Source organism: Ruditapes philippinarum, unplaced genomic scaffold (assembly GCF_026571515.1).
Source record: "Ruditapes philippinarum isolate M1 unplaced genomic scaffold, ASM2657151v2 ctg2016_1_1_1_1, whole genome shotgun sequence".
NCBI classification, from domain to species: Eukaryota; Metazoa; Mollusca; class Bivalvia; order Venerida; family Veneridae; genus Ruditapes; species Ruditapes philippinarum.
In genome coordinates, this window is record NW_026861959.1 from 9,113 (window position 1) to 81,201 (window position 72,089).

At 32.1% G+C, this 72,089-nt stretch overlaps 3 protein-coding genes across 3 annotated transcripts in view; all 3 read left to right on the forward strand.

Moving 5' to 3' along the window:
• The window catches only part of LOC132717464 (uncharacterized), an 11,547-nt gene extending 4,316 nt beyond the window's left edge, over nt 1-7,231 (forward strand). The window contains exons 5-11 of the mRNA XM_060700935.1: nt 221-517; nt 1,369-1,413; nt 3,836-3,961; nt 4,539-4,599; nt 4,863-4,930; nt 5,197-5,221; nt 5,700-7,231. Coding sequence (XP_060556918.1) covers nt 221-517; nt 1,369-1,413; nt 3,836-3,961; nt 4,539-4,599; nt 4,863-4,930; nt 5,197-5,221; nt 5,700-5,775 — 698 coding nt within the window. The 3' untranslated portion in view covers nt 5,776-7,231. The remainder of the gene's footprint in view (nt 1-220; nt 518-1,368; nt 1,414-3,835; nt 3,962-4,538; nt 4,600-4,862; nt 4,931-5,196; nt 5,222-5,699) is intronic.
• Nucleotides 7,232-31,421: 24,190 nt separating this feature from the next.
• On the forward strand, nt 31,422-39,341 carry LOC132717465 (phosphoinositide-3-kinase-interacting protein 1-like). Its single transcript, XM_060700936.1, has 3 exons — nt 31,422-31,720; nt 33,702-33,941; nt 38,998-39,341. Exons 1-3 carry the CDS (start codon nt 31,648-31,650, stop codon nt 39,324-39,326), a joined length of 642 nt encoding a protein of 213 aa, XP_060556919.1. The 5' UTR covers nt 31,422-31,647; the 3' UTR covers nt 39,327-39,341.
• A 2,604-nt stretch (nt 39,342-41,945) lies between these two features.
• Nucleotides 41,946-52,821, forward strand: LOC132717467 (uncharacterized). Its single transcript, XM_060700937.1, has 11 exons — nt 41,946-43,013; nt 43,643-43,942; nt 44,169-44,468; nt 44,752-45,054; nt 45,440-45,715; nt 47,262-47,306; nt 49,474-49,599; nt 50,153-50,213; nt 50,467-50,534; nt 50,807-50,831; nt 51,286-52,821. Exons 1-11 carry the CDS (start codon nt 42,794-42,796, stop codon nt 51,359-51,361), a joined length of 1,800 nt encoding a protein of 599 aa, XP_060556920.1. The 5' UTR covers nt 41,946-42,793; the 3' UTR covers nt 51,362-52,821.
• Nucleotides 52,822-72,089: the final 19,268 nt, after the last annotated feature.

Here is a 72,089-nt window from a genome sequence, read left to right on the forward strand (position 1 = left end):
TTTATTAGCGAGTGTTAAAAAGAAAAAAAGAATAACATACTGATGTTAACAAGTGATGATATTGTTTCAAAACATGTGTACTTTCTTAAGCAAAACAAACAAATATCTTCTGGAAAAAACAACTTTTTTCAGCCTGTAACATGAAAACGTATATTGTATTAAATGAAATTGTTCGAATAACAGTACATGGTTTTTATGTTTAATTTCTTGTTTTGTTTAGTTCCTCCCACGGATGTGATGTTAGAAGTCAAAAGTGATGAAGACAGTCTAATGTATGCTACTTGCACTGTGTATGGCTCGAATCCAGTCTGCAACGTTCAGATTAAAGCTACAAGCGGTATCATTGGATCAGAAAAGTCTTCAGAGAATATAAGTCTACCCCATGGTGCGTGGAATTCTGTGTATGAAGTAAACTTGAATGTCCGTGAAGAAGACAATGGTACAGATGTAACGTGTAAAGTTGAGTGTGACGAGTTTCTTGTTGACCTTACAGACACTGTCAAAATCCTCTTGCCTTGTAAGTTTTTAGACATTTCGTTAATTTTGTTGATAAAGATCACAATATTTAGATACTTTTTTCAACATTTAAATAAGCATTATATTTATATCCAAACGTAGACTTAGAATTTGAAATATCACTCTTGGGATATTTTGTTTCATTGTTAAGTAATCTAAGTAACTTTTTTTCTGATTTATTTGTTGCTGTGTTTGAGTTTTAATCTGTATCTGCATATGTGAGCTTATTATCAAGATAAATATTCCGATTGCACCAATCTCTAATTATGAAATACATGATATTGTATTGGAATCAAATTTCAGTCCCTCCAGTTTTAAAGTTCAATATATCTGGATCGACATTGCATATTTCTGTATGAGAGCGAGAACATGTAAAATAGGAAGCTGAATGTATATGTTCATTTACAACTGTGACATAATACGCCACTGTCCTCTTACAGCACACTTAATTCACTTCTCTAGTTGCAAGGAAAATTACTTTCAAACTGTCAAAGTGTCAAGTGACATATGAACATTATGTGTTTAAAAATATGTTCTACTTAGTTCAAATTCGAATGGTGATAAGTTACAAATAATGAAAGATCAAAACATCATATGTATTCTGGAGTGCTCGAAATGTCGCTGAACCTACTAACAATAGCAAATACTCGTATAAAGTTTTACGAAACGTGTTTCTCTCTCTCTCTCTCTCTCCCTCTCTTTCTCTCTCTCTCTCTCTCTCTCTCTCTCTCTCTCTCTCTCTCTCTCTCTCTTGCACATGCACAATAGCATTCACATATTTATGAAGTTAACTATGTTTGATATAAACTCTGTTTTATGTTATTAAAGTAAGTTTTATTTTATAAATTACAGCAAACCGAGATGGTATAAGGACAGGCGATAATATGAGTACAACAGGTAAAGTCAGAAAATGTCCAACATTGTTCTATCTGTCTATGTGGGTTTTTGTTACACGAACAACGGTTGTAATTTAAGTTCGTATAACATCCAGATTATAAATATTATAAAGTATTATTGTATATATGAGAACAATATTTGTATTAACAATTGAAATATCTAACCATACGGCAAATTGTATGAAATATACGACATAAATATTTTTAATTCCTATGTTAACAATAAAAATTTTGCAAACCGGCGCAGGTAAAAAAACGGGCGTTTGACTTCTACAGAAACCGTTATTTAAGTATGCAAACAGTAAACTGCTTCCAACTACCATGATGTTCCGCGAATCACTAAAAAAAATATTAAATTCTGAAATCATACACAACTTTGCTCTTACAGCACGCTACGCTTAATTAAATCCCTTAGTTTCTGGGTGACAAAACTTGAAATCACGACTATTCTATCCTTTAAATATAATTAATTGTAGTCATCGTTATTTCGTTTAGGCCATACGCAAAATGCGCATGCGTGAGATGCAAACATTGACTATTATTGAAAAATCGAATTTTAATTTAAGAAAAACAACTAGTGTATAACGCTAGCATTTAGAATGCTATGTTTGTATAACGCAAATGATATATAAATATATGCACGATTGTGCAATACCGTTTTTATCGGAATCGCAAAAGCAGGTATGTGATAAAAATGAAGAATAACTTTAAGTTCTGTGCATAGAATATTGACAGTTATTCTATATAAGTGAAAAGACCATGTAATGTAATACCTGAGATATTGATCAATGACAGAATAAATGATAGCTCTACTAGTATATTATAGTATGCTTGTTGGGTGAGAATTTCTTTAAATCATGTTAAGTTCGAAATAATGTCTTGCGCTACCTCATTATTGCATACGAGGTATGTTGTACGAATTTATTATGCTTCATTTACAAACTCAATTAAATCGAGTCTGCAATTTTCATGTAATTTCATTCTGACTAGTGCTTCCGAGGGATCATTTTTTTCATTAATATATATATGATGTATTGATTTGAAATCGTTATGAATACTTATTTTTTCATTTGATAAATACAAAATAGCATTTGAAATGTTTGGGACACCTGTCATATATTTATCATGAAGTGAAAATCTGGCTTTCACTTTTAATTGTCACGAAATTGACCTATATACATGATACTTGGTAATTTGTACTTAAGAAGAAATCAAGTGTGACATAAGAAGACAAAAATATCAAAATTTCCACCCGTTGAATTGTGCATATGGTTTTAACTGCAGTTTCAACAATGATATGGTTAAGCATTCATTTCAAAATTGTTGTTTGCCATGTAAACTTAAGGTAGACCATGGGTAATGCATTACCTCTACTCTTAAGAGTATTCAAATAGGCTAGAATCGCTTGTAAACTACATTGAAATTGAGGGGCGTGGGTTCAAACCCCAGAAGGGGCAACTTTTTTTTTTCTTTCTTTTTTTCTTTTTAACATTATTTATGTATCTCTCTGATCCCTTATGGAAGAAAAAAAGTTTGATTTAAATTATATAATTATTTTAGGATTTTTTTTTTGGTAAATAATGCCAAAATTTATAGCAAATATGATACCAGATATTTTCAAAGTTCGATAAAATAAAAACTACACGGTAAAAGTATTTTATATTTCGCATGATCAACTAATATACCTTTGAGAAAATTTAGGCAAACTTTGAAAACAAAGCCTCATTTCGATAAATTTAAGGGATATTTTGAATAAGGCATTTTAGATAGGGAAATGGTAAAATTAGTGTTAAAAGTGGGTGGGGTGGGATAACATTTTTATACGTACTAAGAACATTTTGTTTAGAAACAAACATTTTGCTTGTGTAATGTGTAACCTGAATGTTATTATTTGTTTCTTTACAATGAGCAAATGAAAAACATTTTTATAATGATGATATTACAGATTATTTACAGTTTCCTCATTTCTGAAAATAAGTCCTTCTAATGGCAAAGTCTTAGTTCAGAAATATATCCATAACTCATAAACCACACGGTAAATTTTATTTAAATTTTGCATACAGGTGACCTTGAAGACATATAACTGTCCTATGTTGTCAATTTTACAGTTCCTTATGGTGCCCATTACCCATTGTCTACCTTAAGGTAGTATACCCCTATTGCATTAACTCCGCATTTCAGAGTATTAAAATAGGATAAGCTGTAAACTGCATTGACACTGAGGGGCGTGGGTTCGGAATATATTTCCGTCCAAATTTGGGCTAAATGAAATGTCAAATTACGAGAAATAACCATCATAGGATTTTTGTTATGCGAAAGAGAAAAAACTAACTTCCTTCAAGAAAATGGCATGCAAGTGGTCTTTAATACGAATGTTGTTAAGTGCAAGACTATGCAGAGCATTGATCTTTTTGTGTTTACAGGCACAAACGAAACAGGTGTAGGTTTAGGAGCTGTAATTGGGTCTGTGATTGCTGCATTAGCTGTTGGAATTCTTATTGGTGTGACTTGTACCATGTATATTCTTACTAGAAAAGGAATTATAGCAGGTATTGTTATAACATCGGTTTTTGTCATTCATAGAAAATTATTTAAAAAATATGGTTTATAAGCAGACTTGAAATAGACTCATAGTTATCGATAACACATAAAACCATATTTGAACACTGCATTAGTTTAGATCTTTTAAAAGAATGTTTAAGCTTTTATTTTAGGACTAGTTTTCTTTCATTTGTTGGTTGTTATTTTTTAAAATAAGTCAGTAATAAAACAATAACATTTGACAGAAAAAAACGTGTGGTGTTGTCTATAAATTTTGTAGCTTTACTGATTGATTTGTTTTATAATTATTACTTTTGCAGGAAAACAGTTCTTTTTTAATATATTATGTAAAACAAAAAATTGAAAACAACATCATTTGTTATTCTATGAATTATTTACCGTTTTAAGTGGTAACAATTCTAATTTTATCAAACAGATCTTAATATAAAGGTTAGTCTGTAATATATGCTATGAACGATATTTTTTGCATGTGTATGTGGTTTGAACGTTCATTAATTTATTTAACTTTAGACGCAGTAACAGCTTAGTGTTTTAAATGCTTTACTATGTTATTTGATAACACAGGCTCGAAAACTCAGCCGACAGTTTCTCGTGAAATAGAATTAACTGGACCACCAACTGCTCTGTAAGTTACGAACGTCTTAAATATCTTTCTTGATATAACATTGCAAGTTTCTTTCCCAATGACTTTATATGACATAATATGAGTTTTTATAATCAATCGAAAATCACGATTTTAAAATATCTCAAAATTATATGAAACATCAGTTCAAAAATTAAAAATGGCCAAACTAGGGAGATGCCTTGTTGGTGCATACCAACCACCAATCTTTGACGACAACGCTTTGGCATTGAAATTGAACTCTTTTTGAAAATCATTTCTACTAGGGATACCTATGAGCAACTTCAAAACAGAACAGATACTGAAATCAGGGGAACTTATGATTCACTTGAAGGTATGTTGAATTTCAATATTTTTTTATGTCGTTATATATTTAACATGTATTTAATTTATTATCATTCGGTTTGATAAAATAATATTACAAGATCGTGTAGCATTTTAAACAAATATATAGTCAACTAAAAATATTTTAATATTTTGCAATATAAAGTCAACCTGTATTTATGATGTATACACAGCATAATTGCTATTAAAACGAATGCAATGGTTTTCGTAACAAAAATAACTACCATTCCTTTTCTTTTAAATTATCTGTTTCAGTCAACTCCAGAGTAGAACAAAACAGGTATGAAAATCATAAATATTTACACAAGTATGTACTTATTTCTTAGCTAGCTTTAATATAAAATTTCCATAAATACCAAGATTGATGAAACTGCAATGCTCTTTATATACTAAATTCTTAGCCCATTATGTATGAACATGAATATAGGATACATCTTTAACTAATCTACGGGATACTAGCAATATAAAGTACATTCTTACCTTTGTTTGTCCTTGGTAATGTACCTAATAATTCAGCTGGCTCAATGCTTCAAATTACTAACAATGATTGGTAAAAGAAAACAATGCAAACAGATTATCTTTTGATGGTATATCTTAAGAGTACATATTGTTGACCAAAGACTGTAAACTGAATGTTTGGCATAATCATGTTAATAAGTGTTATTAGATCTACATTTTTACTTTCTTATTGTTAGTTACTTTTACTTAATAGTTTTAATTATTCATTGTAACATGTTCATTCATATGTCTATATTCAGCCAATCTCAGTATGAAAGTCTGAATCAGGATGTTGAGAAATATCACACATATACAGATCTAAAACAAAGCCGATAAATCATGAGAACCTACTTGAAAGATTCGTCTTGAACGTTCTAGTCTATTCGGAAACTTTATAGAAGGATTGTTTGTAATATTTGTATTTCTGTCATCTTAATGGAAGATATTGTTACACAAATAGTCTCACTGACTTGTGTAATAGATTAAAACGTGTTATGCTAGGTATAATTTTGTATAAATAACGGGGTCGTTTGGAAGTAATAGAAAAATACTGTTTTAAGGACTGGTGAGTTCTGGCAGTTATGTTGCTACTTGAAATATCAACATTATTCGTAGAAAAGACTTTTAATTCAATGTTTATACATGTGTGCTTCACATGTTAAAACTAAAATATGTGTTATATCAAAAGTAAATTGATTGATGAATGTTAATTTCACATAGATGATATCAAGTCAAGCTTATATTATGTTTGTTAATTTGCTTAAGCGGGTGCGTTTTGTTATTCTAGTGATATTTTGTAATAATTATTATCTTATATTTTCTGTAAATAAGACATGAAACATTTGTATTCACGTATTACCTGTATATATATATCACAATCATTGTGACTATATTGTGCTTCGTTCACCTTTTATTCATCCGTATGAAACTTCTATTTACTGTTCTTGAATTTTCATGTGAATAAGGACAGAAGACTCGTAAAATATCATACTTAAACTAAAATACTGTTTTATAATATAATGATTCTTTGTAATATTTTGACAATGTATATATTTAGACATGTTAGTTTCTTCAAACAAGTGCTGCGGGTAACCGGTATTGTTCGAATTAAATCTAGTTTGAATGCCATATATTGAGTTACAACTCTTCCTAATAATTCTAAATATTAAGTAAGTGAGAAGAATTCCAGCAACAAGGAAAATTTAGTATTGCATTGCTTCGTTCGATTTCAGCCATAGTTGAAACATATGTAGTGAACCAGGATGAGAACATTAAAGGGCATCATACTCTACAAATTAATTTTCAGGTTTCTGGCTCTTAAGAAATTTAGAATAAACCGTTTGTAATGTTTTTGCCCAAGATTATTTTTCAAAGAATATAGAAAAGTTATTTCTGTTCCCAAAATATCGATATTATAGCATAACTGAACAAAATTGCTTCACTTGGCTCTTGATATTTCCTGAGGAATGTCAAATGTTAAATATGTTTGTGCAATGTTTAGTATAATAACATGCTTCATACATTTTAATTCAATTTACTCAAACTTACATGTGATAACGAGCTGCCCCATACAAAGACACAGCCAGTATTGTATGTTTTGTATGATAATTTTGCGTTAACATGTATTACTTTAAGTGAATTGGTTTATAATGGAATGTTTGTGATACAATAAAAAAAATTGGTATCATTCATGACAACAAACCACGAAATATTATATATTTTTATATGAGTGTTGTATACCATAGTGAGATACTCGACCCAATATTACATAAACTGTTTTAGAACAACATATTATTCATATCATATAAACGTTCATATAAAACACTTAGACCTCTTATCAACATGTTTATCCAGAAATATTTCATAATATATTCTAAATGATACATTGCTACTGTTTTTATCAATATTTGAAATAATAATAAAAATATGTGTCACTTGTAGACCACATAATTTTAGAAATACTACATATTTATTAGTTTCTTAAAGTCCTTTTAGCATACATATTTATATATAGGTGCATAAAAGGTTCTTATGAAGAAAATGATCAATTATTGGAAATACAATAGACTAATAGACTATGAAATTATGGATTTAAATTCAAAATATGATCTAATGTCGTTTGTTAACTTTTAACTGCTAAATCGAAAAGTGACTTGCCTAGAGCCTGACAAGCTTGTACATCCGGACAATCTCAATTTTCAAGAGCCTGTCCGGACAGTGTCTACCTTGCCTAGAGCCTGACAAGCTTGTATATCCGGGAAGTTTCTGACTTTTACAGGGCCTGACAAGCTTGTACATCTGAACAGTGTCTGACATGCCTAGAGTCAAGCAAGCTTGTACATCCGGACAGCCTGACTTCCCTAGGGCCTAGTTAGCATGTATATCCGGACAGTGTCTGCCTTGCCTAGAGCCTGACAAGCTTGTACATCCGGGCAGTATCTGACTTGCAGAGGGCCTAACAAGCTTGTACATCTGAACAGTGTCTGACTTGTACTTGTCTAGAGTCAAGCAAGCTTGTACATCCGGACAGTCTGACTTGCATAGGGCCTAGTCGGCTTGTATATCCAGACAGTTTCTGACTTGCCTAGAGCCTAACAAGCTTGTATATCCGGACAATGTCTGACTTGCTAAGAGCCAGACAAGCTTGTATATCTGGGCATTCTAACTTGCCTAGATCCAAGCAAAAAGTATGTACGTCCGGACATGTCTCGACCCTGGCAAGCTTGTACATAGGGCAGTTTGACTTGCCAAGGGCCTAGTAAGCGTGTGCATGACTTGACAAGGGCATGACAAGCTTGTACATCCGACAGTGCCTGAATTGCCTAGAACCACGCACGCTTATACATCCGGGCAGTCTTATTAGCCTAAGGCCTGGTAAGCTTGAACATCCAGGGAGTCTGACATGATTAGAGCCTGGCAAGTTTGTGCATCTTGATATTCTGACTCAAGCTTGTTCATCCGGGCATTCTGACTTGCCTGGCAAGCTTGTACATCCGGGCAATGTGACTTGCATAGAGCCTGGCAAGCTTATACATCCAGGCACTCTGACTTGCCTTCAACCTGGCAAGCTAATACATCCGGGCAATTTGACTTGCATAGCCAGGCAATCTTGTATATTCGGACTGTCTGACTTGCTTAGAGCAAAGCAAGTTTGTACATCCGGACAGATGTACTTGATTTGAGCCAAACAAGCTAGTACATCCAGGTCTTTTAACTTGCCTAAAGCCATGAAAGCTTGTGCATCCGGACCGTCTGACTCGAATAGAGTCAAGCAAGCTGATACATCCGGGCAGTCTGACATGTCTAGAACCAGGCAAACTTGTACATGCGGGCATTCTGACTTGCTTAGAGCCAATTAAGCTTGAAAATCCGGACAGACTGACTTGCTTAGGGCCAGAGAAGCTTATACATCCGGGCAGTCTAAAATGCCTAGAGCCAGACAAGCTTATACATCCGGGCAGTCTGAAATGCCTAGAGCCAGGAAAGCTTGTACACCCGGGCAGTCTAACTTGCATAGAGCGAGGCAATCTTGTACATTCGGGCAGTATGACTTGCATATAGCCAGACAAGCTTGTACATCATGGCAGTCTCACTTGCCTAGGGCCAAGCAGACTTTATCATCCGAACAGTCTGACTTGCCTAGAGCCTGGCAAGTTTGTACATCCGGACATTCTTAGTGACTTGATTAGAGCCAAGCAAGCTTGTTCATCCGGGCATTCTGCATTGCCCAAAGTCATGCAAGCTTGTACATCCGGGCAGTGTGACATGTCTAGTGCCAAGCAAGCTTGTATATCCGGGCAGTCTTACTTTCTTAGGGCGTGGCAAGCTTGTATAATTATCCGGACAGTCTGACTTGCCTAGAGCCTGGCGAGCTTGTACATCCTGGCAGTCTCACTTGCTTAGAGCCTAGCAAGCTTGTACCTCCGACCAGGCTGACTTGCCTTTAGACTTGCAAGCTTGTATATCCGGGCAGTCTGGCTTGCCTAGAGCCAAGCAAGCTTGTACATCCAGACAGTTTGTGACTTGCCAAGGGCCTGGAAAGCTAGTACATCCAGGCATTCTGACTTGCCTTGAGCCTGGCAAGATTGTACATCAGGCATTCTGACTTAACCTAAATATTCCCGCATTCTAACTCGCCTTGATCCAAGCAAGCTTGTACATCCGGACAGTCTGGCTTGCCTTGAGCCTGGCAAGCTTGTACATCCGGGCAGCCTAGCGCTATACAGTCGATAGCTAATATATTATATTCTGACAAAGAAATCCCTTTAATATTGAATGAACTGTCCCAAATTTTAATATAAGGTAGTTTTATATGTCATGATAGCTTGTATGTGACTATATTGAGAGTTAATTTGCAAAATATAGATTCTTCTTCTTCTCAATATTATATATTCTGACATAGAAATTCCTTTAAGAATAAATAAGCTGTCCCAAATTTTTAGGAAAATTCAATAAAGGTAATGGTTCACCATGACAATATTTATATTAGCATTTTATTTATATATTAAGCATTACTACTTAAATTGCTACCGTTCCCTGTAACAGGGAATCAACAAGACAGTTCTACTTGTTTCGGCATTGAATATTTATGTGAACATAATTGATTGCTCAAAGTTTGTATTGCTTACTCTTTTTAAACTTTTTACTTGATTTTTTATATTATGTCATTGTGTATTTTTCTTATTTACATGTAATATATGTTTTAACAGAGACTTTTATAACAGAAGGATAAGAAGCTCTAAAAATAGGAAATTTTCAAATTTTGACCCACAATCCTTTTTGCGAAATTCTCTTGGAGTTGATTAATTTCCGCCATCTTGTTTTATATAACATAAGTTGTTAACATTTCATCCAATACAAAGAACAATTAACATCTTCTTAATCTTTATTACTTTTTAATACCTTTTTGAAACTACTTTTTTTTTTACCATAAGAATTTTTAGATAACATGTATACATATATAAGCATCGGTAAAATCTCTCTTGTCAAACCGGGTCTCGGAAAATCTCGCAAAAATTTGAACTTGCGTGATTATAAATCCTTGACAATGAATTACATTATTTTCGCTCGATCATTCATCTTTAAAGTAAACCTTACAATAATCATTTACAGGTATTTTTCTTATTTCAGTATTGAAGTTTGGACTAAATAATCTATTGTTTATTATTTTAATTATTTTGAAATTATTTGTTATTACTATGATTAAAATATGAGTTTCAGTCACTTTGTAAACTTTGTATGCTATTCTATAATAAATAAAGATTTTATTATTTATATTATTATTATGATACAGATTTTAAGTGTATGACGTCATAGCTTCCTCTACATTTTAATATTATAGCTCTTTTGGTTTTATATGTGATATTGTAATACATGTACGAGTATATGGGAATTATGTGATGCTACAATAATGATTTGTTACTTCTTTCAATAAAAAAATTAATTTCTTTGAATGTGTACGTTGTCATCAATGTCTGTACTAGATCGGTGATATAAACACAGTCATGAATATCAGTTAAGCGAAAAATGGACATAAATGCTTAACAAAAAAGCATCAGTTTTACCGTAATCCTATTTCCATGGGCTATAGAGTACAAACAAGGTGTGGATCGTTCGAAACGATGGAAGTTCCAAAATAGTCCGTTAAATTCGTACTTCAAAGTACAGCACTATTTTTTATTCCCTGGTAATAATTGCTAGATTCCTTACCTTGGCACAAGTTTTTGTCAGAAGTTGCTGATTACTATGCTAGAGTCCATCCATGTTTCTGCGTGCGTTGAATTAAAATTCTTCATGGCAGGACACCTATCGATCAACAGTTTCTGGTTCTTTCTTATCTTTTGGGCAGTACTATTGAAACTTTACACGAACTTCATCCCTCATACAGCTCTGATTTAGCTCCATGTGTTTAGTGAAGCAACCCATACATTACAAAATAAATGAGAGGTCGCCGCTTCGAATCCGGTAACACCGTCGGCAGTTCACTTTAAACTAAAACAAAAAAGTAACCGCTCCGAGTCCTGCAACGCTGTCCGCTGATCATTTTTCCAGTGTTTAAACACTTAACCTTAAGAAGCCTTCCGCAATACTAAGTGGATACATGCATTTACCTTTACATGACCATAATCTGTCTGATTTTATTTATCAGATTATTGGATTACAAAATGAATATCCCCACTGTGTGACAGTGCCTCTATTAACAAGAAAATATGACAATGTTCACAGTCAAATCTATTATTATTTAAATAAAAAATCAAGTAAAGATCTCTCAATTGTTTTTATCAAGGACTTGGCAAATGTAGGTTTTTCCAAGCCAGTCCAACGGTAGAAAATATAAGTTTACTGTTATAGCTTCACGGGGCACTAGAACTTTAAGTGCACCTGTGATGCTCATTGTCGAAGATGTAGTTTGTTTGTCCCCAATATTTAGCTGGGGTGGAAAACCCAACATATTTTTATTTCCAAAGTATATTATAACAGGATCTGGATAAAATTTTATGTTTCTCAATATTTCATTTCTAATCTTATTATGTGTCATTTTCCTGTATGTGCAGTAACTGTTGATTATTGAAGATTTGTAGATTATTTTAGTGACAGATCATGTTTTAATTAATGTAATCAAGTTTCAAAGAGAAGTGAAAATACATGTATTATCTTTTATCAGGACTAATTTCTTGTTGATATATTTTTACCATTTCAATTGACTTTGTATCGAGATTGGTCATTTAAATTGACAGTTGCAATCTTGTTAGTAAGTAATGCGTGTTGATTTTGCCTGATCAAGAAATATTGTGTGTTGCATATATTGATTTGTTTTAATTAAGTATCTCACACGTTTTCTGCGAGCATTTTTTCTTAATGTCATAATTATGTCTTGTATTATTGTTGAGTCTAAGCAATATTTTTGCTCTATTTAATGACATTCTTTGTTATTATATTTAACTAAAAAATTAGGGAAGTCTTCATTTGTAACTCGGAAAAACATTACTGAAAATTGGTATGTTACCTATCCTATAATCAAAGAAAAACAAAATTAATGCACAAATATTTCACACTTTCCTATTATGAATCTCAGTTAAAAAACATAAAATAATGTATTCAATGTTTTCATCATTAGAAGGGCATAAAAGGTAGGTTTTCATCCACCAGTAAAGCAGAGAATTGCCATATTGACCTTTATATTGTTGTTTCAACGTAAAACAAAACATAAAAGAATGTGATTTATCAGGGGCTTATAAAAGATATACCTGAACAAAACTGAATTAACATCTTAAAATTGATTCAATCAAGTTACTAACTGAGCCGTTCGGGGTTTTCTTTATTTTATATGTATAAGCAAGTTTAATTTTCTTTGATCGTCGGGATCTAATAGTATTCACAAAATGGAAATTCAATTATCCCCTATGTCAGTTATAGGTTTCCCACAAAGCTGGACATTCAGAACCTAAACATTGTTACTTCTTAAATGATAAAACTGTTTCATCATTGACATTGAAACTTGACATTTTATCCTTAACCAACTGTAACCAAAGATGATAACCTTTTGCACTTTTATTGAGATAGATTCTACCAGCTTCATATTTTTTCCTCGATATACCTAACATTAAAGGGACTTCACTGATTTTTTTCACACAACTGAACTGGAAAATAAATTTTCAAGATGTACCATTTGGTGAAGGATTAAACCAATTACATGTGTGCAAAATTTCAATTCATTAACTCACTACATTTTTTCGGAATATTGATTCATAATATAACGAATGACCCAAAATTTAAAAGCTTTGCGCTGTTTACTCAATTATGACTAAGAGTAACTCATCAAACGATTTTCAATGTATTTCTGAGTATATTTCGTTATTATCTTAAACATAACTTTCTGTTTTAAGTGCAACAGCTTAAGTATTACAAACAGATTTGATATCATGTCTATAAACTTATACCTTCCTACGCAATTGAACTAAATATCTAGTTATCTCTAAATTTTAGATTAATTCAATTTCATTGTAAATATCTTTGAAGTTGATAAAAGCAGGAAGTGTAATACTTGAAATCTAAGGAAATAGATAATTAGTATGGGAGTGTTGTTATAGAATAATGCACGATTTCAGTTCAAAATGCGTAGTTTTACAATTGATAGGCAGGTAGGCTCTGCGTTGTGATACTACAATACAAGAAAAAATGAGATCTATTTCAGTTCTTATGAAAAATTGATATTTCCCTTAGTTTTCGTATAAGAAAATGATATCCATTTCAGGTCTAATATGCTCATGAAATGAGAATCAATAAAGTATGTTGAATAAAGATTACACAAACGCATAGTTTTCATGACGTTATTTGGTTTATTGATGTAATATCTTTATGTTATATATGACATGTAAATATTTATTTTCCTCTTCTGTGCATTATCTTAAGTGCTCAGTCTATACTGATTGGCTGTGAAATGGCCATTTAGATAATTATAATGTAAAGTTCAACACCTTTTAGGTAAAAAAAGCATAACAAGGGAAGTCTTCATAAGTAACTCAAAAAAGAAATTCTTGAAAATTGGTCTGTAACCTATTCAATAATCAAAAAAAAACATTAATGCACAATGATTTCTCATTTTTCAATAATGAATTTCAATTAAAAAATTTTGAATAGTATATTTTAATGTTTTCATTATCACTTGCAAGGTAGATGCTAATACTTGTACAGAAGACATGTTAAGAATTTCTATATTTTTTCATTTAACATATTATCTACGTAAGCTATCTTTAGCAGTAGCTATGTTTTATTGTTATGTCAATGTTTAAAATATGTTTAAGGGATGTCCCTGGCAAATTGATTATGGTTGTTGACTTAAACTTGACAAACTATTTGCCCCCCACCTCTATAGAATCGAATAATGCCAAGGACATATGATTATTTTATTTGAAGAAGCTATCCAGCTAGCTAACGGAACATCGGTGGCTCTTCTCAGATGTCAGCTTATACCTGAAATAATACACAGAAGGGTATTTAAGTTTTCATCCACCAGTAAAGCTGGAAGTTGTCATATTGACCTTGATAGTGCTGTTTCAACATGAAAACAAAACAAAAAAGAATATGTTTTATCAAGGGCTTATAAAAGATGTACCTGAACACAATTGACTTAACATCTCAAAAATTCCATATTGTGTTTTATACCCTTTAAAATATTTAATTAATTAAACACAATTTATAAAGGTTGTTTGTTGAACACTGATCAGATTGTTTTGATCTTTTTGTATCAAGTGGTGATTTGAACATAAAATTTGCCGAGGACAAAAAAGAGTGCAATCTAAAAAATAACTGCAAATTGAACTTCCTTATTGAGGTTTACAAATTATTGCTTTAGATCATCAATTTGTTAAGAGATTTCTTTTTTATCTAACTTAATTTATGTTCTTAAAATTTAGATATATTCAATATATTTTTGTATTCAATCAAGTTACAAACTGAGCCGTCCTGGGTTTTCTGTATTTTATATGTATGAGCAAGTTTTATTTTCATGGATCCTCGGAATATACTAGTATTCACATAATGGAAATTAAATTATCCCCTATGTCAGTTATAGGCTTCCCACAAAGTTGGACATTCAGAAACTAAAAATTGTTACTTATTATGATAAGGATGATTTTGAGTGTATGACGTCATAAGTTCCTCTACATTTCATTATATCTCTGTAATTTTATATGTGATATTGTTACACATGTTTATGATAATGTGTTGGTGCTACAATAATAGTTTGTCAGTCCTTTCTATATCAAATTTAATTTCTTTGAAATTTACGTTGTCATCAATGTATCTTCTAGACGGTGATATTAACACATAGTCATCAATGTCAGTTAAGCGAAAAATGGACATAAATGCTTAACAAAAACGCATCAATCTTCCGTGATCTTATTTTCATGGACTATAGAGTAAAAACAAGGTGGGGATCGATGAAAACGATAGAAGTTTTAAATAGCCCGTTAAACACGTACTTCAAAGTACAGTACTATTTTTGATTCATTCCCGGGTATAAATTGCTAGATTCCTGTTCAATGGCACAAGTATTTTATCAGAACTTGCTGATTACTATGATAGAATCCACCGACGTATCTGCGTATGTGGAATTAAGCTCCATCATGGCAGGACACCTATCGATAAAAAGTTTTGATTCTTTCTTATCTTTGGGGCAGTAATATTGAAACTTTACATGAACTTCTTCCCTCATATAGCTCTGATTGATCTCCATGTGTTTAGTTACGCAACACATACATTACAAAATAAATGAGAGGTCGCGGCTTCGAATCCAATAACACCTTCGGCAGCTCACTTTAAACTAAAACAAAAAGGTAACCGCTTTGAGTTCTGCAACGCTGTCCGCAACTCATAATTGATGCGTATTGTCGAAGTTGTAACTATAATAAAAGTTTGTTTGTCCCCAAGATTTAGCCGGGGTGGAAAACCCAATATATCTTTATTTCCAAAGTATATAATAACAGGATCTGGATAAAATTTTATGTTTCTAAATATTTCATTTCTAATCTAATTGTGAGTCATTTTCCTGTACGTGCAGTTACTGTTGATGATTGAAGATGTGTAGATTATTTTATTGACAGATCCTGTTGTAATTATTGTAATCAAGTTTCAAAGGGAAGTGAAAATACATGTATTATCGTTCATCAGGACTAGTTTCTTGTTGATATATTTTTCCATTTCAATTGACTTTGTATCGAGATTGGTCATTTATATCGACAGTTGAAATATTGTAAGTAAGTAATGAGTCATTTTGAATAATTTCGGCCTGATCAAAAAATATTGTGTGTTGCATATATTGATTTTTTTTAATTAGGTACCTCACACTTCTATTGTGAGCATTTTGTCTTCATGTCATAATTATGTTTTGTATTATTGTTGAGATTAAGCAATATTTTTGCTCCATTTCATGACATTCTTTGTTATTATATTTAACTAAATGATTAGTGAAGTCTTCATAAGTAACTCAGAAACAAATTCTTGAAAATAGGTATGTTTCCTATTCAATGATCAAAGAAAAACTAAATTATTGCATAATTATTTCGCATTATCCAATAATGAATCTCAGTTAAAAAAAATATTGAATAATATATTTTAATGTTTTCATTATCACTTGCAAGGTAGATGCTAATATTTGTACAGAGGACATGTTAAGATTTTCTATATTTTTTTTTTCATTTAACATTTGATCTTCTTAAGTTATCGTTAGTAGTAGCAATGTTTTATTGTTATGTCAATGTTTAAAATATGTTATGGGATGCCCGTGGCATATTGATTATGGTTATTGACTTAATATTGACAAACTATTTGCACCTCACCGCTGTAGATTCGAATAATGCCAAGAACATATGATTATTTCATGTGAAGAAGCTATCCAGCTAGCTTACGGAACATCGATGGCTCTTCTCAGATGTCAGCTTATACCTGAAATAATACAACAGAAGGGTATTTAAGTTTTCATCCATCAGTAATGCTGGAAGTCGTCATATTGACCTTGATAGTGCTGTTTCAACGTAAAACCAAACAAAAAATGTGTTATCAGGGGCTTATAAAAGATGTTCCTGAACAAAACTGACTTTACATCTCAAATTTTCCATATTGTGATGTATACCTTTTAAACTTCCTATGTTTTATTAATTAAACATAGATAATAAAAATTGTTTGTTGACACTGATTAGATTGTTTTGATCTTTTTGTATCAAGTGGTGATTTGAACATATAATTTGGCGAGGGCAACATAGATTGCAATAAGAAAAACTGCCAAATGAACTTTCTTTTTGAGGTTTAGAAATTATCATTGTTTTAAATCATGTATTTGTTTTATAAAACTCAATTAAGTTTCTTAAAATCTATATATATTGACATATCCTTTTATTCAATCAAGTTACAAACTGAGCCGTTTGGGGTTTCTGTATTTTATATGTATAAGCAAGTTTAATTTTCATTGATCGTCGGGGTGTACTAGTATTCACAAAATGGAAATTCAATTATCCCCTATGTCAGTTACAGGTTTTGTAGGATAACGGTAATTAGCCGGTAATTAGTCAACAATACATAGGCGGATATATTAACTAAATTAAGCATAGTGTCCGGTGACAGCTCATTATATTTAATATATCCGCCTATGTATTGTTGACTAATTACCGGCTAATTACCGTTATCCTATGATAATAGTTATTTTATGTATGCATATATATACGGAACATTTCTTATATCGGTTTTTCGCATGTTGGTATAAAATTATATACCATAATTGTCTTCTATGTTTGTTAACAAAAAAAATATTGAAAAACAAAATAAATATGATTGGTTTAAATAATATTACTTTAAAAGATTAAAACATATTTGTATATCGGTAATTATATCTCTTGCTATATGTAAATTTTAAAATGTCAATTGCGTACCTTTAGTTTTTGACTTTTTGCATTCGTTTTCTTTTTTTCACTCTTGAAACTACTCTTAGTCATTCATACTTAAAAATGACATAATTTTCTATCTTTAAATAAGTTTTATTTTAAAATACCTGTAAGTATTTTTAATTGGTCGGGAAGATATTGTAGGATAACGGTAATTAGCCGGTAATTAGTCAACAATACATAGGCGGATATATTAAATATAATGAGCTGTCACCGGACACTATGCTTAATTTAGTTAATTGATGGGCATGTCATCACTTAAGCGGGGATTTGTACCTTTTGTACCTATATCGTGCAAACATAATTGGTTATTTAATTGTTAGCTGTCCATTAATGCATATATACTTTATGAATTATGAAGTTATTAAGTCTTAGGCGTATAATATTTTAGTATTTAAGGTGAGCGAAATATTATATTCTTTAGTGTAGTTTTTGATGTTAAAACAGACTCACTCACTTAGGTTAAATTATGCTAAATACGCAATTGACATTGATTCTTATTGTTTTTCGTATTTGTATAAGAATTGTAAAGTTTTTAAAGACATTGTTTAAGCAATTGTGTTATCTTAGAAAATAATATTTTATATTAAATAAATACATATATATGACGTTTATAAACTTGATATTGTGTTGACTTATTCATATTGAGTTATTCAGATCTGAGCGTTACACTACAAGGTTTCCCACAAAGCTGGACATTCAAAACCTAAAAATTGTTACTTCTTAAAGGATAAAACAGGTTTCATCATTGACATTGAAACTTGACATTTTATCCTTAACCAACTGTAACCAAAAGTAATAACCTGTTGCACTTGTATTGAGATAGATTCTACCAGCTTCATATTTTCACCTCGATATATCTGACATTTAAGGGACTTCATTGAGGTTTTTCCACACGACTGAACTGGAATATATTTTTTCAAGATATTTCATTTAGTGAAGGACTAGACCAAAAACATGTTTGCAAAATACCAATTCATTAACTCTCTATTTTGTTGGAATAATTATTCTTATTTTTACGAATGAACAAAAATTGAAAAAACTTCGCGACGCTTTCCATTCAAACAGGACTAAGAATAACTCATCAAATGATTTTCAATGTATTTCTGAGTATATTTCTTTATTATCTTAGCCATAATTTTTGTTTTATGTGCCACAGCTGATCTAGGTAAGAACTTCAAATTTTATGTTTTCCAGTTTGTTTCCAGTTCAGGGGAGATCCTTTAATAAAGATCCCCTCCTAAATTGGAAGCTGATCAAGTTCATTTTAGAAGTTCATAGATTTTTTCTTGAGGGTATAAGCTTTAACATTATTGTCCCTATGAAAACTGACGCATTGACAAACACTATAATATTAAGTGACTTAAATGATTGCTAGTCATGTTGGTTCAAACCATGTCAACTGCAAGGCGTTGTTTCCTTGGGCAAGAATCTTTGTACTCATTGTTCAGTACTGTGAGGTATTACAAACAGATTCGATATCATGTCTATAAACTTATATCTTCCTACACAATTGAGCTAAATATAAAGTTATCTCTAAATCTTAAATCAATTCAATTTCATTATAAATATGTTTGAAGATGATAAAAGAAGGAAGTGTAATACTTAACATTTAAGGAAATAGATAATTAGTATGAGTGTATTGTTATCGAATAATGCACGATTTCAGTTCAAAATGCGTAGTTATACAATAAATAGGCCAGGTAGGCTCTGCGTTGTTGTACTACATTTCAAGAAAAATTGAGACCTATTTCAGCCGACACAAATAGTATTCTTATAGTTATGTATATTCAAAAGAATCCCCCAAAAGGGTCTATAGAAAAAAAAAACGATAAAGACAATAAATACAATGATAAACAGAAAAATAAAATTCATGCTAAATATTCTTAGTAAGTCATTAGCTAATCATAAGGAAAATTTTCATATTTATAAAGAAAAAGCCGATAAAGACAATAAATACAATGATAAACAGAAAAATACTGGCCAAGCTTCGGAAAAGTCCTACTTAGTGCATGTGTTCTTGTGGTCGGTATCATTGTCTTAGCGGCTTTGTTTGATGTCATCAGGAAAAAACGCCTAAATTCTACAGGTAAGATTGACTTTATATCATCTATGAAAAACGACGGCATTTACAGTGTCTTGTATAGGTTATCAAACGTTGCTATTACAAAAGTATTAGCATTTTCTTAAATAAATGCTAGAATTCAGCCAGGTATTCCAAATTTTGTCGTCAAATTGACTTCTTCCTGAACAATAGAGTAAATGTTCTTCCTTTAACAGATGTACTCCGGTTACTGTTTACCCCACAGGTTTTGAGCCTCGTACATGAAAGTAATTATTCAATTCTATATACAGGTAATCTGACAAACAAAAACAGCAAAAAACATGGCAAACTGCTGTTCCAACGGCGCAATTTTTGGAGGTCTTTTGTCATCCATTTTGTTATCAATGGGTATTAAATTCCCCATTTTGATTAGCTTAGCACACACCGGGTATAAATGATCAAATCTTGATAGTTGTATATACCACCGTCTAGGAACGGTACAATTATTTAGGAAAGACAATTTTAGAATTATCCATTGAATCGGAAAGTAACTGAATTCATCAAACGTTTTTAGCCAAAATGGGAGGATATAGGCTACGTTCCACAGACAATAAACAGCTTTACTACGGATGTGTCGCAAGTTTGTTTATGTTCCTAATTAAAGCATTTCCAAACTTTTCCTTATGCAAATGAGTTAATTATGAATAAAACCAATCGACCCCGAAAATTTTTACAAATGGCGGGGATCTCGAATATTGGCGATGTTATATCTAGTTGCATCCGAGAGTTTCGGCGAAATAAGATTGTATCGCAATTCAATCATTAATGAGGGTATACTAATGATTTAGGTAAAATTTTCTAAGGTGTAAGGTAAGATATCCCCGTTCAATGGGATTATAACTTTAACTTCGGCTGAACTGTGCTAGATTCAAAGCAGGGAGTTTCCATTGGCAAGGAGTTTAAATGGAAAGTATACGTTTGCTTGTTATCAGATAATATCATGTGTCTAATTTCCTGAATATATAGTGATTAGGGAAATTTAATATAACATTGAATTATTTTATACTGTGCTGAGACGGTTTTATATAAGATGTTAAACTTTAAGATTCATTTGGTATTATACTTTTATAAATTATTAAAAGGACATAATGCGACCGATGTTGTTTTTTTTAATTATCGAAAGCCCTTTTTTATTTCAGTGTATTTATTTTGGTTTCCAAAAAAAGTTATTCATTGACCAATTACATAAACCATATTTTAATTCAGTCGTAAGCCTAAGTTTTTTGGTAGTAGGGTCACTGCCCATCCCCAGTCATTGACACATTTTGATTTTGAGGTAATTAGGTCAATGTTTAGGATGGCATTAAGTTTAACATTCTTTAAATAACTATAACATTTTAAAGTATGGTTAATGTTACTATTTTTAGGAAAATTGCTGATTGCCAGTAGTTTTTAGATGAGTCCATTTGGTTATAAGTTCAATACCTCATTGACATGTAAACATAGAACTCACTGTCTTAAGGTTTTGAACATTTGCAGGGACATTGCTTAATCTAGTAATTGAGCATTAGTTTGGAGGTCATTAGATCAAAGATCACAATGGATTTTAGCATAATAACCTTCACACATCAGAAACTGATAATTAGTCAGCACAAGTTTATACAGTTTGGTTGGAAGTAAAATATTATTTATTTCCTCCTACTATATTGGCAATCTTCACACTTTCTCTTCATGGTAAGACAACATAGATTAAACTTTCACTGTAAAGAAGTCACTGGTGTACAATATTTGTAGTAAACAAAAGAAGATATGCTGTTCATTTGAAAATATTTTATTGTTGTCTTGCTACTGCCAATGTACACATACATGTTTCAATTTATGTGTGTTATTGTTATTTTAACAACATTCCAAAATGTGTCATGAAACATGCTAAGATAAGTGGAGTGTTAATAAGCATAAAATATTTGAAAATCACTGTTACAATTTGGATCTTCTGAATTAAAAAAGGAAACTTTAAGAGGGACTTTTGACATCAGTAAATAGAGAAATTATGAATCCCTAAAGAAAGCCCAAAACGACAAAAATTGAAAATGTTGCAGACTCGGTTTGGTGAGCCTGTTCATGGACGATACTGTAAATTGCAAGTAACCGTCCATGCCCAGTAGCACCGGTTTAAGCAGAATTCAACATTTGAACATTAAAAGGTGAAATATTGAATTTTGAATCATCCGTAGAACATTACACATTTACTGATTTTTAATATAAATATTTTAGTTGTTGAAGACTGGTTACTCGAGATTTGTTAAAAGCCAAATAACAGCAAACAAAAGTTAAAAACAAGTTCCAAGTTTGCAAATGGCAACGGCAAGGCCGAAGTGACTGTAACCTCTATTTCTTTTCAAAAATAGGTTGAGCTAAAAGTGAATGACATATAATGTGTATCAAACCATATATCTAAAAATGAATTACATACATGTTTACCAAAAGATATGATTGAATAATACTTTTTACTTTGTTTACCACATTCTATCTCGTGACAGCACTAATAGTTCAATAGATTGGGTAATATTTCGCACATGTATTAAAAGTTACCAGTGTAACATATTATTTATCATTCATATCCATAAAAAGTCAATCAAAGTTCATCTTGATTTCCGTTTCTCATGAATGCCTCCAGTAGGCTTTTGGCTAACTGTTGGCAAATGTTTTGAAAGTCTGCGGAGGTCGTCTTCCTCTAACTCACTGTCTTTGTCACTCATTCACAGGGTTATAGCATCATGTAAAATAGTATCCATATATTGATACTTTACTTCTTTAATTCATATTCAGACCATCTACCAGTATTTTGTTCTAGACTCACTGAAGTCTGAAATCAGAAATTAACAAGCCGTTTTGAACACACATCAATAGTGTATACAATTCTCAAAATGTAGTACATGTAATTAGGGCTTCCATTAAAATCTAAAATTTGTAAGTCAGGTTATTCAGAGACTACAAAATCTCCTTTGATTGAAAATAACATTACAAAGACAAGGAAAGACACCACATTGTAGAAGCCACAGGTCAAAATTAAGGATTATGTGACTCCAAGACTTCCACTAACAAAAGCCATAGTTGACAATCAGAAAGATGTAAAAACTGACTTGATTGAATAATATTTTTTAATTACCATGGAAATATGCATTTACTCATTACTACTTATTTGCATAGTGATCACACTTTTCACAAAGATATCATTTGATTAATAGAGGTTGGACCATTAAATATTATGATATGCAGCATTAATATTCATATGGAAAAGTCAAAGAAATGTTGAGAATCTATAGGTACAAAGAAAATAAAGCATAACTTCAGTAACATATTGTGATCATTTTTGCCTCTTAATATGTTACTTTTTAAAAAGAAACTGAATTATCTTCATTGAAATAAACAAAGAACCATGTTAGGGTCAAATTAGACTGTGTACAGCTATGTTGAACATATTATAATTCAAATCAATTCACTTTATTACCACAAACTGTGGCACCTTTTTTCATTTTGTAAAATTGTGAAACATTAGATGTTGGAGATTTTTGGTAAGTAGCATAGCTAACAGACCCCTCCTTGTTGATGATGTGTAGTCTATTTGCATGCATATTATAATCTTTTGCTGCAAGAAGATTGCACATCCTATATACAGGTGGCGTGTAAGCAAATCTTTTGGTGCAATACATCTAAATGTGCTGATGAAACTCCTCCATATCAGCAGTACTTCTATAAATTGAATGAAAATAATGAAAAGGATATAACCATCAAGGCTTTTAGTAGGTTTTAAAAATTTTTAAACATTTTCATATACAAATCTACTAAAAAAAAAAAGATTTCTCTTTCAGAACCAATTAATTTAAAATTTTAAAACCCACCTTTTTGAAAAAAAGGAAAAAAATTTAAAACAAAAATTTAATTTTTTTTTCATTAAATTCTTTTAAAAAAAAACATTTGAATTTTTTTAAAAAGAAAATTTTTTAATTTTTAATTTAAAAAAAATTTTTAAAATTTTTTTGGTTTGTTGGGGTTTTCAAAATCAAAGCTGGCGCAAAATTGATCCAGAGAAACCTAGGACAATTTTTTTTATTTTTTTTTTACCAGATGAGAATAAACTGAAAATTACTGTTGAGACAGTATATCAATATTAAAACAAAAACATTTATCCATTTACAAAAATAGCCGATCTTTCAGACCATCCAAGTGTTTCCTTTGAGTTTGGTTGTTATGATTTTTTAATTTGGGGAAAGGGTTGTAGGGCATTTTATTCCACCATTTGAAAGTGAAGAAGCAAATTCATGGTCATTAAATTTATATTGGGCACTAAAAAAAATTTATTCCTTGAAATAAATAATCATGTCAAATAAGCATGCATTAACAAAGGCAAAGAAGTCAGCTTCAACAAGTTTTATGAAACATTACTAGGTATTTCGCAATAATTAAACATATAAATGCTTACTATAAACCTATGAATTTTCCACATTATGCAACAAAACATCTTGCTTGCATTAATTTTCTTGAAACAAATGACAATTATGTATTGCTACCTATAATCTCAGCTAAATATTTCTTGAGCAACAGAATAATTATATAAAAATATCAAAAATTCAAACAAAATCAAATGAGTAATAGCTGTTTACTTACTATAAATTTTTTTATAGTTTGTGGCAGTTTTACAACTAAACCAGAAATGAATGACTATGTCACAATTCCACTCCGAGAGAATCGTATTGCCTTTGTTTAGTGCTACCTAAAGATTAAACCATAACTTGCTTAAGAAAAAAATAACAATTGTGCAATTCTGTTTCATTTTAGTGAAAAATATTCCACTTAAGAATTGTATATATTCAGACAACACCAATATAAAAGAAAATGTTTTACTTTAGGGTAAGAATCAGGCATTGTTATTTACAACAATACAACAGCATTACACGCAGTGTTAACGCTTGTCTGTTAACTAGTCTTTGTTTTAAAGGGCAATAATTAAAAAAGAAAATATTGCCTGTATAACAATTACACCTTGTCGTGATAAGCAAGTCTTTCAAGTTTCATGTTGATACCTTTTAAAATATTTGAATGATGAAATGTATCTATTTCTATAACTAATCGCACAAAACATTTACATTATTACTTGAATCTTGAATAGTTTTACTTTTCCTAAAATCTTAGTACATTTTTCTCTAATTTGATTTATTATAATTGAAATATTTTCGGTCATCTTGATTCTTTCTTGCCCCAAAAAATCTATAATTATAGGACTACTCTGGATAGTTAAACATGCTTTGAAGAATCGCCTGTTCTGCAACTCTTTTAAACACATGTGTCTAATCTTTAACACAGCAGTTACTTTACAAGTTGTTCAGCAATATTTAAAATTTTCTCAAAATATGATTATGTTGTTCTAAAATACTTTTTCAAAGATAGTGTTTGGGATTCTCAAACGATAATAAATGATAATAACATGTGTCATAATTCATAATGAATCAGGCTCAGCTGACCTTTTATTTTAATATTTAACAGTTTAAGGGTACGAAAATTACAGTGAACGAAGACTTGGATCTGCAAGCTTAATTTCTTTATCATATGTCAATACCATTCTAAAAACTATAACACAATATATATATATATTTATATATTCATAGGTGAAATTATCTTAATAAGTAAGACCAAGAAAAAATCACAGGGGCCCAGCACAGTGTTTGGATGTGTAAAAAAGTTAATTTTAGTAAATACCATACTGTATATATGATATATAGACAAGGGGTTGAACTCGCCAAATCGGCCGAATGCCCCTAGTCCAGTATAAGTCAAAATTGCAAAGTCATTTTGACGTTAATCATATAAAGCTATACATCAAATTGCAGCTAAATGACAACACTAGACGTTGTCAATAACATACTTGTTCCCACTTACACCGCTTTTGAACAATAAACCGATATTTCGAATAGAATATCGTATTTTTGCTAGGTCGGACACGACCGTGTACCCTTGGGTTCTTACCGTAAATGAGCATTTTGTAACAGATGATTAATAAGATATAATTTTCCTGATTGTGGTATTTAATGGTCATTTGAAAGTAATTTATGTTCCTTATACTCTCGCAGACATATAGAAATCCTGGTGTTAAACGAAACAGTACAACCATATTCCTAGAACAGTAACTATTTATATACCGCTCACTGTGATTTATATTCAATCACGAAATTCGACCGCACTGCTCTAGAGCAATTTAATTTTGTAAACACTATGTTACATTGAGCTCGGTTATCATTATCAATTGAATACAGTACAAAATGTCTTCATTTAATCAAGATTACATCATTAAAGATATACTATGCTCATCTTTAAAGTAAAGCGTTTTTATTGCAATATTATTTTGAAGTATATAAAATTCTTACTGAATATGTATTATTAAAATAAAAGAACGTTCAAACTATGTATTGAAATCTGCGTTCCTTATTTGATCAAGTAAAGCTGGTCCTTTCCTTAAAAAGTCCTTTTTAATTGCACTATATACCCATTGTGTGTCCCATTTAGAGTATGTAGGATTTAAAGCATAACATATCTACTTTGTGTGAAGTGAAGACATGTTTATTTTTTATTTTTAATTTACAAAAAGACCATGTAGCATTTATTGATGTTTTCAAATATCAAATTTGAGTATAGTTTGTGTTTAATAAATCATTAATTTAATTATTGAATCATTGAATTTTCAACATTTGAAAGTTCTTGAATCAATGATCCCGAAGGAGCAGAACAATATAACAAATATAACAACACTAAATTGAATTACGGTGCCACGTTTTACGACTGTCACATAGCACCTGGCATCTTCTCTTGCTAACTTTCGAGAATCCCAATGAGTGAATATTCAAGAATTCTTACAGAACAGATCAATTTTTTTTACAATAAAGAATGGAACTTTTGTTTCTCCTCCAATATTGAAATATTGTATCCTGTATTATTATACTTGTTTCACTTCAGTATCAAATATGCATCAATATCCATTCCATATCAATATCAAATATTTATCATTATTTCTGTTACTTACATATCTAACATATATCGATACTTTTCATTTAGATATAGAATATAATAGAATATATACAGTATATATATACACCCTTCACTTCAATATCGAATTTATTCAAAATCTTTTTTTCACTTTAATATTGGATAAGTTTCAATATTTCTTTCACTTCCATATCGAATATGCATTTGTAGTTTGTATACTTTAATGATTAATATGTGTAAAAATCAAGTTCACAGAAGTATCGAAAAATGTATCAATATTTCGTTTATAGTTATTTATCAATATTTCTCTCCAAACAGTTATGAACAACATTTGTTTCTCTTGAATTTCAAAATGTAAAAATTCTTTCACATCTAGTTCACTATTCACAATACTCCTTTCACTTCAAAATAGATAGGGAATCAAAGTTATTTCACACCTGTATTAATATTGAGTGATGGTTGTTCACATAAGTGTTGAATATGTTCGTTCGAAGCGCTATTTTCCATAAAGTGTAACAGAGTTAAAGTTAAATATTTATAAGCAACCCTAAGAGTTGGTCATCCCCATGCTTATCTGAGAAACAATTGACTTAAGTTTTGACGCAGCTTTTAGAATAATCAAATATTTATTGGTATAATTTTTACCAATGCATGCATGCTACTTTGACGGAACTAAAATTACTGAAATGCATTGCCTTTTTCTTAAATTACGCTTTGAAATGTTATGCTACAAAAGCAAGAATTTATTGAGTATTACTACACAGAATCAAGAACACAAAAAGATCAGGAACGTAAAATACGAAAAAGACACCAAAACGACATATTTTTGCAAAGAACGAACGTTTCTGTTCGGCAACAATGCCTGTCGTATGCTTAATTTGTAAACATATTATACTAGTCTTAGAGTATGTCATTTTAAAGAACAGCTGTTCCCCATATCAGATGTGCAATCATTGTTATTGTAAAAAAGTGCTTAGATGTAAAACACTTAATGCCCTAACTCTCAATCTACCGACAAAACACAATGGAGCAGCAAATGGGCGAGCTCGCAACGCCTTGGCATAGTCAGCATAACCTCTATATCACTGCGCATGTTCTATATTTTTATTTGCTGAACGTCATGTGTTTAAACCTGTATATACCGTGCGTATTTTTCTCCTCAAACACACAGATTTATTCTTAGCTGTTAGCGTTAAAAATTTGTTCCATATGCAACAAAACTGAGGACATCCGTCATTTCATTCTATTACATCACTGAAAGTAAATATTCGAGGATGGAAAAGTTATTCACATACTTTTCTGTTTTTTTCTCATTATATTTTGATGTTTCTGTTTGAAAACAAGTTACCTAAATGTACGAAAATCATTTTACACAGACAAAGATTTAAGTTTATTAAAATAAGTGCTTACAACCTAGAATATACATTGTATATGACGCCACTGTCAACATTAATTGCAAATAAAGAATTTAAAAAATCAGGAGTAGACAATATAAATAAATCATCATACACGGAAATGAGTGTTTAGCAAAAGGGTTTAAACAATTGCATTACATTAATGCTTTATGGAACATACAATAACTTTTATTTTCGTCATCATTACAAATATCCTTTGAGGTCCACAACGGGGAATCTAGAGGCAACATCGTGAATTTTTCACTTTTAATATACAACAGCTTTGTAAAATCGATACACAAGTCGCAGGTTTGTACTAAATGTCACGTTTTATATTTTTTCTTTATATGGTTTATTCTTCCATATTAACAGAACCGAACAGAACAACAATTTTACCTGAACAATAAGTACATCATTAGCTATAGGTCAACATAGATATGTAAGCTAAATTATGAACTCCTGCTTAAGTGACCGCACAACTACTTGTCAATTGTGACAAGAAGCCCTTGGTAGTCTTCAAAACGGAATTGTAATGAGTCCATTCTCTTTTATTATTTTGAAAACTAAAAAAAATATTGTTTTAGAAAGAACACGAAAAAATGTTTATCAAATTATCAATGCTTTTGATAAAGATGACACAAACAATGATATAAGTACTTAAACAGCACACGAAAAGAGTACAATTTAGTTCTTTCTATCTATATTCTATCTAAATTGTACTGCTTGTAGGATATGGGTTAAGTGTTTTTATCAAGTGAGTGAGAATTGAATTGATCAGATTACATGACTATAAAAGGTTTTGATGATATAGTATATACATGTACATTAATAAAACGAATCATTTACTAACACTTTGTTATCGGTATCAATATTTCTTTCCAACTCTGTTGATAATGCTGAAAACTGAAAATAAAATCAGATTAAATATTAACCTTAAAAGAAATTGATAACATTGTTGTTCAAAATCGAAAAAATGGAAACTTTACTGATAGCACAAAACAGCAACGCTGATCAATACTAAATTGAAAATCGATATTTAATGTGATTCTAAGCCCGGTCTGATTTCAAAGCGTGTGTGCGAATTTCGTTTTATTAGCCAATTTTTGCATAATAAACATTATTTTGGAAAGAGAGAGAGAGCGAATAGTCTGAAGTTCTGCATTTAAGTAAATAGTATAGACTAATATCATATAGTATAGAAATCTTGCAAAATATCTAAAAATTATTTCAAGTCCCGTTCTGTCAAACAACAAAATACTAAATGAATAAATAAAAAAATAAAAATAAACAAGAAATTAACACCCCAAATGGAGTTGATTGAAATCCATGATCCTTCAGGAAGTTGAATTACTTATTATCAATTTATCAGTTTTAATTATAAGAAAATAACTATATAAAGAAAATTTAAAATATATGTATATCACGAGAATGGCAAAAATTATAATTGTTTTAAGTTTTAAGACGTTCCCGTTAAAATAAAACTCAAGTTTCTTAATTTCATATAACAGATTATTTTTAATTGCAGTTTTTGATCTCGGTGAAATACTTAGGATTGAATTTCGTATTGATTCACCCATACATATAGTTAAGCAATTGTTAATACATGTAGCAGTCATTGGGGCGCATTAAAATTGTACCTGTAATTGTATATATGTTGGTATTCGGGCACTCTGACAAAATAATCATGAATTTATATTAATGTAACCATTCCTTCAGGTATTTCATTTTTATATTTATAAAAAAAACTATGTCCTAAGTAACACATATTGACTAATTCCATGTAATTAATCGGAAAAAAAGTATCAAAATGAATCCGAAAGAAAAACGATAAATTATGAATATGCATGATATACCTTTAGTTCTTTTCTGTTTAATCATTGCAATGACAACATATATCCTGAGTAAAACAATAGATGCAGCAAAAATAGAACCAAGAAGAGTCCAAATATTGTCCTTCAATGATTTTATGATGCATCGACTTCCCAATTATAACAAAAAATTGACATGTTAGTCATCTTGGCACCTGTCCTGAAACGGAAATGAAACTGTAATTGTAGGTTATGATGCACCGACTTCCCAATAATAACAAAATAATTGACATGTTAGTCATCATGCACCTGTACGGAAACGGAAATATTGAGGATATTTGTTTGTTTTGCATGTAAGATTGAAATATAATTTCACTGAGTGAACACCAGATGCAATATTTTCACGAGTTGCGTAGAATAGCTGGTGTTCACGAATGAAATATATTTCAATCTTATATGCAAAACAAATAAATTTTCTTTTTATTTCATGCTCTTTAAGTGACTGTATTTTCTAACAGATTTTGCCGCGTAACGTCGCGCATTCTCCTTTGTGACGTCATCACATCATGACGTCACATCATCAATTTTGAAATGTAGTTCTGTTAAATTACTCAAATTTTGATACATTTTCAACATGATGTATGATGACATCGATTTTCTTTTCATAGAGAAGCAAAATTTACGTATGACAGCATTGATTTCTGCCTTTCATTCCATTTAGTTCTGATTTTCTTTTCATTCGCATTCAGATATATTCCGGCTACAATGAAAATTATTTTTTATAAATTTCACTAGTGGTTTATCAGAATATAATCGTCTGATATTTTTCAATAAAACACTGGAAAGTATGAAATAAAAAAACTTTATTGTAGGAATTTACACTATAACGGCTATTACAACGTTTTCAGCAGAAGTCAAGACTTTCGATCAAGGTAATTGATCTTGTAAATCTGGTCTTCTTGAAAAGACGAGGGCTTCCATTACCATCACTTGCAATATTGCTCGTTAATACAAACATCAAAAAATTTGTAACTGCTAGTAGAATTTTGTTAAAGCCTTTTTGATAAGTATTTTTAATCATTCAAACGTTTGAATCACTTTGCAACAGTACAATATCATTTACAACCATTATCTAATTCAAACACTTAATCGAATGTAACAAAAAGTTTAATTCTAAATTATGATTGAGGAAGTTTTCACTTAAGGTGCTTTTGATGATAATAACAGGGGAAACAACAGATATGGTATGATGTGATATACACTTCATTTATAGTGTTGGCGGGGGAACTAGTAGTCGGATGTCACGCACATGTAAAACAATTAGATCTAACCCACGACTCATTTCACTACATGTAATCGTAAACAATGGTTTATTTAAAACATGAAGAAGATTAAAAGTTACAGCAATGTTTAACTTTTTCTTTTGAAATTGTGTATTTATTCTTAATGAATAATAATTTGGATACTACATTTGTATTATATATAAAATGTCAAGGAATATCTGTTCTCTGTGCACGGTAATTTCGGCTATATTATCAACAGTCATCATACCCAGCAAAGGTAGGTTTTGTTTATGTTTTATTTGTCACTTGTCTTGATCAAAATACTTTGCTGCTATTGCGTGACAATACGCCTTTGCTTCTATACTTTGAATATATTTTGTTACGTTGCTTCACTTCTTTTTGATTTAAAAATATGAAAGGGAATCTGAAGCTTTTTGACATGACGGGGCTGAAAATATTTGGTCAAGATCTATTTTGATATATAAGTCTAGACCAATAACTTGTGTCATCAGCACACTCCGTTTTTCCAAAATGTTTATTCTTACTGTGAAAATTTACCAAATATTTAAAACCGTTGCAACGCATTTTACAATAAATTGAGCAAAAAATACAATTTTCAATTTTTACCTTTTACATGTATATTCTAAATTATTTTTAACAATCTTTTCTGTTTTTAAGTATCCAGCTGATCTATATAACAAATTCAAATTTTATAGTTTTTGGCTTTTGAACCTCCGTGAAGTTCCTTTAATATTGCAATATCATGACAGTTGTAAAAAAGTAAAGTCACCACCAAGGAACGAAGACCCCTTCCCCGGTCACTATTGAAAATATTACCACTTTCCTATAAATTACTGACTCCCTCTAAAGTAAAATACTCCCCCTTTAGAAACTTGTAGAATATTAGCCCCGTTTAAATGAGCTCAAATTGATTATCTTTATCAAACTACTGAAAGCTACTATTCTGGCCGCAATACTGACTACCCTGTCCTAATGCCTTAGAAAAGGGATCCCTTTTCTATGTATACATACTTTAACTGCTGACGAATAATTACCTAGTCTCTGATATTAAGTAAAGACACAATGCCTAGATTAAGCTTAGATTGCGAGAGAAAAAAAGATCAGTGGCAGCCAATTAACATTTTCATTTTCAATAAAACTGGAACCTAATTTGAACTCTGAAGTCCGTTTTTTCAAGCTGTGTCAACGGAGAAACATAATTGTGAACATCGAAAGGCTCCATCAAAAGACCCCTGGATTTAGAGAAAGAAACACTAACCACTCGAAAACCGCTTCTCATTAAATATTTACTTGTATTAAAATATTTAAGTAATATTTGACGGATGAATATGATTTTAATCAATGAAAATGATTTTTCTAGCGATGTTGGTTACCGAATACTACACAAATAAATCTGACTGTCAAGAAGTGGAATTATATATAGAGTCTACATGTCGGACTGCTTTAGCGGGATGATTTTCGCTCAATTATTTATATCAATTTTAACAGGTTTATTGTGACCAAACTACCTCGAAATTAATAAGGATTACAAACCCAAAATGCAATGGAAATTCTAAATTCAGAATAACTTGATTTTATTCAGGCTTTGTGCGTATACTTCTACGTGGCGCTACTTTTGTGTGTGAGAGGTCTGGGGTTCAAAGCCCGGTCGAGGCAACTAGTTTGTTTTAAAAAACAATAATTTTAAGTGTCTTTGTTAAGGAAGTAGCCACGATATGCAAGGATAAAGTTTGACTGTCATAAAAAATGAACATAAATAATATTTTGGTGCATCTCTAGTTATGCAAAATCCCGTATGTATCAAACTCTGGTGCCCTGCAAGATGAAATATAGTACATAAAATTAAACTTATACAGGAAAATACAAGCAGATATACAGTACGATATAGATTGCAAAGATCAGAAAATACCACAGAGCCTGCAGCCCTTTGATTTAGCAACTCGTCATTAAATATTAGTATCTTTTAAAAATAGAAACAATTGACATGGAGGAGTCATTATTAAAAGGAGGTCACTTTTGTTCGCGAGGATCATTTTTCTTAGTGTGGGGTGGTCATTATACATTTACCATGGGTCACATCTTTAAGTCGATATACTTAAAAAATAAAACCGGGCGGTTCATAAATCTATGGGGTTCACTTTTCTTCATTATACCGGTTTTTCATTCCGTAGAAACAATTCAATGTGCCTTTGCTGCTTATGACATTAATGTTTTTGATGAATTATTCTACTTACTAGGTGTAGTGCTAGACTGTTATACCACAACAGTTTCGAAGTACGACGGACATCAGCAGACGTCTAAAGACGAACAACCGTGTTTACGATGGGATCAGTTTGAGACATACAGTGCGAGTGACTTTCCAGATGCCACAAAGTCAGACGCAGCTAACTTCTGTCGTTCTCCAGATGGACATAACGAATCCTGGTGTTTTACAACAGATCAAGGAGATCGGCGGCCTTGTGGTATCACAAAATGTGGTGAGCAAAAATATATCTTTTATTAATTTTCAAATGTATAATTACTCGTATAATTAGTAACAGGTTATCAAAATTTATTTCTGTGATTTAAAAATGTTATCTTGCAAAAGTGCATGTCAGGTTTTCCATAAGTAGAAGTAACAAGCTAATTAACATGTCTTTGCTGCTTATTTTTTACATGCTTTTAGTTTCTATATTTCTCTATGGATAACCAGATTGTGATAGCTTTCGCTTGTTTTTGCTGCGTATAATTGTCATCACTTGCAAACAGACGTCTGTTTTGGAAAACTGTGTTTACGATGGGACCATGTTTACGGATACTGTGCTACCTGGATGGTACAAAATCATACTCAATTTATTTCTGTCATGCTGCTCCTGGATGTAAAGAACTTTGGTATTATATCCCATTATCTTAAACCATTTAGCTCATATAGACGTGTTTTGACGACTTTCAACACCTTTGGAGCCTCAAATAGTTAAAAATGCCCTGTTTTGACACAAACACTTGTTTTCGTTCGAGAAGTAAATATGGTTAGAAAATTGATTACTTTTTCGGCGCTGCAAGAGGGGGTATGTGCCCCCTTCTGCTTGGTGAAGGGTTGGAGGGGGACAGAAGTCCCCCTCATCGAAAAGAAAATCTGGTGAGAGACTATAATGGCGTAAGGTCGATCCGAATGTCACGTGTAACCAACGCTTGAAAACATTTAACTCTATCTCAATCCATTGAGAAAAGTTGCAGCACTTTGAAATCAGTTATGCTGTAAAAAATCAACGAAACGTAGTGAATTTTTGCAATTTTGAGATGTCAACCATTGGCATGGTAACCGGAAAATAAATATTGAGCCTGCTGTTTCAAATGCTATGGTCTAGTCAACATTTGTGCCAAGTTCATCCTTTCATAGCAGTTTGAATTTGAAACAGGAGGCTTTCACAAAGAAAACTCATTTTTAACAATATGCTCATACAGTAAAAGGTTATTAATGGGCTTGAGCTTAGGTTTTATCGATTTGGCGAAAAAACTCCCATTAGCCCTAGCGAAATAGAATCGGCTGAATAATAATCTGATACCTACTGTAGTTTATAATATAATTGGCATTTAATTAAGGTGATCAAACTTGTTTTCGAAAAAGATGATGTTGTTGTAATGTTACATTTAAATAGAACGGTTTGATTGGCTTTTAGCTTGATAATGTTTAAAGCCTGATGTAATTTATTTATATCCAGTAGTAACTTGCTACATGTAAGAGTGAAATTGAATTTTATTTTATGCTTTTCAGTGGATTACTGATTTATCCGTGAAAATTATATTTGATAATTTCACAGTGAAAATTATCAAAATATAATTTCACTTTTTTCAATGACGAAACTACTTTTTTAAGATTTTCCCCATGTGGTACCTCAATTTTATTTTTACTGACAATTCTGACAATATCAGGCTGTCAAAAAAATAGCAAAGCTGAAATAGATAAATAACTTAAATGTCAAAAGTAATAAAGAGAGAAACCTTACTTCTATTCCTTCAATTTCCAATCACAAAATTTCGTCTCTAATTTTTTTTGTTTCGTTTTTACAGTCTGAAAATTACATTCCTTCCCCATGCTAAACTGCTCTTGATGACATTTGGGCATATTAAAGTATCCTACGAGCAATAACTGCCGTATGCTTTATGAAAAATTGAAAAGCATTGACAGCCATCACTCGTAAAATAAGTAAAACAACCCAGGGTTCCTTACAATGCCTTAGCAAGCTTCCAAGTTTTCCATTTTCCTAGCTCCTTTTCTGAATGTTTTCACTTCTGTCAACACATATTTTTTGTCTGTTACAATCCTCAAATAAGTTTTCTTTCTTTTAAGAAGGTGTATGACTAACAAATCCAAATTATATCCTTCTGAATCTTACACAATTATTTTCCTCCCATGAAATACACAACTTTAAAAAATGGCTGCCGCTTACATTTTACAAAGCCAGGTCTAATATAAATTCGCAGTAAGTAACAGAAATATGGATGGATGGTTGGACTTTTTCTCTTACAAGAATTGTTTGTTTTTATTATTAAAACAAGCGATCATTCATATTTTTTTAATAAAATGAATAAATATCACCGTCATTTAACCTTGATTGGCGGACTTATTTTTCAGCTCAAGACTTCTTGTTTTTAATGAGAAATTCCCTCTAAATGGGGCTCTCAATGGGGGAAACAGATTTTAATATTAACGTTAAAATTATGGAAATTTCGTTTTAATAACTTGTTTTAAAGCATAAAATAAAAAGAAAATTTGTCTGTTTGTTGTGTAAGATGTAATTTTATTTCATCTCGTGAACTTTAAAAACAGTATTCTCACTCGTGGCTACGCCACTCGTGAGAATACTGTTTTCAAAGCCCACTCGATGAAATAAAATTTCATCTTACACACAAACAAACAAATATCCTCTATATCTTGTTAATGAAATTAAGGAATAAATTTATTAAAGATATTAAGATTTTATAGCTGAACCAAATATTGTTATTTGTCCTAAAGTTGTTTCTTATTTCGATCTCTATTTTTATTGTTATTATCCGATTTTATCCCAATATAGGGTAGTTTCTTTGTTAATCAGTAAATTTTGTTTAGTACCATTTTGTGCCTTATACGATCAATAATTTTATTCTATTTCTAAATAAAAAAATATTGATCGTTTGATCTCGATCTAGAATGTTAAAGAAATGAAATGATCTAGATATCATTTCAAATAGTTAAAAATGCCCTATAGTTAGAAATGCAGATCTAGATATTAAAGAAGTGGCAATGTTATCTGTTTTGATTTTTGTTCACGGCTAACCTTTTCCCTGAAATTGATCTTATACACTGAGTATACTGTGATCGTTTAGTCGGATTAGTAGTCGTTCTATTGCGGGGGAAATTGATAGTCACTGGTTAGTCATCCGAGAAATTTTAAGCCGGTAAGGTTAATCGAGCGCCGAAATATGACCAAAAATTATTTAAATTGGCGTTGAAAACAAAAACAAAAAACATCAATCAAACAGTATAACAAAAGGCGAGGGTCTTGCAAATGGTTCGACTCTATCAATATCATTTCTATCACTAACTTTTATCTTTGCACCTTTCAAAAAAAAGCTGTAACTCCATCCTGCAAAAACGTTTTTGTCGTATTTATTTGTATATAACACTGAAAAATTGCCAAAAAGGGTACTTCCTAATTTTTTGTTTTCATTCTAGACAGCGTGAAACTAAACAACTTCACACTTGCATTAGATGACATTGTTTGGACCAAACTGACCCCTAGCTCCATCTTAAGGAAGAATACTATGACCGTTTTTACCTAACAAGTTTGAAATACATCTGTCAATAAAAAAGGCTGTACGGGCAAAAGTGTAAAAATATATTTTTAGCACTCGTGACCTTAACCCAACTGACCCCTAACTCCCTCCAATAGGAAGAAAACCATGTATGTTATTTTCCTACCAGATATAAAATATATTTGTCAATAGATACAGGCTTATGGCCAAAATTGAAGAAAAATTTATTTCTAGCACTGGTGACCTTGACCCACTGACCCCTACCTCAATCACAAGGAAGAATCCCATTCTATTTATTTTCCTACCATATATGAAAGACATTTGTCCATAAAAAATGTTGTATGGGTAAAGTGTAAAAATCTATTTAAGCACTGGTGACTTGCCAGATCACGTACTTTGTGTTGAATAGTAAGTGTGTTAAGAATAAATCCATTTGTATAGGCAGAACTTGAGAAAAACTCAACTTGCCAACTTGTCGTTTTAGGTTAATCTCGTACGATAAGACGGACGGACTGTATAATTTCTATATTCCCGGGGGATAAAAACCGACGTTTACAGCCTTTGTATTTTTTCTAGAATGCCCTGTTATCCACCAATCACAAACTTTTTCAATGTCTAAACGGTTTTCAGAATCACTGCTTTCTGATAGCCTGCACAACTGACTATTCCTTTAACCGATTATCGCGCATCTTAGTTAAACTACAACATTATCATTGGCGGCGTTTCTCTTAGTGACAGAGACCCTGTCATATTAAAGGCCAACACAAACTGGTGGCATATAGCACAGGTAATTTCTAACTGTTCACATTGAAATGATCTGAGGTTCCTAAATACCACATTTGAAGCTTTAAATTTATAACAGCCTAGTCGCATTTATAAAGTTACATGTTTGTGAATTTTTTATCACATGACAAAGGAACTAGTCACTACATATGACTGTTTTTATTTCAATTCAAATTTATTTTTGCGTGCTCATTTAGAACTTTATTTATTAAGCTTAATTCTTCATCAGCATGCATAAATGTTTAATCGACGAATGTTGGTGATGGTGAATTATTAAAAATGTATTTGTTTTCAACTATATTTACGAAAATGAATTTAGTAGTACACTTAACCAAATTTCGAATGAGTCACCCCTTAAAATGCCTTTCGAGAGGTTTATTATTCGGAATGTTATATCTAACTTACGAAGTGAAATCAAGTTATCGCATTTAAATCAACCATGCGTGACAAAAATAGAAAAAAGACAATTTCAATCACGCGAAACACCGGGAAATGTTGCTTGCATCAAATATGACCATAATTGTTATCCGTATAAAAATCTAATAAGAAACAAAAATATGTCGAGATTTTCAAAATATGAACATGGAAGCAATGTTGGCCATCACAATTTCTTTGCGCTTTACATTGACTTTCCATTTTAGGAAAGTTTTAACTACAGTATTGTTTTTAAGCTTGATTGCATGATGACAGAAAAGAATCAATGAAACAAGGGGATACAGTTTTTGTTTAGTTATCTGTCTCTGAAAGTGAGTCCGGCATATTCTGATAGAACAAGGAAAAACATCATAATAATTGAAAACGACTGTTTCAGCATAAATGATTTCAGGAAAATGTAAGAAGTGATAAATTGATATAATAGCGAGAACTTTTCGAAACATTTATCATAAAATTTGTTAAGTGTAATTATCATAACAAGACATGAATTCAGTAAGATATTATGTGAATGTTTTAATTGATGATGGAATTTTTCTACAGGTGACGATGGTTTGAGTAATTGTGGTCAATTGAGTATTGCCAAACCTACAATACTAGGACGGTATGTCGAATTTTCTTTTACCCCCGACACGTATGATCCAAATGCAATTCTAGAATGGCAGCGCAGCATGAATGGAAAAGATCGGTGGAAAACGCTCCCCTTAAACGACAAGTTTAATCAGTTTGAGAAAAATATGATTTACCACATGATATTATCAGACACTGAGAAAAACCAAGACGAGAGATTTTACCGAGTACATTATTATAATGAGACATCACATTGCTGGATGAACGCTGGTAAACTGACGCTTGAAGGTATGGTGTATTAATTTATATAGTAATCACCAAAATATAATATTATTTTCTCTTAAAAGTATGTTTTGTAACAGGGATCAGCATTTTGTTAAAATAATAAGTAAACGCAAGTATTTTGTACCGTTGAATAATGTAAGAATTGTTTGTATTCATGATTCTGAATATCCGTCCGCCAATCTCGTTATTCTTCAATCATAGTTGTTGTTTTATCTTATTTAAACGCTGTGATATAGAAAATGGTTACTTAAACGTAACTTATAATGTTTATCATCGTTACTCAAGTTCTTATCAATGATTTATAGCGAGCTTTTAAATGTTGGCCCGATGGGCCTGCTTGCAAAGCGAGCTTTGCGGCTACGCGGTACCTGCTAAATACTGGTTTTGAAAACTTTCGCCGGAAGTAAATGGAAAATTGACACATCGCATCAAAACAGACCCGTAGACTGGTGTCTGGCGCACTTTTATTGGAACCATAAGATGACAGGGAACAGTGCATAATAACCGAATGGTACTTTAAAAACGGAAATTGTAAAATAAAAATGAACGATTATTTTAACCGACTTCCCCGTTCAAGGACTTTGCCTAATTTCATATTTCCCGAACTATAATCTGGTTCCCTGTCCTATTATAGTTCTCATCCATGTTTTCTGACGAGTAGATTCAATTTATAATTTTCAAATATCATAGAAAACATGAAATGGCCGTACACAGTGTGCGGCTGTGTAGCTGCCAGTAGGTTTAAATTATATTTTACTATAATGTCTGTCAAAGAGCTCGCTTTGAGGCTTTGCCTTTTTCATATAAGAAAGAAGGCAAAGCCTGTATGAACAAGGAAGTCAGATTAAAAAATCGTTTATTTCTTTATTTATATTTTCGTTTTAAAGGTGTCGTATGGTATTTTATGCACCGCTACAATTTTCAATCGGAAAACCTCGGCTATATTCTTTTGCTTATAAGCTGCGATTTGTTCTGTTATTGGAATGATCCGGCGATTATCATGAGTTACATAAAAATGGAGGCGCCAACTTAAAAATAGTGTTAAACATTTCGATGATATGTTATCTATATATTTTTAATTATTTTTATTTAATTTCCTTTTAAATATACACTTGTAGTCTATAGTGGGGCAAGCCAAAGCGAGGGACCGCTTTGCGGACCGCCCTGTGACAAACCAGTATGAAAGGGGAAGTCAGATAAAATAGTGTTCTTTTTTATGTTACAGTTTCCGTTTTGAAGGTGTCATTTGGTATTTTATGCACTGTTTCCATTTAATCTGGTTATTGTCCTATAGTGCGCAGGAGGCCAGTCTATGTGTCCGTTTTCAATCAGAATTCCTCGGTTTTTATTGTTACCTTGTACTAAGTCGATAATTTGCGTTTGGTTCATTATCGGAATACTTGCCGCTTGTCATTGCGTTACGGCGCCCAATAAGAAATGATACTGTAAATTCCACTGATAGGGATAGAATTCTATGTTTTTATTTTATTTTATTTAAAAATTGTATTTCCTTTAAAATAAACACCTGTAGTCAATAGCAGAAGCTTTGACTTCCCCGTAATTATTGGAGGGAAAATAAATAAATAAAAATAAGTAAATTTATAGATGTATCTAACTACGTTGCCTACACTTAACAGTATTTTTTTAGGATTTTGACAGTTGTCGATAATCTCATCAATTTGTATAAAATCATAAAAACAAGTCAAAAATTAAAAAAAAATCAAATATCGTAAAACAATATAAACCTTTATGGTCTTTAATAAAATTAGAAACATGATTAAAAACATGTTTTGAGAATCATTTAAATAAGTTATACCAAAAAAGAAACTTTTATGTACTGGAAAAGTGAAATTATCCGGTATTTCTAAAATGATGTATCATCTGATGGCTATATGTTTGGCATTGAAACAAAAAAGGTTCAGCATCTTCTATTATAACACTGAATTCACACGCTGGGTTTCGGATAATACGATTGTTTTATAAGACGGAGTTTAAACTACTTCATTTGTATGGTGTACTGCTGGTGAACGCCCACTGTTTATATTAATATAAAGAAAGACAGAATAATGGGAGGTTTCTTTCAGTTTTCTTTAAAAGTTTGCTTAAGTGTTTGATTCTTTAATGCCTTTTAATATTTCGCTCCAAAGTTGTATTGATGACGCGATAATTTATTCTGAATAAAGTTTGGAACTCCTTGCCAAAGTAACATAGTTTGATGTTATTTCTTAAACTATAATGCTTTTCAGTTGCATTTTGTACTTCAGGGAGAAATAACAGTGCTAAAGATAATGACAGTAAATGACAATGTATGTTTCTCTTTGTAAACCTTTTTTTAATATTTCTTTTTTCTGCGAAAGATACCCATCTTTCTAAAATATCTTTCACATATTGGGTACAGCCATCCCATAAAGGTTAAGCATATTCTAGACGTATGAAATGTAATGCTTTGGTCTTAAAATTTTGTAATGTTCATAGAACTAAAATTTAGACACCAAAGAAACTATTGTAAAAATATGTTCCTGACATGACATACAAATGTAATTGAAAATTATCAAAATATATCTATTGGCTATTTTTACAAAACGAGAAGAACATAACATCGGTTTTGGGATTCCAGTTAACTAACCATTGTAAAGACTATTTATTTACATATTGAGATCGTGATTGAGTTGATTTTCCATGTCACTTTGTAGTCACAGCTAAAGCATAATCATCTGCAAAAAGTCACGTTATACTTAATAGGGAATTACAGGGAAATTTGCAATATCATTAACGTAAATTAAAAACAAAAGGGAACGAAATATTTAAAAAGGAACAACAACAAGAGCACACACAATAAACAAAAGAAACAAGAAATAAAAAATACAGTCGAGCGTTGTCTGCATCCGGTGGTGGCTCTTTTTATCTGTTCCTTCTAGATTTTATTTATTTTTGATTGAGGCTCATCTGATCTTTTTATGTCGATTCATTGTGGGTAATATGAATAAGTCTGCTTTTATCAGTGTAGGTTCTTAAACAAGTGCAACTAATTGGAATTTCTTAATTTCTTAATTCTGTAATGAAAACCCGAATAGGTTCTACGATTAATAATCGTCTTATCTTTTTACCTGTGTCAATGGCTGATTGGTTAAGGTCGACCGTAGTTGACTTTAAACCACTTGCCGGCCAATATCGACAGGGATATTGGAATCTTTAATATGAGGAAGAAAGTAAGCTTACGGCCATTGGTAGTACAACTCAGGCGCCAGGTCGTGTCCATGTGACAACGACTGTATTTCTGCGACGTAAAATCAAACTTATAAAAAAAACACTTCTTAGTTAGTTACTTAAGCCAGAGCCAACATGTTATTTAATTAAACACCTGGAATCAAATACCTAAAAATATTTTCCAGAAACAGGACATTGTGGACTAGTGTACCTCAGATCTGAGAAGTTAATTAAGAATGGGACCGTAGAAATAGAATATTACCCGTCAAGTTATGTGATGGAAAATAGCGGTAGTTTCGAACGAAGCTGGGTACACACTGTCGACAAAAAAATAGAAACGTTGATATTGGCTGATGGCAGTTTCGAAGAGACAGTGGGGCAAAATAACAAATATGTGTTGACAATATATATGTTAAGTGTTTCTATGAATGGAAGATACAGTGTTTATTGTGGTGAGAGGTTATTATACACAAACGATATACTGATTAAATTACCAGGTTTGTTTGTGTTTCTAAACTACTTTGGATCTCCACTGAGGTCAAAGCATCTTATGCATTTTATTTGAAAGTTTTACATAGACCATCTAAGACCTTAAAATCATTAAGATAGGAAAAAATAACTCATAAATAAATGAATGTCTATTTTTTGCTACTCTTTGCCCGAATTGATTGAAAAGCATTACAACACTTTTCAAGTATGGGTCAGTTTTCGCAATTAGAATATTTACTATGGAAAAACGGAGTGAGCAAATGATGCGAAATTTTTTACACAAGCTATTAATGTCAATCTATACTAAACGGAAAACTTATCTCGAAAAGTTGATTTCAGTCCCTTTCTGACAAATAACCTCAGTTGGGTACTTTTTAAAAACTCATAATAAAGTAGACGAATGGGTAACAGCAAGTTATCCATCATACCAGTTTATGTGTTTTATTTTAAATGTGCACGAATCTTGTTGCTTGCACAAATGACGTTTTTTGTATAGTTATGATGTTTTGTAAAACATATCAAAGCGTTGTAAAAAGAAAATTTCGAAAACACAAAATTAAGGAAAAAAACAGAAAAGACACGATCACAAATTCTCTGCAGATTCTCTGCAGTTAACCTTTTTCTTACATATTTTCAGAACCACCAAATACACCTGTCATAATTGGATTACAAAACATAGAAAATTGCAGGAACTGTATTGTTGGTGAGGATAATGAGATGTTTAAACTTGCCTGTGAGATACACGGTGGTACCCCTCCTCTAACCATTACCATGACAATAGGAAAGGAATCATATATACCTCTAGAATGGAATTCAACAACCTATATAGTACATTTTACGGTTAGAGACAACCATCACATGGAAAATGTGATAATTTCGGTCATGAACGATGCATTGTTGTCACCTTTAAATGTTACTGCTCAGATGTTTGTTATAAGTAAGTATTCTATGCAAATTATGTGTATTTAGGATGGTTTGTTTGGATACTATTACACTTTGAAAACTCACAATGCCAAATGTTACAATCATTTCTTTTTTGTATACAATACCGAATGTTACCAACTTTGCTTGATGTGATTTGATAAATTTAATCTCATATGTTTTATACTTTAGATATGAAAGATTTATTAATTGTAATATAACCTTTATTTGTATATGAACAGAACCACCAACGTTTCAAGTTTCGGTCCCGGAAATTCTGAGAGATGGAGAAGCAGTTAACATCACATGCACGATTGATGATGGAAGACCTAATCCGAATGTGTATCTTAGCATTTCCGGTTCAGCAGTATCGTCTGTAGACTCACATTTCTATAATTCGACAACATCTTTACATACCAACATCATCACTTTGACCACATTTAAGAAAGAATGGAACAAGGAAAACATCACGTGCTGTCGATATAACGAATGGTACAAAATTGTGCGGGACTGTCCACCGCCAAAACAAGTTAATTATCAATGTGCGTTTTGTTCTGTTAAATTTGTTTAATATATTGTGTATACTACATTATAATTATCATATTTTATTTATAGCCTGCTTAATTCCCCTATATTTTAGATTCTTTTCGCTTGATATAAATACATACTGATGTAAACAATTGATGATATTGTATCAACGCAGACAAATATCTTAAAAAAAACCTTTTATTTTGAGCCTGTAACATGAAAACGTATATTGTATTAAATGAAAATTGTTTCAAAAGCAGAACATGGTATTTAAGTTTAATTTTTTGTTTTGTTTAGTTCCTCCCACATATGTGATGTTAGAAGTCAAGGTTGATGAACACCGGCTGAGCCGAATGTATGCTACTTGCACTGTGTATGACTCGAATCCAGCATGTAGCGTTCAGTTTAGTGCACCAAGCGGTATCATCGGATCAGAAAAGTCTTCAGAGAACGTACGTCTACCTCATGGTGCATGGAATTCTGTGTATGAAGTAAACTTGAATGTCAGTGAAGAAGACAATGGTAAAGATGTAACGTGTATAGTTGAGTGTGACGAGTTTCCTGTTGACCTTACAGACACTGTCAAAATACTTCTGCCTTGTAAGTTTCTAGACATTTCGTTAATTTTGTTGATAAAGATCACGATTAATATTTAGATAGATACCTGAAATATCATACAACACTGTCGCTCTGAAGGCAAAAAAAGTTCAAACGTGTAAGTCGCTGCAACTTTTTTCAAAATTTAAATTAGCATTATTTTTATATCCAAACGTATACTTAGAATGTGAAATATCATTCTTGGAGTATTTTGTTTCATTGTTACAGTAAAGTAATCTAAGTAACTTTTTTCCGATTTATGTGTTACTGCGTTTGAGTTTTTATCTGTATCTGCATATATGAGCTTATCATCAAGATAAATATTCCGATTGCACCAATCTCCTATTATGACAAACATGATAATTATTGTATTGATCTCAAATTTCAGTCCCTCCAGTTATAAGGTTTAATATATCTGGATCGACATTGAATATTTCTGAAGGAGATCGGGCACATGTAAAATGTGAAGCTGAAAGCGTTCCTGCCTCCAATATATCATGGACTGAAGAGTTGAGTAATGAACACATAACGAAGAAGCAATGTGACTTGTCACCAAACTGCGTGTTAAATATTAATACTGATGAAGTTTCAAATAGACGTTTTATGTGCCATGTTCACTATAAGACAAAAGTTGATCACAAATATTTGACTGTACAAATAATAGGTAATGTGTTTACATTCCTTATGCTTTTTTAAAAATAATTTCAATAACAATAATCCTTGCCTTGTTAAACAGAGTGTTTGAAAAGAAAAATGTCGTTTGTATCTGTATCGACATAGGAAAGCGGGCACATGTAAAATGTGGAGCTAAATGTTTATATTCATTTACAACTTTGACATCATACATCACTGTCCTCTTATAGCACACTGAATTCACTTCTCTAGTTGCAAGGAAAATGACCTTCGAGCTGTCCAAGGGTCAAATGACATATGAACATTATGTTTATAAAAATCTTTTCTACTTAGTTCAAATTCGAATGATGATAAATTACAAAAAAAGATCAAAACATCATATGTATTCTGGAGTGCTCGAAATGTCGTTCAACCTATTAACTATAGCAAATACTCGTATACAGTTTTAGGAAACATGTTATCATCTCTCTCTCTCTCTCTCTCTCTCTCTCTCTCTCTCCCTCTCCCTCTCTCTCCCTCTCTCTCTCTCTCTCCCTCTCTCTCTCTCTCCGTCCGTCCGTTCGTCCGCTTTCACGGGACATGATAATGTGGCTAGAGGGACAATAGGTAACTGTTATTTCTCTTTGATGTTATTCATTTAGTAATGCTTTTTGTGGCTATTTTCTTTTATGTTGCTACAAATAACAAAAGAGTGAACAATAGAGAAGCCACATTATTACTGTCCCGTTAGAACGTCTGTCCGTTCGTGTACATGAGTGTGCGTTGGGGTGCGTGTTTGCGAGCGTCTTTTAAAGATTGGACAAAACCAATATTACCTTTTGATGTACAAGTCTTTATTTGTTTCTTCTTTTACTCTGGCGATAATAAACTCTTTGGTGAGTGTTAACCTTAATTAACAGTGAAGCATATAGAGGTTTGAAAGGATGTTTTTCTGTAACATATTATTTGAATCTTACGAGACCACTGGCACTTAACTACAGCAAAAACGTTTTAGCACTATTCTGTCAAATGCATGATTATAGAGGATATTCAAGTTTTTTCTATAAATACATGATTTATTTTCATCGAGTGGTATGAAAATAAATATTTCATTAGTGGCGTTAGCCACAAGTGAAATATGGTAATTTTCATGCCACAAGATGAAAATAAATCATGTTTTTATAGAAAAAAACTTAAATTTTCTGTTTATTATATACATTTTTCTCTTTTTTGACATTAAAATTTAAAAGACTTTCCTTTAAATTTTGTGTACTGGCAGAATTTAAAAGAAAGTAGTCCGGCAAGACACCAGTGAAAATACGGAAAATATGTTTCACTGCAGTGAAAAATAAATTTTTACAGTGGAAATACGGAAAATGAAAATACGCATTTTATTTCATCAATATTTCTCAATATTTCATTTATAAGTATATAATAAAAAGTTATACATAACCACAGGCCTTGTCAAGAAACAAACTCGTCATATTTCAATGCATTGAATGACATGCACAATAGTATCCGCAGAACTTAACTTTATGTTTTTTATTTATACTCTGTTATATGCTATTAAAATAATTTTTATTTTTCCTAAATTACAGCAAACCCAGATGGTAGAGAGGCAGGCGATTATATGAGTAAAACAGGTAACACTGTTTTACATTGTTCTATCTGTCTATGTGGGTTTTTGTAATACGTTCAAGGATTGTCCTTTAAGTTCGTATATCAGCGAAATTATAATATTATAAAGCATTATTGTATATGTAGGACAATTATTTGTATTAACAATCGAAATATCTAAGCACACGGCAAATAATTTGCAAAAATTCGGCATAAGTATTTTTAATTCATATCTTAACAATCGAAATTTTGCAAATCGGCACATGTAAAGAAATCGGACATTTGACTTCAATAGTGTACAATCAATAAACTGCTTCCAACTACCATAAATTCCGCGAATCACTCAAAAGTGTTTTCAAAACTTAAACATCACTCACAACTTTGCTCTTACAGCGCACTTCGCTCAACTAACTTCACTAGTTGCAGGGATAAAGAAGTAAAAAATAACCACCTTTATCAAAGGGTAAAATAATATATGAAGCTACTTACAAAATATTTGCAACTGTGTTCATATCCGAATTATAATAAGTTAAAAAATTGAATAAACAAAAACAAAATGTATTCTCGGGTGCTCGAAATAGTCGCTAAACTTACAAAAAATATGCAATTATATAGAAAAATGTACAAATCCTTAGACGGATATTCAAAGTAAGCATGTCCGATTTCCCGCTGTCCCCAGATTTGCTCATTCTTTATTATACAAAACGTGGTATGCATGAGGTATATCCGGGTCAGGGTTTGTATACATGTAATGTCGGGAAATATAAGAAGTAAGTGAAAATAACTTCTGAAAGTGCCTACCTACATACGTTTTGGATTAAATTTAGACCGGTAAGCGATAGTATTATAGCTGCATTTTCTGTTTCAACTGTTTGCATGCACTGACATTAATTTTTTTTATTAAGAAAAAGATCGTTTTTCGTTTAAAATCTGTTGCCGCACCGACAAGTATATTATTATTTTTCGAAAGAAAACCATTTCTAAGTAGATTTTTTTGGTGAAAATTGGTTGACAATTAACAAAGATCTTGGAGGTAAAATGAGGCCTAATGGTAGTTTCGCTGGCGAATCTTTCTACCTTTATTATATTTATAGTATAGACGGATGAATTAAGAAAAACCTTTCCTTTGCTGTATTGAAAGTAATATATTTTTTTAAAAATTTGAGTGAAAAAAATAATGTATTAGTGAAACTTTTTTTTTTAATAAGTGGACATGGTCATGAACATGTATACTATAAAAGGCACGCACAGACTGCTTTTGGTCAAACTATTTGTCACTTCACAAAATCAATAAACATTTATGAGATTGGTATATGTAAAAGTTACTTCAAAAATAATTTTGCGTGATTAACTATGTCATGGTACAAAAACGTCCCGGTTAATTTATATTGTACACTAGCTGAGAATAAACAACCGGTCACGTGTCAATCTTGTTGGCACTTTCCGCATTTCATTCTGACTAGTGCTTCCGAGGGAATTTTTTTATAGTCTGTTTTTTGTAAACCAATATCATTAAGGTATGAAATTATTTTTATTAAGTAGAAATTTATTGCTTTAATATATATATGATGTTAAGATTTGAAATTGCTATGAATATTTATTTTTTCATATGATATAAACGACATATTGTGTGAAATGTTGTTCAACTATCGTATGTTTAACATGAAGTGAAAACCTGGCTTTCACTTTTAATTGTAACGATTTTGACCTTATGAGACTGACTATATATATATGATACTGTGTAATTGTAATTAAGAAGAAATCACTTGAGACATAAGAAGACAAAAATATCAAAATGTCCACCCGTTGAATTGTTCATATGTTTTAACTGCAGGTCAACAATGATAATGTTTGACATTCATTTTAAAAACTCTTTTTTTACACTATACTTAATAAACTTAAAATATATAAAAGTATACACCTATTTCATTACCTTCGCATTGCAGAGTATTCAAACAGGCTAGAACTACTGTCAACTGCATTGAATTTAAAGACGTGGGTTCTGAATACATTTCCGTCCAAATTTGTGCTAAATGAAATGTCGAAGTATGAGTTACAACCATTCAAGGATTTTTGTTTTGCGAAACAGAAAAAATAAATTCCTAAATAATTATGGCATGCAAATGGTCAATTTAATACGAATGTTGCTAAGTGCAAGATTATGTAGGGCATTGATCTTTTTTGTGTTTACAGGCACAAACGAAACGTGTGTAAGTTTAGGAGCTGTAGTTGGGTCCGTTATTGGTGTATTAGCTGTTGGAATTCTTATTGGTGTTATTTGTACCTTGTGCATTCTTACTAGAAAAGGAATTATAGCAGGTATTGTAATAACATCGGTTGTTTGTCATTTATAGAAAATCATCTTAGAAATATGGTTTACAGGCAAACTTAAAATAGATTAATAGTTATCGATTCAACCATATTTGAACATTACATTAGTTTAGATCTTTTAAGATAATGCTTACGCTTTTACATGTTTTACATAAGAATTAGTTTCCTTTCGTTTGTTGGTTGTTGTTTTTGTGTTGTTTTTTTAATTAGTCAGTAAATGCAGAAGAAAACGTGTTGTTATGTCTATAAATTATGTAGCTATACCGCTTGATTAGTTTTATAATGATTATTTTTGCTGTTATTAATAAAACAGGTTATTGAGAACAACATAATATGATATTCTATAAATTATTTACCATTTTCAGTGGTAACAATTCTTCTTTTATCAAACAGATCTTATGAATGTTGGTCTCTAATATATGTTATAAACGATATATTTTGCATATGTGGTTCTGAATGTTCATTAGTTTATTTAATTTTAGACGCAATAAAAAATTAGTATTTAAATGTTTTACATGTCCTATGATATTTGATAACACAGGCTCGAAAACTCAGCCGACAGTTTCTCGTGACATAGAATTAACTGGGCCACCAACTGCTCTGTAAGTTACGAATGTTTTAAAAGTTTTTCTTGTTCTAGATATAACATTACCAGTGGATTTTGTTTCGAAAATTACGATTTTATAATTTGTCATTATCATATGAAAGATCAGTTCAAAATTTAAAATGGCAAAACTAGGGAGAGGCCTAGTTGGTGCATACCATCAATTAATCTTAATCGTCTTTTGACTACAACGTTTAAACTGATAACTTTAGCATTGAAATTGAACTCGTTTTGAAAATCATTAATATTAGGGATACCTATGAGCAACTTCAAAACAGAGCAGATACTGAAATCAGGGGAACTTATGATTCTCTTGAAGGTATGTTGAATTTTAATATTTTTTTTTTTCATGTCGTTATTCATTTAACATGTATTTAATTTATCATTATTCAGATTGATAATTAATCTCTTACTATAGATCGTGCAGCATTCTAAAACACATATGTTCAACTAAAAATATTTTATTATTTTGCAATAAAAAGTCTAACCTTTATTTATGATGTAAACACAGCATAATTGCTATTAAAACGAATGATATGGTTTTTTTATCGAAATTTACTACGAGCCGTTTCTTTTTAAAAATTGTTTCAGTCAACTCCAGAGTACAACAAAACAGGTATGAAAATCATAAATATTTACAAAAGTATTTAGTTATTTCTTAAATAGCTTTAACATAAAATATCCATAAATACCAAGATTGATGTAACTGATTTTTAATGCAATGCTCTTCATAATACTAAATTCGTAGCCTATTATATATGAACATAAATATAAGATACATTTGTAACTAATCTACGGGAAAAGTGTAAAGTACATTCTAGCCTTTGTTAGACCTTGGTATTGTAGCTTATATTTCAGCTGGCTCAATGCTTCAAATTATCAACAATGATAGGTCGATGAAATAAGTTTAAAGTACATATTGTTGACTAAATACTGTAAATTGAAAATTTGGCATAATCATAATAATTATTGTTATTAGATCTGCATTTTTACATGCTTATTGTTAGTTGCTTTTACTTTATGGTTTTCATTATTCTTTGTTACATGTTCATTCATATGTCTTTTTTCAGTCAATCTCAGTATGAGAGTCTGAATCAGGATGCTGAGCAATATCACACATATACAGATCTAAAACAAAGCCAATAAATCTTGAGAATATACTTGAGAGACTGTCTTGAACGTTCTGGTCTATTCGGGAAACATTATAGCAGGATTGTTTGTAATATTTGTACTATTGTTATTTTAATGGAAGATATCGTTACACAAATAATATCACTGACTTTTCTTATAGATTAAAAAGTGTTATGCCATGTATTATGTTGTATAAATAAAGGGGTCGTTTGAAAAAAAAAATAGAAAAATGCTGTTTTAAGGACTGGTGATTTTTGGCAGTTATGTTGCTACTTGAAATATCAACATTATTCGTAAAAAAGACTTTTTAATTAAATGTTTATACATGTGTGCTTCACATGTGTAAAGCTAAAATATGTGTAATATCAAAAGTAAATTGATTGACAAATGTTAATTTCACATAGATGATATCAAATCAAGCTTATATTATGTTTGTTAATTTTGTTTAAGCGGGTGCGTTTTGTTATTCTAGTGATATTTTGTAATAATTATTATCTTATATTTTCTGTAAATAAGACATGAAACATTTGTATTCACGTATTACCTGTATATATATCACAATGACTATATGGTGGTTTGTTCACCTTTTACGACAACCCTTGTATCCATCCGTATGAAACTTCTATAAAAAAAATTCTGGTAAGATATGAATTTCCCTGTGCTTAAATTATCATGTGAATAAGGACAGAAAACTCATCAAATATCATTTTTGTTATACGTTCAATATTGTTTTATAATGTATTGATTCTTTGTAATATTTATATATATATCTTTACATGTTAGTTTCTTTGAACAAGTGCTGCGGGTAACCGGTATTGTTCGAATTAAATCTAGTTTGAATGCCATATATTGAGTTATAACTCATCCTTATAATTCTAATTAAGTACGTAAGAAGAATTCCAACAACAAGCAAAATTTAATATTGCATTGCTTTGCTCGATTTCAATCATAGTTGAAACATATGTAGTGAACCAGGATGAGAACATTAAAGGGATTCATAATCTACAAGTTTATTTTCAGGTTTCTGGCTCTTAAGAAATTTAGAATGAACCGTTTGTAATGTTTTTGCCCAAAATTATTTTTCAAAGGATATAGAAAAGCGATTTCTGTTCCGAAAAATATCATTATTATAGCAGAACAGAACAGAAACTTTATTTCTTGGTTTATGCATAAAAAGCTCATCACCATATTACATATACAAATACAACATATAATACATAAATGACACATGACATGAACATAATAATATTTCATTGCAAAATAATGGTTTATGTAATGTGAGAATGTTTAATGAGATAAGAAATTACTTAAAAAGCATATGAATATATGTATATAATACACAAGAATTTGTCTATCTTTACCAAACATTATCAATTTAAGCTGCAAAACATTTTCTTTTATGTTTGAGAAATTCGGTAATGCGTATCAATAGAATCCACAAAAAAGCAAATTCGCAGTTTTAATTGTGACAAATGAAGGGGAATAACTTATGTAACTTTACATATCCAGTTTTTAACATTTACTTCCCCTTAATAATTCATGATCAATATTAATAGAAATTATTTCTGTATGATAAATGAATACGTTTACTGATTTTGTACGTTTTTTATTTAAAGAAAATCCCACACAAAACAGACAAATAACCAAAACTTAATTATAAAGATAAGTTTTGTCAAAACATTTTATCATGGTATTTATATTTTTTATGTGTTGAAAAACAGATATATTTAATTTGAGAAGATACAAATATAAATAAATAAATAAAAAATATATATGCATATAGCTTTGTCACAGAATAAAGCTATTTTGTTTCAGTTCTTTCTTGCGATCAGTTTGCATAAATGAAATGAATTTAAACAATAGTATCTTGGAATGTCTTGCTTTCCTATATCTTGGAATGTCTTGCTTTCCTAACACAGAATATATCAGACATTTCAGGATAAAGTGAAATTCACTTTTATATCATTCATATAACATAGGATGCACTTTCGTTCATTTCTTGGTACATTATTATGTCTTCTTAATTCAATATTAAGTTTGTGTGGAGACAGTCAAATTTTGGCTAAATCATTTCTATATTTAACATTTTCAATATAATTTATATATAACGATTGTTCAAAATAGAGTGAAATAAGAATCCATAAAGAAAGCCCATCACGGCAAAATTGAAAATGTTGCTGACTCGGTTTGATTGAGCCTGTTCATGGACGGTATTGTCAAGTGCAAACTACCGTCCAAACCCCCTAGCACCGGCTTAAGCAGAATTTAACATTTAACATGAACTGGTAACATTTAGAATTTTGAATCATCCGCAGATGTGTTCATATGGCGGTTATCATGGAACCTTCAATGTGACACGTTAAACTAGTGCCATTCCATGAAAAGCGGTATATTGTTCCCCAGTAAAAAATGTGTGTGCCCTAAACGAGAAAACAATGGGCGGAATTAAATAAAATGGAATTTTGAACGGGGATCTGAGGTTATAAAGCCTGCATATCACAGATATAACGTCAAAAGACAAATTTAAAAAGCAGGCCTCATATCCTAAGAGTGATTCAACAGTTTTCAAGTGAGGAATACTGGAACCACCCGACAAGAAAGATGTCGAATATATAGAACTAAAATACCTCAAGCACAACAATAATGTCACGCTGAACGATCTTTAAGGATCAGAAATATAACATCCCTGATTGAAAATGAGATCTTATATTCCCATCTAACAATGATGAAGATTGAATACCATCATTCCAACAACTTATATAAATATCCCGTAATATATTCCTAAAAAAGGTACAAATAGCTTTATATTAATAGAATCGGGATATAACCAGACTTTATTAAATCTTGCTGACTGAAGAATGATTTTAACTTTTGAAGCCCAGTTTGTTGAATAATTTACCACATCAACATTATATATCTGTCTACACAATATTGTTCTCAATATACAATTATCTTTTTTATCTGTCTATAGCTTCAGAAAATATTTTATCATACGAATATGCCTTTCAATGTAAAGAGGAAATCTCCCAAATTCTGCAGATAATGCAAAAGTATTTGCTGAATGTTTAACATTTAAAATAAACCTACACATTTTTATGTACTCGTTCCAAAACTTCTGCATTCATAAAACCAATAATTCAAAGCCATAATTTAAAATTGAAAAAACATAGGCGTCAAAGAGATTAAACATAATGTAAACTGGTATTTTGTAGTCAAGTTACAATTGTAACAATTAATATAATGATCTGAGCCATTTTCCATCTAACGTCTTTGTAGCTTGCTTGAATGACCCCCACTCGTGAATACCACATCTAAGTAGTTAAATGAATTTACTACCTCAATTTCTTGATTATTATAAAACCAGTTACCCATATTACCAAGTTTACCACCTTTTCTGAATACAATTGTTTTTGTCTTTTCAACATTTACCGTCAAATTCCAACGGTTAAAATAGGACAATAAACTATCAAGTGACTTCTGCAAACCGGACCTATATTCTGAAATAATGGCGGCATCGTCAGCAAATTACATCAAATAAATTGATATTTGGCCGATATTAAGACCAACGTCAATATTTTCTTGCAGGTGTAATTCGATATCATTTAAGAACAGGGAGAAAAATACTGGAGAAGTTAACCCCCCCAACCCCTGGAAAAGATCATTGTTACTATTAAAAACACCAGATAACGTTCCTAGATGTTTAACACACAATTTTACCTCATTATACATTGATCTTATAATTGACACGAATTTGCCGTCAATACCTAATTTTATACGTTTATACCATAACCTTGACCTATCAATACAGTCATATGCTTTTCTATAATCAACAGAACAATAGTACAGCTTATTTTTGTTTTCAATTTTCCTTTGTATTTAGTGAATGTAAGATAAAAACAGGATATTACAGGCATAACTGAACAAAATTGCTTAGCTTGGCTTTCGATATTTCTTGAGGAATATTTGTCAAATGTTAAACATGTTTGTGCAATATTTGGTATAAAGTTATATGCTTCATAGATTTTAATTCAATTTACTCAAACTAACATGTGATAACGCGCTGTCCCATACAAATACACAGCCAGTATTGTACGTTTTGTATTATTATTTTGCATAACCATGTGTTACTTTATTAATAAGTGAAATGGTTTATAATGGAAGGTTTGTGATACAGTAGATAATTGGTATCATACATGAAAACAAACCACGAAATATTATATATTTATATAATTATCATTGTTGTATACCATAGTGAGATACTCAACCCAATATTACATAAATTGTTGTAGAACATATCATATAACTCTTCATATAAAACACTTAGACCTCTTATCAACATGTTTATCCAGAAATATTTCATAATTTGTATCATAGTTTGGAGACCTTTCTGTTGAAAATGTGTCAGGGTTAAATCGTATACATATACATGCACAGTGCATTAACTGGAGTGCGGGTATTAGTTACCCGCACTCCAGAGCATGTCCATTGATTGGTTCATTTTTGCTGGGGTTTACATATTGTGACGGCAGAGAAAGGGAAAGCGACAGAAATATCATATTCAGATGTTCGTTCATTGGTCTTTTTTGCCGGGGTTTCATATTGTGACAACAGGGAACGTGTTTTTATGTTTGACTATGATACAAAAGAGAAAGAACACCAAAACACTCGGTAATCTGATAAATACTCGGGGGCTACGCCCCCTCGTACAAATCAGATAACCTCGTATTTTGGTGCTCTTTCTATTACATATTCTAAATGATACATTGCTACTGCTTTTATCAATATATTTGAAATAATTATAAAAGTATGTGTCACTTGTAGACCACATAATTTTAGAAATACTACAGATTTATTAGTTTCTTATATTCCTTTTAGCATACATAGTTTATATATTGGTGCATAAAAGGTTCTTATGAAGAAAATGATCCATTATTTAAAATATAATAGACTAATGAACTATGAAATTATGAAAATTTATTTCAAAATATGACCTAATGTCGTTTGTTAACTTTTAACTGCTAAATCGAAAAGTGACTTGCCTAGAGCCCGGAAAGCTTTTGCATATGGGCAGGCTGACTTGCCTAGAGCCACACGAGCTTGTAAATCCGGGCATTCTGACTTGCTTAGAGTCAGGCAAGCTTTCACATCCGGACAGTCTCAATTGTCAAAAGTCTGACAAGTTTGTAATCCGGACAGTGTCTGCCTTGCCTAGAGCCTGACAAGCTTATCCATCCGGTCAGTCTCTGACTTACAGAGAGCCTAACAAGCTTGTACACCTGAACAGTGTCTGACTTGTACTTGTCTAGAGTCAAACAAGCTTCTACATCCGGACAGTCTGACTTGCCTAGAGCCTAGTAAGCTTGTATATCCAGACAGTGTCTGTCTTGCCTAGAGCCTTACAAGCTTTACATCCAGACAATGTCTGACTTGCCTAGAGCCAGGAAAGCTTGTATATCCGGCCTTTGTATATTGGGCCGTTTGACTTGCCGCCCTGGCAAGCTTGTGCATCCTGAGAGTGTCTGACTTGCCTAGAGCCTGGCAAGCTTTTTACATCCGGACAATGTCTGACTTGCCTAGAGCCTGACAAGCTTGTATATCCGGGCATTCTGACTTGTCTAGATCCAAGCAAGCTTGTACGTTCGGACAGTCTGACATGTCCCGACCCTGGCAAGCTTGTATATAGGGCAGTTTGACTTGTCTAGGGCCTGGCAAGCTTGTACATCCGACAGTGCCTGGATTGCCTAGAACCACGCAAGCGTATACATCTGGGCAGTTTGACTGGTCTAGGGCCTGGCAAGCTTGTACATCCATGGAGTCTGACATGATTAGAGCCTGGTAAGTTTTGTGTATCTTGACATTCTGATTTAAGTTTGTACATCCGGGCATTCTGACTTGTCTAGAGCCTGGCAAATTTGTACATCCCGGGCAATGTGACTTGCATAGTGCCTGGCAAGCTTATACATCCGGGGACTCTGAACTTGCTCACAACCATGCAAGCTAGTTAGATCCGGGCATGCTGGCATGCCTAAAGCCAAGCAAGCTTGTACATTCGGGGCAATTTGACTTACATGGATCCACGCAAGCTTGTTTATTCGGACAGTCTGAAAGGCCCTTGGGGGGGGCCCAAAACCCCCAAAAAATTTTTTTTTTAAAAAATCCGGAAAAGAAAAAAGTTTTTGATTTGGCCCAAAAAGCTAGTTTAAATTAGGTATTCTAATTGCCTAGGGGCCTGTAAAAATTGTAAAGCCGGGCAGTTTTGCTCGAAAAAAGAAAACCAAGGGCCCGATGATAAATTGGGAGTCCCGACAAATCTGGGCCAGGGAAAACTTGTAATCCGGGCATTCTGACTTGCTTAGAGCCAAGCAAGCTTGACTGGTCCAGACAGTCTGACCTGCCTAGGGCCAGACAAGCTTATACATCCGGGCAATCTGAAATGCCTAGAGCCAGACAACTTGTGCATCTGGGCAGTGTGACGTGTATAGTGCCAAACTAGTTGATACATCCGGGCAGTTTGACATGTATAGAACCAGGCGACTTGTTAATCCGAACAGTCTGACTTGCCTAGAGCCTGGCAAGTGTGTACATCCGGACATTATGAGTGACTTGTTTAATAGTTGGTCAGTCCTTTCTATATAAAATTTATTTTCTTTGATTTTTTATGTATCTACTAGATCGGTGATATCAACATGTAGTCATAAATGTAAATTTAGCAAAATTATTGACATAAATGCTTAACAAAAACGCATCAATCTTCCGTGATCTTATTGTCATTGGCTATAGGGTGAAAACAAGGTGTTAATCGGTGGAAACGATGGAAATTCCAAAAAAGCCTGTTAAACTCGTACTTCAAAGTACGGCACTATTTTTGATTCCCGGGTATAAATTGCAAGATTCTTGTACCTTGGTACAAGTTTTTTTTTTATCAGAAGTTGCTGATTACTATGCAAGAGTCCATCGTGGAATTAAGCTCCTACATGGCAGAACACCTATCGATATACAGTTGTGGTTCTTTCTTATCTGTGGGGCAGTACTATTGAAACTTTACATGAACTTCATCCCTCATATAGCTTGGATTTAGCTCCATGTGTTTAGTGACGCAACCCATTCATTACAAATAAAAGAGAGGTCGCCGCTTCGAACCCGGTAACACAGTCGGCAGCTCACTTTAAACTAAAACAAAAATAACAGCTTCGAGTCCTGCAACGCTGTCCGCAGCTCATTTTTCCAATGTTTAAACACTATACATAAAGAAGCCTTCCGCAATACTTAGTGGATACATGCATTTATCTTTTCATGACCCTAAGCCGTCTGATTTTATTAATCAGATTACAAAAGGAATATCCCCACTTGTGACAATGTCTCTATCAACAAAAGAAGATATGACAATGTTAACAGTCAATCTATTACTATTTAAAACAAAGATCAAGTATAGATCAAGTGAGATCTATCAAGATAACGCAACCGGTTATTTTTACTCGAAAACCTACTGATACGAAAAGGCTGTCGTCTGCTAGTTGGGGAAAGTGTTTATCGGTTTATTGTTTTTATCAACAGTTTGGCAAATGTAGGTTTTTCTAAGCCAATCCAATGGTAGAAAATATAAAATAGATAAACACAGAACCCTAAAGTAAGCCCAACACGGCAAAATTGAAAATGTTGCAGGCTCGGTTTGATTGAGCCTGTTCATGGACGGTACTGGAAAGTGCAAGTTACCGTCCACGCCCCCTAGCACCGGCTTAAGCAGAATTCAACTTTTAAATATGAAATAGTAAAATTTTGAATTAAGAAACATCCGCAGATGTGTTCATACGGCGGTTATCATGGAACCTTCAATGTGAAACAGTAGTGCCATTCCATGAAAAGCGGCGTATGGTCCCCAAGTAGTAAAAAGCGTGTGCCCTAAACGAGAAAACAATGGGCGGAACTAATTAAAATGGAATTTTGAAAGGGGATCAGAGGTTACGAAGTTTACTTTTATAGCTTCACGGGACAATAGTAGTACAATTTACAAAATATAAGTCAACCTGTGATTCTTATTTTTGATGCTGTAACCATAACAAAAGTTTGTTTGTCCCCAAGATTTAGACAGGGTGGAAAACCCAATATATTTTTATTTCCAAAGTATACAATAACAGGATCTGGATAGAATTTTATGTTTCTCAATATTTCATTTCTTATCTATTTGTGAGTCATTTTACTTAACGTGCAGTAACTGTTGATTATTGAAGATTTGTAGATTATTTAAGTGACAGATCCTGTTTTCATTATTGTAATCAAGTTTCAAAGGGAAGTGAAAATACATGTATTATCGTTCATCAGGACAAATTAATTGTGGATATGTTTTTATCATTTCAAACGACTTTGTATCGAGATTAGTCATTTATATTGACAGTTGGGACTTCACTGATGTTTTTTCACACGACTGAACTGGAAAATAAATTTTCAAGATGTCCGATTTGGTTGAGGACTAGACCAATTACATGTGTGCAAATTCAATTCAATTTCAATTAATTAACTCACTACATTTTTTCTGAATGGTGATTCATATTATAACGAATGACCCAAAATTGAAAAGCTTTGCAACACTCTTTACTCAATTATGACTAAGAATAACTCATCAAACGATTTTCAATATACATATAATTTCTTTCGTTTGAGCAGACGAATTAGAAAAAAATTATTTTCCCTTCAATCGTGTAAAGTCTCCGACAGGGTCGCGATTAACGCACGAGGTTTTCGTGCGTAACGGTAGTCAAGTTATGTGTCATTTCAGCTTTGGGTTACTGACCATTCTACACGTCGATTATTTTTGCATGATGGAAATGACAACGTGGCAAACGGTGGCATAAATGGCGGCTTGTCTTCACCGGGCGAAACTTCACTGGTTGAAAACCAACTTCAACGATTTCTTGACGAATTACAAACTCAGCGGGAAAAAGTTCAATCATTGAAACATGAACTTCAGGGCAACAGCTTCAACATGGCTTCAGATGTCAATAAGTTGAGATCAGATCAAAAACTCGTCTGGAAGTTCCAGGGTAACAAGATTCAATTTATTTACAATTCAGAGCTCGAAAAATTAGCCAAACAGGCTGTCTGGGCTATTGAACATTGTAAATTCGATTATTCGAAGGAGTTGTTATCAGAACTCACTGAGAAACTGAGATAGCGCAACAAGTTGATTAGAATCGCCGACGGAAGTCCCGGGGCTGGGACACGATCAGATCATACGAGGCAAATCCAATCCCAAGCAACTCAGAATATGATGCCAAAATCAACATGGCAGAAAATCGTGCGCTTAAACGAAAAAGATCGAGTTCCAGGGGCGGCAAGGGCGGCAAGTCTTATTTATCTGTTTTACGATAATAATCCTGGCACATCTGGCTACTATCAGGGCAAAACATGGGGAGTACCTGCACCTTCATTTCAATCAGGGCAGCAACATACGTTTCCGAGAATGCAGTCCTTTCGTGGATTCTACGGGGCAGGAAACGGCGGCTTTTCAGGCGCGAACTACGGTACAGCATCAGGGCCATGCTACGCATGTGGAAACCTCGGCCACTTCCGGCGGGACTGTCCAAATACAGGCGGTAGAACCCAATGGAAACAGCAAACGACAAGCAAATGAGCTAATGAACATTGACTCTTTGAAAGATTTGTATAGTTTTGATTATCAAAGATTTACCAGTGAATTTTTTTAGTATGAGCGAGGCCAAAAGAGGGGCCGTTTAAGGCAGCATATTGATTTTTGGCGTTCAATTTGTACTAATCAGTATATACTTATGTGATAGAAAACGGTTATAAGATTCCTTTTTATTCTTTGCCACCTGAGACTTTTTTGAAAAATAACAGGTCTGTTGCAAACGAAATCCAGTTCGTTTCCGAGACAATTCAAGATTTATTAGATCGGGCTCTTATAGAAAAATGTTCAACTCCACCGTTTATTGTTTACCCATTAACAGTATCTGAAAATTCTAGTAAGAAACGATTGATTTTAGATTTAAGAGCAGTAAACAAGCATATTTGGAAACAGTCGGTCAAATTTGAGGATTTAAGATTAGCTTTCTTTCTTAAAGAAAGATTGTCACATGATAAAATTCGACATCACTAGTGCGTACCATTTCATTGAGATATTTCCTCCACATACCGAATTTTTGGGATTTTCATGGGTTGATAAAGATAATAAGATTTCTTATTACAAGTTTCTTGTACTCCCATTTGGTTTGAGCAGCGCTTGTTATATTTTACTAAGGTTACTAGGCCCCTAGTCAAAAAATGGAGAGAAGGAAAGTCATTATTGATGTTTCTTGATGATTGTTTTGGGTGTGGCCAAGATTTCAGTAAAACAGAGCAATTAGGCGTTCAAATAAAAGGTGATTTACTTTATCTGGGTTCATTCCAAATGTGGAAAAATCTGTCTGGGTTCCAGTTCAGATCATACAATTTTAGGTGTTCTGCTAAATTCCACAGAAGGCGTTCTGTATATTCCTGAACAGAAAATACAAAAGGCGTTTTCCACAATACACTGTATTCTTAATGCTCACAAGGCGCACAGGACAGTACCTGTTAGAAATGTTGTAAGTTTGCTAGGGCAGCTAATTTTCATGTCTATCGTCATAGGTCAAAAAGGTCAAATCATGACCCGTTCGCTTAGCATAGATATCTTGAATGCTAGGTCATGGGATTGTTTTATCCATCTTTCAGATGACAGCTTAGATCAGTTACATTTCTGGAAAGAAAATTGAGAATACTTAAATCGCAAGCAATTATTTGATACTGTCAGATGCTCAAAAGTTGTTTACTCAGATGCAAGTAATTCTGGGTCCGCAGGTTACGAAGTTAGTACGTTTAACGGAGTTGCCCATGGTTTATGGTCAATTGATGAGAGTAGCAAATCCTCCACGTGGAAAGAACTGACCGCAGTTTTTCGGGTTATTTGTTCATTAACTCATATTTTTTCTAGTCAAAGTATCAAGTGGTTCAGTGATAATCAAGGGGTTACATCAATAGTCAAGAAAGGGTCCATGAATAAGGAGTTACAAAGCATAGCAATACAAATTTTTAAGATCTGTATGTCAAAGTCCATACAATTATTCATGGAATGGATTCCCAGATCGTTTAATGAAAGAGCCGATTATTTATCAAAAGTTGTCGACTTCGACGACTGGGGTATTTCAAATAAACTTCTGTTTATGATTAAAAACCGTTTTGGCCATTTGTCAGTAGACTGGTTTGCCTCAGAACACAATGTCAAATTGGTCAAGTTCTATTCAAGGTTCTGGAATCCTTCATCCTCAGGTGTAGATGCTTTTACCGAAAACTTGGGATTTGAATTTGGATTGTTTGTACCCCCGATCTCGCTTATTGGAAAAATGATTAGAAAAATGAGCGCTGATCAAGCAGTAGGTGTATTTGTAGTTCCATGTTGGCCATCGGCGATTTTCTCAACAAATGGAAATTTTTATTTCAAATGTATCAATCTGGTTTGATTTGCCAACTAATAGGTCGTATTATACGGCATGTAGAAATGGAAAAGGTCTATTTGGTATTGCAGATCTGAAGTTTAGAATGCTCGCTTTAAATCTTAATTTTAGGCACAAGGGATATCAGTGATGCGCGTCATAGGATTTGTATTAATGATCAATTGTCTCCCTTGGATTGCACATGACAATTTTATGTTGTAAATATCTTGTAACTTTATCTAATAAAGACAACTTTTGTTGATTAAATTATAGGTAGCTTTACCTTACAAAGTTATGAAGGCAGCTTTGTCGTGAATAAATTTTAAAGGCAGTATTTGCCGTGAACAAGTTATAATGGCAGCTTTGCCGTTAACAAGTTATAATTACAGTTTTGTCGTGAAGAAGTTATAAAGGCAGCTTTGCCATGAATAAGTTATAATGGCAGCTTTGCCATGAACAAGTTATAAATGCAGTTTTGCCTGGAACAATTTGTAATGGCAGCTTTGCCATAAACAAGTTATAATGGCAGCTTTGCCGTGAACAAGTTATAATGGCAGCTTTGCCGTGAACAAGTTATAATGGCGGCTTTGACGTGAACAAGTTATAATGGCGGCTTTGGCGTAACAATTTATAAATGTTTTATGTCTTATTATGTCTCTATTTAATGAAACAATAATATTAGATTGTAACAATTTGTACACTATAGTTTGTTGTTGTTTTCATAGACTTATCATTCCGTAAGTTATGTTATTTTAGAAACATATATTATTGCCTCTATATAATGTTCTACACAGACATGATTATTAAATCTTTGTTTTATACATCTATTCTTACAGAACCATAGAGAAGAGATCGAACAGCTACCAGATGTTTTGGCGGACAAGCTGGACCTACTCCCCGACGTTTTACAAAGATCACGAGCGGACAACACGTGCAAAAAAGTATGAACATGCATTTTTTCGTTGGAAAAAGTAGGGCGTGTGTAACGGGCTCGGGAGTGGGGACATTTTGCCCGCTAAAACTCTGACTGTAGCAATATATCTTACATCTTTAATTCAGACTGCAAATACTCCGAGACCAATTATAACAGCATTTTATGCCTTAAAATGGTTTCATGATATTTTTGGTTTGAGGTCTCCGACTGATTCTAAGACCGTGATTAATGTTCTTGAAGCAACCAAAAGAATCTTGGCAAAACCTACCAATAAAAAGCTACCCATGACAGTAGACATTTTACTAGCCATGTACAACATGCTGTTTGAGTTTGGCAATTTAAAAAAACAAAGAATTGTTTGTGCATATTTGTTAGCGTTCGCAGGTTTTATGCGCAGTTCTGAATTACTGAATATAAAGATATCTGATTTGATATTTGAAGAGACATATTTAGCTATTTTTGTAGAAGGAAGTAAAACTGATAAATATAGAGATGCTTCGTGGATTATGATTGCAAAATCGGGTACTTGTTTATGCCCTGTGCGTAATACTTTTTTGTATATTGAATGGGCAAATTTTCAGAACAATGATTACTTATTTTGTAATATAAGTAGTGCTGCTAAAGGTTATACCATTAGGAAGGATCACAAAGTTATGTCTTATACTACATTAAGAGATCAGTTTAAAGCGGCTTTTGCACCGCATGTTAGTAATTTATAACAATATTGTTTGCTTTCTTTGAGGTCTGGTGGCGCTTTGGCGGCTACAAATAACGGTGTAAAAGACAGGATGTTTAACCGCCGCCATGGGTGTTGGGTTAGCGAAAGAGCTAAAGACGGATATGTGAAAGATAATTTAGAAGAAAGGCTTTCTGTGTCTCGTTTATTAAGTTTGTGATATATAATGTCATACTTTAAAAGCTTTACAATTATTATCCCTATGACAACTGACGCACTGACAAACACTATGCTATTAAGCGACTTAAATATTTGCTAGGAATGTGGGTTCAAACCCTGTCAACTGCACGCTGTTGTTTCCTTGGGTAAGAATCTTTGTACTCAATGCTCAGTACTGTTACGTATTACAAACAGATTCGATATCATGTCTATATACTCATACCTTTCTACACAATTGACCTACACAATTGAACTAAATATATAGTTATTTCTAACTTTTAGATTAATTCAATTTCATTCTAAATATGTTTGAAGTTGATAAAAGCAGGAAGTGTAATACTTGAAATCTAAGGAAATAGATAATTAGTATGAGTGTGTTGTTATAGAATAATGCACGATTTCAGTTCAAAATGCGTAGTTATACAATTAAAAGGCAGGTAGGCTCTGTGCTGTTGTACTACAATACAAGAAAAATTGAGATCTATTTCAGTTCTTATGAAAAATTGACATTTCCCTTAATTTTCGTATGAGAAAATGATATCCACTTCATGTCTAACATGCTCATGAAATGAGAATCAATAAAGTATGTTGAATAAAGATTGCACAAACGCATAGTTTTCATGACGTTATTTGGTTTATTGATGTAATATCTTTATGTTATATATGACATGTAAATATTTATTTGCCTTTTCTGTGCATTATCTTAAGTGCTCAGTCTATACTGATTGGCTGTGAAATGACAATTTAGATAATTATAATGTAAAGTTCAACACCTTTCAGGTAAAAAAAGAATAACAAGGGAAGTCTTCATAAGTAACTCAGAAAAGAAATTCTTGAATATTGGTCTGTAACCTTTTCAATAATCAAAAAAAAAAAAATTGAAAAGTATTGAATAATATATTTTAATGTTTTCATTATCACTTGCAAGGTAGATGCTAATACTTGTACAGAAGACTTGTTAAGAATTTCTATATTTTTTCATTTAACATATTATATACGTAAGCTATCTTTAGCAGTAACCATGTTTTATTGTTATGTCAATGTTTAAAATATGTTTAAGGGATGTCCGTGGCAAATTGATTATGCTTGCTGACTTAAACTTGACAAACTATTTGTCCCCACCTCTGTAGGTTCGAATTATGCCAAGAACATATGATTATTTCATGTGAAAAAGCTATTCAGCTAGCTTACGAAACATCGATGGCTCTACTCAGATGCAAGCGTATACCTGAAATAATACACAAAAAGGGTATTTGAGGTTTTCATCCACCAGTAAAGCAGGAAGTTGCAAAATTGACCTTGATAGTGCTGTTTCAGCGTAAAACAAAACAAAAAAGAATATGTTTTATCAAGGGCTAATATACACAACTGACTTAACACAACTGACCTAAAATATTTAATTAATTAAACATAAATAAGGAAAATTGTTTGTTGAACACTGATCAGATTGTTTTGATCTTTTTGTATCAAGTGGTGATTTGAACATAAAATTTGCCGAGGACAAAATGGACTGCAATCTAAAAATCAACGGCAAATTGAACTTCCTTATTGAGGTTTACAAATTATCATTGTTTTAGATCATCCATTAGTTAAGAGATTTTTTTTTCAACTTAATTTATGTTCTTAAACTTTAGATATATTCAATATATTTTTATTCAATCATGTTACAAACTGAGCCGTTCGGGATACTCTGTATTTTATATGTATGAGCAAGTTTTATGTTAATGGATCCTTGGGATATACTAGTATTCACATAATGGAAATTCAATTATCCCCTATGCCAGTTACTATGTAACTATGTTATTAACACATAGTTATAATTGTCAGTTAAGCAAAAATTGACATAAATGCTTAACAAAAACGCAACAATCTTCCGTGATCTTATTTTCATTGGATATAGGTTGAACACAAGGTGTGAATCGGTGGAAACGATGGCAGTTCCAAAATTGCCCGTTAAACTCGTACTTCAAAGAACAGCCCGGGTAATAATTGCTAAATTCCTGTACATTGGCACGAGTTTTTTTATCAGAAGTTGCTGATTACTATGTAAGAGTCCATCAACGTATCTGCGTTCGTGGAATTAGGCTCCTACATGGCAGGACACCTAAAAGTAAACAGTAGTGGTTCTTTCTTATCTTTGGGGCAGTACTATTGAAACTTTACATGAACTTCATCCCTTATAGAGCTTGGATTTAGCTTCATGTGTTTAGTGACGCAACCCATACATTACAAATGAAAGAGAGGTTGCCGCTTCGAATCCGGTAACACCGTCGGTAGCTCACTTTAAACAAAAACAAAAAGATTACCGCTTTGAGTCCTGCAACGCTGTCCGCAGATCATTTTTTCAATGTTTAAACACTATACCTAAAGAAGCCTTCCGCAATACTTAGTGGATACATGCATTTATCTTTAAATGACCTTAATCTGTCTGATTTTATTTATCAGAGTATTGGATTACAAAATGAATATTCCCACTGTGTGACAATGACTCTATTATCAAAAGAAAATATGACAACGTTCACGGTCAAATCTATTATTACTTAAATAAAAGATCAAGTATAGATCTCTCAATTGTTTTTATCAAGAACTTGGCACATTTAGGTTTTTCCAAGCCATTCCAACGGTAGAAAATATATGTTTACTGTTAAAGCTTCACGGGGCACTATAATAGTACAATTTACAAAATATGAGTCAACCTGTGATGCTTATTGTCGAAGCTGTAACTATAATAAAAGTTTGTTTGTCCCCAAGATTTAGCCGGGGTAAAAAACTCAACATATTTTTATTTCCAAAGTATATAATAACATGATCTGGATAAAATTTTAAGTTTCTCAATATTTCATTTCTCATCTATTTGTGAGTCATTTTACTTTACGTGCAGTAACTGTTGACTATTGAAGATTTGTAGATTATTTTTAGTGTAATTAAGTTTCAAAGGGAAATGAAAATTTTATCGATCATCATGTCTAATATATTATGGATATATTTTTACTATTTCAAATGATTTATGTTTTGAGATTGGTCATTAACATAAACAGCTAAAATATAATCTTCTAAATAAGTAAGAAATGTTTTTGTTTTCAGAATATCAGCCTTATTAAAAAATATAGTGTTTGCTAAATGTTAATTTTATTTTTACTTTATTACCTTACACTTCTATTGTGAGCATTTTTTTCTTAATGTCGTTTGTTCTCGTTTCTTTTGTTGTGATTAAGCAATATTTTTGCTCTATTTCAGGACGTTCTTTGTTATTATATTTAACTAAATGTTTATGGAAGTCTTCATAGGTAACTCCGAAAGAATTCTTGAAAATTGGTCTTTTACCTATTCAATAATCAAAGAAAACAACATTACAACATAATGATTTCACATTTTCCAATAATGAATCTCAGTTGAATAATATATTTCAATGTTTTCATTATCAATTCCAAGGTGGATGCTTATATTTGTGCAGAAGACATGTTAAGAATTTCTATATTTTTTATTTAACTTATGAACTACTTATGTTATCATTAACAGTAGCCATGTTTTATTGTTATGTCATTGTTTGAAATATGTTATGGGAGGTCCGTGGCCAAATGATTTTGGTTGTTGACTTTAAACTACTTACGCCTTACTGCTGTAGGTTCGAATTATGACAAGAACTAATGACTATTACATGTGAAGAAGCTATCCAGCTAGCTTACGAAACATCGGTGGCTCTTCTCAGATGCCAGCTTATATCTGAAATAATACACAGAAGGGTATTTGAGTTTTTCATCCACCAGTAAAGCAGGAAGTCGTCATGTTGACCTTGATAGTGTTGTTTCAACGTGACACCAAACAAAACATGTGTTATCAGGGGCTTCTGAACAAAACTTACTTTACATCTCAAAATTTCCATATTGTGATGTATACCTTTTAAATTTCCTATGTTTTATTAATTAAACATTAATAATAAAAGTTGTTTGATGACACTGATTAGATTGTTTTGATCTTTTTGTATCAAGTGGTGATTTGAACGAGGTCAACATAGATTGCAATAAAAAAAACTGCAAATTAAACTCTTTTTTTTGAGGTTTTTAAATTATCATTGTTTAAAAAAATCATGTATTTGTTCAGAACGTCTTCAATAAAACTCAATTAGGTTTCTTAAAATCTAGATATATTGAACATATTATTTTATTCAAACAAGTTACAAACTGAGCCGTTCGGGGTTTTCTTTATTTTATATGTATGAGCAAGTTTATTTTTCATTGATCCTCGGGATCTACCAGTATTAACAAAATGGAAATTCAATTATGCTGGACATTCAAAACCTAAAAATTGTTACTTCTTAAAAGATAAAACTGTTTTATCATTGACATTGAAAACTTGACATTTTATCCTTAACCAACTGTAACCAAAAATGATAACCAGTTGCACTTGTATTGAGATAGATTCTACCAGCTTTATATTTTCATCGCGTTATATCTAACCTTTAAGAGACTTCAGTGAGGTTTTTCACACGACTGAACTGGATAATATTTTTTCAAGATGTTTCATTTAGTGAATGACCAGACCAAAAAAATGAATAAATACAGAATCCCTTAAAAAAGCCAAACACGGAAAAATTGAAAATGTTGCAGGCTCGGTTTGATTGAGCCTGTTCATTGACGGTACTGGAAAATGCAAGTTACCGTCCACGCCCCTTAGCACCGGCTAAAGCAGAATTCAACATTTAAACATGAAATAGTAAAATTTTGAATTTAGAAACATCCGCAGATGTGTTCATACGGCGGTTATCATGGAACCTTCAATGTGACACTTCCATGAAAAGCGGCGTATGGTCCCCAAGTAATAAAAAGCGTGTGCCCTAAACGAGAAAACAATGGGCGTTTTATATTAACATGTTTGCAAAAAATCAATTCATGAACTATTTTTCGGGATAATTATTATATTATTACGAATGAACAAAAATTGAAAAATTTTGCAACGCTTTCCACTTAAACAGGACTAAGAATAACTCATCAAATGACTTTAAATGTATTTCTGAGTATATTTCTTTATTATCTTAGGCATAACCTTTGTTTAAGTGCTAAGGCTTATCTAGGTAAGGACTTCAAAATTTATGTTTTCCAGTTTTTTTTAACCTCAGTTCAGTTGAATTCCTTAAAAAAATGATTAGCTTCTAAATTTGAAGCTGATCAAGTTCATTTCAGAAGTTCATTTTCTTGAGGGCACAAGCTTTTACATTATTCTCCCTATGAAATCTGACGCATTGACAAACAATATAATATTTAGTGGTTTAAATGATTGCTAGTCATGTGAGTTCAAACCCTGTCGACTGCAAGCTGTTGTTTCCTTGGGCAAGAATCTTTGTACTCATTGCTCAGTACTGTGAGGTTTTACAAACAGATTCGATATTATGACTATAAAGTTATGTCTATAAAGTTGTAGCTTCCTACAGAATTTAACTTGATATATAGTATTCTCTAAAATCTTAGATTAATTCAGTTTCATTGTAAATATGTTTGAAGTTGATAACAGAAAGAAGTGTAACTATACTTGAAATTTAAGGAAATAGATAATTAGTATGATTAGTATGAGTGCATTGTTATAGAATAAAGCATGATTTCAGTTCAAAATACGTAGTTTTACAAATAATAGGCAGGTAGGCTCTGCGCTGTTGTACTAGAATACAAGAACAATTGAGATTTATTTCAGTTCTTATATGAACAATTGATGTCTCTGTTAGTTGTCGTATGAGAAAATGATATCTATTTCAGGTCATATATGCTCATGAAATGAGAATCAATAAAGTATTTTTGAATTTTGAATAGAATGAAATGAGAATCAATAAAGTATGTTGAATAAAGATTGCACAAATGCATAGTTTTCATGACGTTATTTGGTTTATTGATGTAATATCTTTATAATATATTTGATATGTAAAAGTTTATTTTCGTCTTCTCTGCATTATCTTAAGTGCTCAGTCTTTACTGATTGGCTGTGAAATGGCCATTTAGATAACTATAATGTAGAATAACAAGGAAAGTCTTCATATGTAACTCAAGTGACTAAGAAAAGAAATTCTTGAAAATTGGTCTAAAAAAACATAAATGCACAATGATTTCACATTTTTCAATAATGAACTTCAGTTAAAAATTATTGAATAATATATTTTAATGTTTTCATTATCACTTGCACGGTAGATGCTTATACTTGTACAGAAGACATGTTAAGAGTTTCTATAATTTTTCATTTAACATATTATCTACTTAAGCTATCTTTAGCAGTAGCCATGTTTTATTGTTATGTCAATGTTTAAAATATGTTTAAGGGATGTCCGTGGCAAACTGATTATGATTGTTAACTTAAACTTGACAAACTATTTGCCCCCACCTCTATAGGTTCGAATTATGCCAAGAACTAATGACTATTTCATGTGAAGAAGCTATCCAGCTAGCTTACGAAACATTTGTAGCTCTTCTCAGATGCCAGCTTATATCTGAAATAATACACAGAATGGTATTTAAGTTTTCATCCATCAGTAAAAAATATGATAAACAAAATCAACATGGAAAGGCGGCGTTCAATGAACGCAACCCCTATATGACCCAGCAACAAGAACCAACGGCAAGGAGTCCAGGCGGACCCCAAACTAAAACAGGGCAGGGCAAAGACAGAGCACGGACAGGTTAATCATTAAATGATAAATAATTTGGAACTGATTAGGAATTCAAAGAAAATAATAATAGGCCCACAATGGGGAAGGGGTCAGGAGACCGGGGGAAAGGGGGGGGGGGGGTAATCAAAGAAATAAAAACTAGAGGCAATGGGGAAAGATACTTACCGTAGACGAGAAAAACAACAAGGGACACAAGCAAAAGTGTCGCCAAAACAGTATGAAACAACATAGACATACATCTAAGGAACACAGAGGGGCGCCGCCTTGGAACGGTCAGCAGCATGATAATGACTGCTGGGGAGTTTAAACCAGTTAATGGTGCACCAAACCTCGCTCTTAGCCCCACCATGTTCCTTTAAACGAGACAGTGTAAATAAAATGAATCCCTGCCAAGTGAAATTCTAACAGTTGTCATGGTTACAAAAGGGTTTAATAAGTAAAAACACTAAAATGATCATGTAGAAACAAACATAAACCCAATGACCATAACAAAAGTACTCATTGTCCTAAAACAGGAAGTCGCAAAATTGACCTTAATAGTGTTGTTTCAACGAAAAACAAAACAAAAAAAGAATATGTTTTATCAAGGGCTTATAAAAGATGATCCTCAACACAACTGACCTACCATCTTAAAATTTTCATATTGTGATATATATCTTTTAAAATATTTACTTAATTAAACATAAATAATGAAAATTAATTGTTGAACACTGATCAGATTGTTTTGATCTTTTTGTATCAAGTGGTGAATTGAACATAAAATTTGCCGAGGACAAAATGGACTGCAATCTAAAAATCAACGG

Coding starts and splice junctions, on each gene's coding strand:
- LOC132717465 (XM_060700936.1), top strand. CDS start 31,648: ATGTCAAGGAATATCTGTTCTCTGTGCACGGTAATTTCGGCTATATTA. Junction 31,721..33,701: donor AGTCATCATACCCAGCAAAG/GTAGGTTTTGTT, acceptor TCTACTTACTAG/GTGTAGTGCTAGACTGTTAT. Junction 33,942..38,997: donor TTGTGGTATCACAAAATGTG/GTGAGCAAAAAT, acceptor ATTTTTCTACAG/GTGACGATGGTTTGAGTAAT.
- LOC132717467 (XM_060700937.1), top strand. CDS start 42,794: ATGGAAAATAGCGGTAGTTTCGAACGAAGCTGGGTACACACTGTCGAC. Junction 45,055..45,439: donor TGTCAAAATACTTCTGCCTT/GTAAGTTTCTAG, acceptor CTCAAATTTCAG/TCCCTCCAGTTATAAGGTTT. Junction 50,832..51,285: donor TCCAGAGTACAACAAAACAG/GTATGAAAATCA, acceptor GTCTTTTTTCAG/TCAATCTCAGTATGAGAGTC.